Source organism: Schistocerca serialis, chromosome 6, assembly GCF_023864345.2.
Source record: "Schistocerca serialis cubense isolate TAMUIC-IGC-003099 chromosome 6, iqSchSeri2.2, whole genome shotgun sequence".
Classification (NCBI taxonomy): Eukaryota; Metazoa; Arthropoda; class Insecta; order Orthoptera; family Acrididae; genus Schistocerca; species Schistocerca serialis.
Genome location: NC_064643.1, coordinates 548,634,670 through 548,706,758, shown reverse-complemented (window position 1 = coordinate 548,706,758; position 72,089 = coordinate 548,634,670). Strand labels below are relative to the sequence as shown.

At 44.2% G+C, this 72,089-nt stretch overlaps 1 protein-coding gene across 1 annotated transcript; it reads right to left on the bottom strand.

Moving 5' to 3' along the window:
• Positions 1-40,253: 40,253 nt before the first annotated feature.
• On the bottom strand, positions 40,254-66,623 carry LOC126484976 (solute carrier family 52, riboflavin transporter, member 3-A-like). The gene is made up of 2 exons (XM_050108580.1): positions 65,487-66,623; positions 40,254-40,448 (listed from the first exon to the last, which is right to left on the bottom strand). Exons 1-2 carry the CDS (start codon positions 66,621-66,623, stop codon positions 40,254-40,256), a joined length of 1,332 nt encoding a protein of 443 aa, XP_049964537.1.
• Between the last annotated feature and the right edge of the window lie 5,466 nt (positions 66,624-72,089).

The window sequence follows — 72,089 nt, the reverse complement described above, 5'->3', positions numbered from 1 at the left end:
CACGCAGCTACCAGGCTGCCATTATCTGGTTTGTCCTGTAGAACAAACAAAAAGAGTGCCTCAGACTCTGTTCACTTAAAATCTAAGGGAGGGTCACAATGAAATGGGGATATATACATTTTATCCTTCAGTATGTTGCTGGAACAAAGTTAACAGATTTTTTTTTCTTTTTAATTTTACTCTCACGGTTACTTAACTGTCATAAAATCGGTAAACAAATGGCTCAAAACGCCGTTAGTCACGTACTTGAGAAAATTTATGCTCAAGGCATACAGTCATAAATCATATTTAATCTGAATTTATTATTTCTGGGCCGGAACACTGAACCAATGCTCGGTACATTCCTGACAAATCTGCATCTTATTTACTTAACTGACTCATCTTTGATTACTTTATTCTTAGAGATAGTATGAGTATGATTAGTGGTTGTTTTCTCAGCTTCCATGTACATGTGAGTAACTTTTGGTAATAGTACAGTTTTGAGTGTTCAAAACACACTACGTTTAGTTGACTATTAAATCCACTTATTGGTCCTCTGCTGTTGTCAGTTCCACATTTGCAATTACGTACTTATTTACTTTGAAGTGTATTTATGCTGAGCTAAAATAATGTTTCACGTCTGTCATTATGTACTTACTTACTTTGCTAGTGTATGAACTTAGGTAATACTCACTCCATTTAAATTTAAAGCATAGGAAAGCACATTTATTTAATATTCATAGTGTACTGCAGTTGATTAGTTTGCTCACGCGACAATCCATTTCCACTCGATCGGACGCTGAAACCTCAGGTAGTCTCTCTCGGACCTATCACTAAAGTGCATCAAGTAATTATGGACGAGCGTAATGCTAAATTTCTTAAACCTATAGGACACCATGAGCTACTCTGTCTCATCTAACATAAGGGTACCTATGGTCGCATTCACGCCTCCAACTCATAACCTCAATACGTGTAGGTGTATCCTGTCACACACTACACTAAAATAATGGCCAGCTCCAACCTTATAAATACTTCAGGGACGTGTCCTTCACGTCTCAACCACAAACACTGCTCAATTCTATTGCACTGCCTTTCCTTGCTACACCAGGTGAGTTTAATCTTACAACTTATCTGCATATTTTTCATAGCACTAAGCAATCTCTTTTACTATTTCTTAGTTAGCACTAATGCATACACTATGTTTCACTACCACTTCCGATCTTGCTTCTACATGAATTCATATAACTTTTTAAATTACTGTTGGTGGACCATTTCCAATAAAACAACACTTTGTACTTACTATATTACCAGGGTACTATACATAATTGTTACTCAAATACAAATGGTTCAAATGGCTCTGAGCACTATGGGACTCAACTGCTGAGGTCATTAGTCCCCTAGAACTTAGAACTAGTTAAACCTAACTAACCTAAGGACATCACAAACATCCATGCCCGAGGCAGGATTCGAACCTGCGACCGTAGCGGTCTTGCGGTTCCAGACTGCAGCGCCTTTAACCGCACGGCCACTTCGGCCGGCTACTCAAATACATTTGTATCTTAATTACGTCATACTTCTCTATTGTTTGTCACTATTAGGTTTGTCACATTAGGTATTTATCTTCACTAATCGGTAAATAGATTGGTTACATAACTCATGGCTTGATAGTCATAACGGAAAATTTTAATGTATGAAAGAAGAGGTCGAAATTTTTGTTGTTAGGAAAGATGAAGAGTGAGTGAGATCTGAAATGGGAAAGAAGATCTCACACAGCTGGGACTGCACAGCTGCCACACTGTGTAGAGGTTACAGAACAACCTCCTCCCTACAGCATTCATTGGCTACCTATGAATTTCTTTAGGTCAATCACGTTCCTGAGACCTAAGAGCTTCTTACTTTTAGGGTACTCTAGCCTATATGCATTGGCATGTGGTTTTCCTATGATCCTGAAAGGTCCTTGGTATACGAACATGAATTTTTTTGTTTCTGCATTTATTTTCTTTGATTTTTCTTTGGTTTTGACAAGGACTAATTGACCTATTTCAAAGCTAGTAGGTACAGCTTTCGCGTCATGACGCTTCTTCCTTTCCAACGCTCTTTTTCTCATATTAACCCTAGCCTTTAGTTTCTTCTCGTCTGTGGATATTTGCGTTAGAATAGGGAATTCTACCATATCTGCAATCACATTGTGCGGTTCTTGGCCAAACATCAATTCGCAAGGTGCAAAACCAGTTGCATCATGTCTTAAGTTGTTAATTACATTCTCAAAATACTTAATGTGCTCTGCCCAACTTGAGTGTTTCCGAGCACAATAAGTTCTGCAAAGCCTATTCAATTCCCTCATAATACGTTCACTCATATTTCCTTGGGGGAAATACGCAGATATTTTCAGATGTTTCACGCCGGCCTTATCTAGACATTCCTTAAATCTATCAGAAGTAAATTGAGGTCCATTGTCTGACAGCAAATTCTTCGGAACGCCAACGTTCACGAAGAAATCTTTTTCCAACTTTTCAACCAATGTTTTTGCATTTGCTCTTTTAATTGGGTATAGTTTAACATATTTACTGAATCCATCCACCACAACAAAAACATGGGTGCAACCACCTCTCGAAACAGGAAGAGGGCCAAACAAATCACAAGCCAGTAATTCTAGGGTTTCAGTTGGCTCTACTGAATGCATATCCCCTTGTATTCTGGTGTTGGCAGCACGGACTTTCTGGCACACTACACACGATGCTAGACGCTTGGCCACACAGCGGTGCATGTTGTCAAACACAACCTTCTCTTGTAATTTTGCAATGCACTTCTTTGCACCGTAGTGCCCATACCTCAGGTGTACATAGTCGATTAGTAAGTCTACATGTTGTGAGGGAAAGCACAGCTTCCACTCAGAAACACCTACCTTCTTCCTTCTAAACAGAATACCTTTATGCAGACAATAGTATTGTGAAACCTTAGGATAGTTCGCATTTCCTAAATAGCTCTTCACTAATCTCAGTTGGTCATCTGCATTCTGCTCACGTCTCAAGTTCTTAATCACACTCTTTAATGCACTTTCTTCCTTTACTTCGTGCAATGCAAACATTCGAATTTCATTTAGGTCTGTTGCTGTAATTCCCGCGTCATCACAGAGCTCCGCACTTCTAGATAACCCATCAGCTACCAGATTGTCTTTCCCTTGAATATATCTAACCTCAAGGTCAAACTGCTGGAGATACAATGACCATCTTACCAAACGAGCATTCCTCAATTTACAGGTCTTTAAAAAGGTCAATGCCTTATGGTCACTGTAAACTATTATCTTGTGACCTAATAGATACTGCTCAAACTTCTGTACCCCAAATACAATTGCTAATGCTTCCAGTTCTGAGATGCCGTAATTTCTCTCTGCTGCCTGTAAAGATCGACTGGCGAAAGCTATAGTCTTGTGCACTTCTTGTTCGTTCTCTATTTCTATTTGGAATATCTCCACAGCTATACCATAGCCACTAGCATCAACAGACATACAGAAAGGTTTTTCAAAGTCAGGATGATGCAAAATTGGACTATTAATTAAAGACTGTTTAAGCACCTCAAACGCCTGCTGACATTCTGCTGTCCAAACCCAAGGGGTATTCTTTTTCAGCAGGAGGTGAAGACAGGGAGCATTAAAAGCCTGATCACTAACAAAACGCCTATAGAAGCCGAAAAGACCGAACATTGATCTCAACTGCTTCTTGTTTCTGGGAGCCTCAAATTTTTCAATGACTGCTAGCTTGCCTGGGTCAGGCAGAATACCTTTTCCACTTATCCTATATCCCAAGAAACCTATTTCCTCTTTAACGCACTCTGTCTTTTCAATCTTTAGTTTCATGCCACCTCTCTCAATAGCCTCTAACACTTCCTCTAATAAAGCTATGTGTTCTTCCCAGGTAGGAGTTGCTATTAACAGATCATCTACATAGACTGTTATTTTATTGCTTAAAGCTGGTCCTAAAACATGGCACATCACACGTACAAAGGCACAAACAGAGATATTAAGTCCGAAAGGTACCACACGGTATTGGTAACAAACTCCTTCGTACAAGAAAGCTGTGTACTTCCTTGAACTTTCCGCCAGTGGCAAATTCCAATACCCACACGTGATGTCCATAGAAGTTAAGAATTTTACTCCCCGGAATTTTTGCAGTAACTCGTCCATGTTCTGCGGTCTATCACTTTCCCTAACCACTATTTCATTCAACCAACGAGCGTCCAAGACCAATCTGACACTCCCGTCTCTTTTTGGTACAACAACAAGAGGATTATTGTACTCACTGACCGCTTTTTCAATCACACCCCACTCTAGCATTCTCTGTATCTCCTTCCGAACTGCCTCCTTCCTAGCTACATGTATTTGGTATGGCTTCCTGAAAAACACTTGGCCAGGTTTCACCTTTAATTGACATTCATAACCTTTAACTATGCCAGGTCGATCTGAAAATACCTTATGATGCCTTTTTAGAACCTGTCTCAGTTCTTCCTTTTGATTGCCTGAAATCCCATCGATTTCCTGCAATTTAGCTTCTATTTTGTCTAAAATAATTGCTTCTTCTTCTTCTTCTGTGTTCAGCTTATTGTTATTAAGATTAACACCTTCGTCCCAATATCTCCTGTTTTTCAGAACTCGTATAGGCAGCTCCCAAGTTTCATGATCAGTTACTACATGTTTATCACTAAAAGGTACTATAATTACCCCGGTTATTGGCAAGACCATTTTTAACTGGCTTCTTTCAAAGTCAACAACACTCTGATATTTTGACAAGAAATCTATGCCAATTAAAACCTCAATACTGAGATTGTTTATAATTAAACATGGATGATCAATTAAATTACCATTAATGTTAAAGGGTAGTAAAGCTTCTTGCTTTACCGTTTTTGACACCTTGCCAGTAGCACCAATTATTCTTAGTCCTGATACCCTCATTACTGTAAGCTTGTCTTTACCAGGTAATGCATCAAAGAAGGACTGAGATATTGCACTCACCTCACTTCCACTGTCTAAGAGACAACGTACATTGATACCCAACATATTCACTATTATTATAGGGTGGCTTATTCTAGGTTGTACAGGTGGTTCCTCACATTCATCTAGTAGTTCCTTTTGGATTTGTCTCCAACTAAAGTGATCGACATCTGTCTTCATTACATTTAGGTCACAGTGTGTAGGGGTTTCCTGAATTACATTTTCAGCTGCCTTTTCCAGTCGGTCTATTAAATTTAAATCGAAACACCGCACGACTTCATTACATTTAGTTTGCTGAACATGACCCAAATTACTGTAGTCTGAGCGATTCTGCGCCTCCAGACCGGGCATAACACTAGTTACAGCTAAACCACTTTCACCATTATCGTCGGTTTCCTTCTCAAGTGACAACTGGTCAGAGCTACTGGGTTCATCGACCCTCAACAGCCTACCCTCTACATTTTCACTTATCTCCTGTCCTAAATCTATTAGTACATTATCAACATCCTGCACAGGCACTTTAGATAAGAGCACATCATTCTCATCGTAAATATAAGCATGAATTTCTTCTGCTTCTTCTCCTGACAATTCAATATTTTGTAGCTCATCCCTACTGTTACACTGCTGCGCCTTCTCTTTCTCTTCCCACTTAGAAAGCGTCTCTAACACGGTATCTATCAAATACTGTGAGTGATCTAATATTTCTGTTGTATCCTTAGGTGCTACTGACTCTTCCTCCACATGTTCAGTCTGAGTATTCTGATCTGTCTTACCAATTCCCTTAACTACTGGCTTAGGAAAAGTAACCGCCTGGTGAGCGCCAGTGTCCTCATAGACGGGAACTAGTTTTCCTGCCTAGGTCTACTACTGTTTCCTTTATTTTCATTATAGTTAGCTGGCATAGCCTTACTTTCCGTACTGTTGTTTACATGCATATTTCTGTTTGGAACAAAATTATTATCCCTTGGACGCCATTGTTGGTTCTGATAATTATTTCCCCAATTCCTATCTCTCTTAGGATGACGAACACCTACTGTTCTGATGTTTACATTGCCATTTTGCTCGTTCCTAAAATTACTACCATTATTATTAGCATTTCTATTATTACGTGCTTGCTCCTCATTGGCAGCAACACGTTCTACACGTTCCAAGTACTCAATGAAACGATCCAGATTGTCTCTAGGGGCTGATATAATTCTAGTTTGCCAGTACCATGGCAGTTTAGCTTCCAGACCTAGTATAATCATTTCTGGTTTTAGCTTTTCCGCCAAATGTGACAAACGTGAAATCCATGACCTAGCAAACTCTTTAATAGTTTCCTTGCCTGCATTGAAGCGTTTTCCACTCCAAAATTCTCTCAACACTTCATTTTGCTTATTGCTAGACCAATACTCATTAATAAAAGCTGTTTTAAATTCCGCTAATGTTTTACATTTCAACATAACATCAGCTGACCAACGCATGGCGTCACCTACTAAATGGCTTCTAATAAATGAGATTTTCTCTCGTTCAGACCAAGTTGGTGGAATCACATCTTCAAAATCGTTCCAGAAATCTAGCGGGTGGATATTTTTATCTGGATCGAACCGCAAGAACTGCCGACACCCGATAAAAGCGGCGTTTGCAGCTACAACTTGTTGTATACTACCATTACCAGAAGTTACTGAAGCTACTTTACTCTCAATGTTAGCAATGTTAGTACTGATATTTTCTACTTTCATTTCAACATTATCTACTCTTTGTACAATAAGAGTAGTGTCAGTTTTGATTGCTTCTACTTCTGCTTGACATATGTTGACCTTAGTATTAACATTCTTAAATCTATCTGAGCACAGTTCAGATTCCGCTTCGATCTTTTCTGTTAACTTGTGCTCCAGCTTCGCATCTTCCATTTGGAAGTCTTTGCGAACCTCAGCAACTTCGGATTTAACTGTTTTATACATTTCAGAAAACTGTTGAGCAACCTTTTTCTTAATATCCTCATGATTGCAATCAATTTTGTAATTCAAACTGTCTAGATCCTCTTTCAACTTATTGCAACCTGCCTTGAAGGTATCGTCCATTACCTCCAATCGTTTATTAAAATTAGTTTCACTGGCCACAATCCTGTTATTTATCTCCATTATATTAGATTTTAATTCAGCATTATTGGATTCTAATTTATTGTCCATTGCCTCAAACCGCATATTAAAATTTGTTTGACTGGCAGCTATTGCTTGTAATATAACATTTAAATCAACAGCCCCAGCATCTTTGGGTTGCTCACGAGCTGGCTTTATATCACACTCAGGTGACGAAAAACTAGCTCCAATACCAGATTCATCAAAACCAAATGAAACTTCTGATTGGTTAGTCATCTCTAACTTCTCCTTCTTAAACTCTACCATTTCTGATGACTGTTTCATTTTTAATTCATCAGAGAAACTATCATCCAATAAATTTACAATTTCTACTTTCCGCTTTACTACAGGGGTCTCTATTATTGAATCATTGCCCCTTCCCACACTACTGTCAGGAGACAATACTTCATTTTTCACTTTAACATTACTACTTTCATGCATATTTACACTTGAACCGTTGTCTGGATTTACAGTTCCCTCAACAGACATAGGTTCTGATTTAAGTTTAACCTCAGTTTCTTTTGGCGGTTCCATCGCCGACAGTCTTTTAGTGCAGGTTAGTAAAATTTTTAACAGCTTTTCACTTAACTTAGTTCCTTCTGCACGACGTATGGCGTTGCCGGCGCGGCGTACCAGGATTCCTGATGCGACGTGGCACGTTGAACTGCAGACGGCTCTCCGACGGCTGTTGTGTATTTGCGTGGCCCGCAATTGCAGGCTCTGCGCCGGCTGCTCCAGCGGACGACTGCGGTACGGCGAAAACTGGTTTCTCGCGATGCCGGCAGCACCGCTAGACTCAGTGCCAGCTCCGTCAATCCAGATGTGTTGTTAATCCAATTGCGTCGTCCACATACACACGTAACACATTCACTGTTCTATTCTCAGTTGCGTGTCGCATTTCACTCGCGAATCCGAATAGTTAAAATCACTTTCACTTAGTTGATTTCCCGGCCGATGCACCATATGTGGGGCGGCGGATGACTATAAGTTTGATATAAATAATTAATCTATTGCTGGATATACGCTTGCGTGTCGAATCAGTTTCTAGCTTTTAGAATGTTGTTATTGCTGTCTTTTGCCGTTCTCAACACTGCTCTCTATTTACTCCGTGACCCCCAGAAAGTGATTTAATAAAACTTGGAGCCAGTAAATAGATATCCTAGTGCCCACTTTACCTGAGAATGTTCTTATAGCTGCAGCTTATAGCTCTGAGGAATTAGGAGATTGTCCGGGATTTCTAATCAAAAACGGTTTTCCAAAATAGTTGAGTATATTCTGAAATTCACTAATAAAAACCACAAGTATCCCTACAACCTAACTAACAGAACAGTTCAGAGTCTAATGCGCTGATGCAACTATAAATGTCCGAATCAAATGTTAAAAAGAATGCTCGCCATAATTTGATGAAATACTTCATCAAACGCCACGCTAAATATTTGGTAGAATGTCTGTCCCGCGACGGCACGTGAAAATACGACAATACACAAACTGAAGCTAGATAATGAAAATCATTCCAGAATTAACACTTCACAAGAAATGTTCTCATGGTTCCGCGTATCTCTAGTAACTTTATACGGCACCCGAGGCTGTTTGTAGCAGATACACTGATGCGACGCGACTACCGACACAGATGGCGTGTCATTCAACGTATGGAGAGAACTGGGGCCTTGCTTCCTCGCGCAGTGTTCTTATATATAAAGCCGCGGTGCGGACGGCTGAGGGATCGCCTGATCAATTCCGCTCTCCCGACTAGCCGCTGGGCTAGTAACGCACCACTTCAAGTTACATAATAATTTATAGCTTCTTTGGCTGATGGCCGAAGAAGCTCTTAATTTAAACGTGCATTCAGCACGCAGGTAAGTATTGATAATAAAATTTTGACGTGGCTAAGTTAAATACTTTAGGCGAGAGAATTAATTTAATTGCCCTGCACGCACTAGATGAGCTCTGAACTGGCCCTGTTGAGATCCGCTATCGCTATAATTTTATAGGTATTAAAAAGAAACTTTACACATTTTCATAATCATAGCGGACCTCCAACCTATTTAAATCTAAACATCCTAGCCTTATTTACTAGCCTACTTAATCTATCTTGCTTCCTTCAGTTTTGAGACGAAAACCAGAAAATCATGAATTTCCACTAAAATCTTAATATGTGAAATCCAAAGTACTGTTTTTATTAAATCATTATGAAAGATGAATCTAAATATAAATTTTGAAGTCTCTAGCTCTGTTCTGTTGCGCCAATGATTTTTCCAGAAAAACGTCCAAATCTCGGAAATGGCTGAAGTTATCGAACTGATATTTAACACACATTAATTTAGTATTATTTCTGACATGCTAGAAAAGTTTTAGTTCATGTGCTTGATTTTTAAGGTATTGCGCAACATTTATGACGTCAGAGCTAGTTACAGCAGACTGGCTGGCACATAATGGAAACTGATGTGAATTTACTACAGCGTGAGTAGGCTGCTTCTCTACAGGTCTGACATTGGACACTTCATTTGGGCCTCAGCGGTCCCCTTAGCCTGACAGTGCACTTTACCTTTGGACGACGTTAGTGCATGGGGACAGTAGTATCAAGATTAAAAAATAAATATTGTAATTTTAACGAAGTTTATTGAAACATTCATTACAAAGTTGGAGATAAGATTTGCATGTATCACGAGAGGTAACCATCTGTTTAGATAATTTTCTACTTGCATTCTGCCCGAATATTTCTGTGTTTGTCTTGTGACATTCAGAACAACATGTACGCACTTTATGCTGCTTTGCTTCCTTTGTTTCGACCGGTATTTGCTTCGTCATGTATCTGCACTGACAGGAGCCCCTTCATGTGAATGTCATGTGAGCTCAACTGCCAACCGTTTCCGAAATATTGGGATTGACAGTTTCATCTCGTCACATCTTGGAATACACAAAACGCATTAACAACAGCGGTGTTCAAAGAAAGGTAGAATGCTAACTTTTGATGCCGTTTTACTATCTTTCTCAATGGACTGCTACATGCCAAATCTACACTATTACACATACCTGATGTATCGCTTTCATTGAATACATCTTGATACAAATTCGTCACAACACTTGTTGGTGTAATGTTTTTTTTTTTTTTTATCAAGTACCTTTACAGTGTAAATTAGAAAAATGTAGCAGTATCTATCATCGCTTCACATATTAAACTTTTTTTACTTCAGATATTGCCGAAATATAATTCGTTCTCGGAATGAGGTAAGAGGTTCGATACACAATATTTCTGCAGCATCAAAATATTTTATTAAAATTTTTGTTCTGTTCGTCGATGATGGATTAAACTTTTCAGAGAGCTAGAGCATCAAATATTGTATTCCCTGCGAAATGCAGCATTCTCGGTCGAATTTGGAAACGATCTCTACTTACTTTCCTACGACTATCTGAATAAACAGTGGATCCTGGGATCAATATAGCTGTATGGATGTAAGTTTCACAAAATCAATCCGAACAACCGCTTTGTTTCTTCCCTGTTTGTTGGCACCCATTTATTTAAACGTTTGAGAACTGTTATAGTTTGTGTAGCTTAAATATTTGTTTGCTAAAATAAAGAACAATCGCCTTCAGTCAAAGTCGTCATTTTATTTCAATACACGATACGTTTCGAGTCCTGGGGGCTCATCTTCACGCGCTTTGACAGTCTATATTGATTTTTTCCCAGGCTTAGGTTAATTTTGGTCCTGGTATACATCCACTACTGGAAACAGGTAGGTTAATTTTCGATTTGTGTTAGTTTTGTTAACTTATATTCACAGTGTGCCTAGTTGTTACAAACTATTGTAAGTTTACTAGCACCAGAATTGAACTAAATCTGGAAAAACAAACAACTTGAAGATGAGTCCCCAGGGCTCGAAATGCATCGTGCATTGAAATAAAATAACGAACGTGATTGAAAGCTGTTCTTTGTTTTACGAATGTAATACAGTCACGGAAGAAACGGTGACAACAATGGATAAAATTAAGAAATATTTTTGTACTCACTAATGTGTTCAAATATTTGATAGGTAACAAAAATTCCACAAAAATCTTTGAGTTTGTTACACTTTTACAAATTTTCAGCACTCACTTTGGCACCAGAGGCACTCGTAAAATGCCCAGTGTTCGGCTGATATTCTCGAGAACCAGACCACATAAACGTATACCTTATTGAATCACCAGCCGAACTCTCCCTTTCCGATCATTCAATCGCATTAGACAGCGACATTTAGGTGGTACAAAGAATGCACTCGCTGATTCACTGTCTTCTCCTCGTGGCATTTTTGCTACTGTGGGTAACAAAACTTCTTGAAAATGACCGCAATGAAACTAGTCCCTCCTTACACAACTGTGGTTTTCTCTAACCAGTCGCCCCTTGGAGGATATCTCCTTAACATGCTACGTCCGTTTACACTCCAACTCAGCAGCCGTCAAATGGTGCATTTACATTATGTTTACTTACCCAGCTCGGCAGCAGTTGCTGAGCGAATTTTTCCCACGGTAACACCTGCGTGCTAGGTGACAAGCACGGTGCGGCCGTTGTATGGGTTGCAGGCCAGCAGGCGCACTGTTAGGCACCTGTTTATACTCTCCTTTGACTATCAATTTCATTCCAGAAACTTTAATGTATGGTTACTTTAATTAAAGTCATAGAAGTAACAATATGACAAGAATATATCCCGCCAATTCATTTTCAAAAGGGGTTGGGGTGAGGGAGGTAATACATACAATTTTATTCGTATGTACCTCAGTGTTTCAGAAGACGACGGCGCAGAAACTGCAAGACGTAGAGAAATCAGACACACATCAGTGGACAGGGCATATCTCCAATTTGAAACTCACACTACACGTGCACAGTATGGACTTCGTTTGTGATGTTCCAAATGTCAGTTCATGTGTGCAGTTCATTAACACGATGAGTCTGGGAAGACGAGAAGGTAGCCTGGTAACTGGGATGTCTATCTGCAGGCGCAAACTAATTCAATGCGACAATACAGAGACCAGGGTTAATAACGGAACTTGAAGACAGCATAACCTAAAGGTACAATATGTAATTATAAGAAACCTGCTAACCATAAGCAGGCTTCGCTTTTCCAGTGGGACATTGATACATAGCAAATTCCAACTGGTTCTCTAATGACCTATGGTGGGACATATACGTTCCGTTTTGGTAGTCAAAGGGTGAAAAGAGTCTGTCTCATCCAGCTTTCATGAAATTATTATTTCTAACAATTAACTTCTTTTCACCTAGTTCAGCAGCTTGCTTTTTTGCTATTTCTTTATAGTACAGCTATGCTCGAGAAAGTGATTGTGTCATGAACCAACTTGGTTGATTTTACTTCCTTTTAATTCATACCAGCATCCTATGTTACCCTTCAACCATATCCCAATCACGGTTAGCTCTGTGTTGTATGAATGTGTGGTTAACTGGGAATGCACATGTGATCGTAGGATCAGTATAGCGTTCTAGCTACTTGTTGTAGAAGTGTGGGAACATTCGCCGAATTTTAACCTTCAAAGCTGGTTTGTGGCGCGACCCAGCCGGAGATAACAGTTCGTCCCGTTCTTTGTAAGGGTTCATATTGCGATATTTCAGTCAGACCAAAGGCCAACTGTGAAATTTTCCACCAAACTCTTGGGCGAATTTTGTTTGTAAGCTGGTGGGAGGCTTGATTAATGGGCCCTGTCATTTATTTAGCATCCACTTGATTGGGCGAAGTGTTTGGTTCTGTGGGGTCGTTTCTAATGACGATTGGCCATTCACTGCCCCCACTCAGGAATGTTACACTATAACATAGTGTCAGGAAAGTTAAAGAAAGTTTTTTTTTTTTTTTTTGTAGCCAGTTAGTCTGACAAGGAATCCATTGTGTGTGAGGTCGGAAGTTCAGTCTTTAGTAAGGCTCATTTGAAGGTGTTGTTTTAACAATTACGACAGGAAAAATGTTAGCTGCTAATGGTTCAGTATGTACTGGTGTACCGGGATGATGAGAAGTGATGGAATGTAATGGCATGCAACCAAATGCGAATGTCGCGGAGTTTATCGTGAAACTGTCTATCCTTTAGGGCGCAGTTGCAGATAGTGCGATAGTGTGTTTTATAGGCATGGAAGAAAGAAACAGCCAGAGGTTGAATTTGTCCAGTGGTTCCAGGTGGTATGAACTGCAATGTCACACATGTTTCATGAGAGATTGTTTACGCTAAAGGAGTATGATTTTTATACACAAACTATGAATCAAGCAAAAGGAAGTTATTTTCAGCTATTGGCTAAAAGAGTGGTAGTATCACACCTGTGGTTCTCTTACGCTTATGTTCCCAATCTTGCTTGCTGCTACGTAAATTCTCACTACTGCCCTTGCAAGATCACGCAGACAATAAAGAATAGTAGGTTACAGCGCACCTCGAACTTCTCGCAGCACAATAAATAATTTTTCAACCAATCTACCATCCAGATTCACGGTCGGCATAATTGTATAGGAATGCGTTAAGGCATTAGTGATACTTGATCTTTATACAGTTCTCTTGGTACCTCTAATTTCCAGAGATTCCTTACCCATCGAAGGGATAGGTTTGTTTATCTCATCTACAACTGCAATTTGCTGGCATCGTCAAGTTGACACTTTGTCTGAAACTTCGTTGTCTTACGTCTTCCATTTCTGTAGCCGGCCGCGGTGGTCTCGCGGTTCTAGGCGCGCAGTCCGGAACCGTGCGACTGCTACGGTCGCAGGTTCGAATCCTGCCTCGGGCATGGATGTGTGTGATGTCCTTAGGTTAGATAGGTTTAAGTAGTTCTAAGTTCTAGGGGACTGATGACCACGGCAGTTGAGTCCCATAGTGCTCAGAGCCATTTGAACCATTTGAACCATTTCAGTAGCCCCTTTTGAAGTTATGCAACAGTTACTGCTTGCCTTCAAATCACTGTAATCTATTTCTCGCGCGCCGGCCACGGTGGTCGAGCGTTTCTCGGCGCTTCAGTCCGGAACCGCGCTGCTGCTACGGTCGCAGGTTCAAATCCTGCCTCGGGAGTGGCTGTGTGTGATGTCCTTAGGTTAGTTAGGTTTAAGTAGTTCTAAGTCTTGGGGACTGATACCCTCAGATGTTAAGTCTCATAGTGCTCTGAGCCATTTGAACAGTTTATGTCGCGCGCAATGTGATGTACGTAACGTAGTAGGTCATATCATGCACATCTTGTAAATTGTATGGAACACCATTGAAACGCGCAAATACCAGTTTTTGTAACAAGTGTCGCCCGTTGTGGCCGAACCGTTCTAGGCGCTTCAGTCTGGAACCATGCGACCGCTACGGTCGCAGGTATGAATCGTGTCTCGGGTATGGATGTGTGTGATGACCTTAGGTTAGTTAGGTTTAAGTAGCGATCTGAAGTGGAATGATCACATAAAACAAATAGTGGGAAAAGCAGGCGCCAGGTTGAGATTCATAGGAAGAATTCTAAGAAAATGTGACTCATCGACGAAAGAAGTAGCTTACAAAACGCTTGTTCGTCCGATTCTTGAGTATTGCTCATCAGTATGGGACCCTTACCAGGTTGGATTAATAGAAGAGATAGACATGATCCAGCGAAAAGCAGCGCGATTCGTCATGGGGACATTTAGTCAGCGCGAGAGCGTTACGGAGATGCTGAACAAGCTCCAGTGGCGGACACTTCAAGAAAGGCGTTACGCAATACGGAGAGGTTTATTATCGAAATTACGAGAGAGCACATTCCGGGAAGAGATGGGCAACATATTACTACCGCCCACATATATCTCGCGTAATGATCACAACGAAAAGATCCGAGAAATTGGAGCAAATACGGAGACTTACAAGCAGTCGTTCTTCCCACGCACAATTCGTGAATGGAACAGGGAAGGGGGGATCAGATAGTGGTACAATAAGTACCCTCCGCCACACACCGTAAGGTGGCTCGCGGAGTATAGATGTAGATGTAGATGTAGTTCTAAGTTATAGGGCAGTGGTTCCCGACAGGTGGTCCACGGACCCCCTAGGGGTCCGCAAGCTATGCCAGAGGGGTCCGCAAGCTATGCCAGAGGGGTCCGAAAGATGCTATTAGAATAAAAAATATTTTAAAAATATTTTTAGTACGTTAATAGATTTTTTTTGTTTTGGCCGCTTCCTGCATGAGCAGAACTTTAGCGAAAGCTAACTTCTGCGTCTAGCGTCTTCCTAGAGACAACTGAGACTAGCACACTCTAGCGCAAAACTAGAATTAGATAGAGGCAAATAGTTCTGCTGTATGCCCTTAGACTGCGCGCCCTGCCTCTTAAGCTCAACATTTTTTCAATAATAAATATGTCAATGTTTTTTCTAAGGACCATAAATAGAAAACGTATAAAAAGGCTCTTAATTTGGCTTTTTTAGGTACTTTATACTTTGATCTGACAAGGTACCAATCATGCTCGATGAGATGTTCCTCGAGTAAATTTTGTTGGGAACCCCTGTTCTAGGGGTCTGATGACCTCAGATGTTAAGTACCATAGTGCTCAGAGCCATTTCATTTGTAACAAGTGCACCTTGTCCCCTATTGAATATCGGTAGTTTTTCTTATGCAGTATAAGGTCATATTGCTGCGGAATTACTCGAAATCATTTCATATTTTTTTTTTTTTTTTGTTATGCTGAGGAGGATCTTCCATGTACGGGATTATCTTTAGCACCCGCTCCTTGGCCAACGATTGTCCTTTACTACGTTTCACTGGAGATGTGATTTGTGGCTCCTTGCCCGAAAAAGATGATGAACTACTTAACTTGACACCTGTTTCAGTATCACTTTCACTTTTTAAGCACGTATTCTCATTACTGTACTCCTCATGTACATTGTCCGCATAGTCGAGCTCTACTACACCATGCATTCCACTGACTCATCTTGCAGAAATATTAATATTTTATCTGCCACTTCTCATTCTGCGAAATGCCTTTGGTTCCTTTCTGACAAAATGTCAACTTCGGCAACTGTTGTTGTAGATATAATGCAATGTTTGCATTGTTTATCGTTACCAATGCTCTGCTTTGTATAAAACTACTAGCGCCATAGTAGTGTTGTGAGGTACTCGACTAAACAGATCAACTACGCTTCATAGCCTCATGCTGTGCTCGTCATCGGATACCTCCAGTCCCATCCCGTTTCGTCATTAGTAGCCAATATCGTGTTTGCATCGTAGACAATCTGTGGGATGTCAAATGCTGTACATATCATTGGTATTTTGCGACCTCGCACTGAAGGTGTTTCTAGTGAGGGTGTGGTGAGTAACATGAACTACTTTTGAGCATACTTAGAAAAAAAAATTGGTTTAAATTCCATTCACACGTTTTGTTTTACGCAATCCATGGCGTAATTCAAATCAGTTTTCAAGGGAATTACGTATCTAAAATTTTACAGGTGCAATTTTTTTCAGTTTTCAAATCAGTTTTTGAAAGGGCGACTTGTTTCCAACGTCCACCTAATTTAGGTTTTCTCTATGTGCTCTACAGATTGTATTGAGCAAAAGAACGCTAACAAGCGAAATTTCATAGCAGCCGCTCGCAATTCGTAGGGATTATTAGAATTTTTTTCGACTGATAAACTTATTTTCTAGTGGCTTCCTTTCCCAGCCGTGGCGTCTGAGTTTCAATGTGTTCACAAAAGCAACCATGTCCAATACTTTTGATGAAACGATCCTTTGCTGACAGAATAATTTCCAGAGGGTATGTTAAGAAACCAACAACTGCAACGAACCATAATATTAAGATGAATTTTGCTTCGTTAAATGAATACTAAAATTCGAGTGGAGAATACTCGTGTTAATAAATGTCAGTTTTCATGGAGTATAGTTTGCTAGTCTTCCGCCCCTCCCCCCCCCCCCCTCACTTTCCACCCACGTACCCACGTGCCTTCCTCCACTCCTTTGCACCTCCTGTAATTAGTGAGAACAGCTACCCTGTTTCAAAAACATCTTTTTAAACAATTAATGAAATTAATTTCCTTATCAGTCGTGTTGCAGTGGTTCAGTCAGATGCCGTACCACATTATCGATAAATCATTGAACCTCTTATTGACTTCAGGTGACGTTGCACTCTGTGAAACTTACCAACAGAGAAGCATTGCCTGCTCTTGTTCCGAAGAATAGCAGCGGCTACATAATGCCCATTAGTTATAGCAAAAGACATACCCTGTATTTATATATTACCACTATTGAGAATTAAACAGAGTCAGGCGAGAGTAGCATCAGTGCGTAAGGTCTATGAAACTGAGAGAACATTGGACATCTTTGATCTGGTGACCGTCTCAGAATTTCTTTTGATATCACAGAATTTTTGATTAGTCGTTTAATTTAGAGAGTTGTCAAATTTGTAAAATTTCTTTTGCAGTATTCATGCAATTCTCACTTGAGCGAAACAGCACTGTGATATAGCGTTCTTCTGCAGTCTTGTGATTGTGTGTCTCTTGTGTATTATGGGGTTTTGTCTTATATGTGTGTAAATTTTATGTGGCTTGCGTCTCAGTGGGTGCCGTAGAGAAGAGCCTTAGGTGTTGTTTCCATGAGAGTCAGTGTAGTTAGGTAAGGGAAACAATTTTATTTAACTTTTCATCTGAGTTTTAACATTTTTCTAATTTTCTGTTTGCATCTGTATAGGTACACTCTGTCTCAGACTAAGAGCATTTCCAAAATGCGTCATGAGGGAAAAGTGCACACAGAAGCGTTAGTGAGAGTAATGGGGACACCTTTACACAGAACGAGATAGTTCTGTCGTAGGACTCAAAGCATTTAGGTGGAACCAGGCTGGAAGATTCGGGCACAGCCTAAACGCTACACAAGAGACGAGACCCTTGTGGACCTCTACAGTAGGAGACAACCTGCATTCAGTAGTGGTGGCAGGCGGCCTGACAGGGGAGGTACAGGGTAATATCCATGAAAGCAGGAGATCGGATACTACACTACTGGCCATTAAAATTCCTACACCAAGAACAAATGCAGATGATAAACGGGTATTCATTAGACAAATATATTATACTAAAACTGACATGTGATTACATTTTCACACAATTTGGGTGCATGGATCCTGAGAAATCAGCACCCAGAACAACCACCTCTGGCCGTAATAACGGCCTTGATATTCCTGGGCATTGAGTGAAACAGAGCTTGGATGGCGTGTACAGGTAAAGCTGCCCATGCAGCTTCAACACGAAACCACAGTTCATCAAGAGTAGTGATTGGCGTATTGTGACGAGCCAGTTGCTCGGCCGCCATTGACCAGACGTTTTCAGTTGGTGAGAGATCTGGAGAATGTGATGGCCAGGGCAGCAGTCGAAAATTTTCTGTACCCAGAAACGCCTGTACAGGACATGCAACATGCGGTCGTGCATTATCCTGCTGAAATGTAGGGTTTCGCGGGGGTCGAATGAAGGGTAGAGCCACGGGTCGTTACACATCTGAAATGTAACGTCCACTGTTCAAAGTGCCGTCAATGCTAACAAGAGGTGACCGAAAGGTGTAACCAATGGTACCCCATACCATCACGCCGGGTGGTATGCCAGTATGGCGATGACGAATACACGATTCCAACGTGCGTTCCCCGTGATGTCGCCTAACACAGATGCGACCATCATGATGCTGTATACAGAACATGGATTCATCCGAAAAAATGACGTTTTGCCATTCGTGCATCCAGATTCGTCGCTGAGTACACCATCGCAGGCGCTCCTGTCTGTGATGCAGCGTCAAGGGTAACCGCAGCCATGGTCTCCGAGCTGATAGTCCATGCTGCTGCAAACGTCGTCGAACGGTTCATGCAGATGGTCGTTGTCTTGTAAACATCCCCATCTGTTGACACAGGGATCGAGACGTGGCTGCACGATCCGTTACAGCCATGCGGATAAGATGCCTTTCATCTCGACTGCTAGTGATGCGAGGCCATTGGGATTCAGCACGGCGTTCCACATTACCCTCCTGAACACACCGATTCCATATTCTGCTAACAGTCATTGGATCTCGACCAACGCGAGCATCAATGTCGCGAGACGATAAACCGCAATCGCGAAAGGCTGCAATCCGACCTTTATGGAAGTCGGAAACGTGATGGTACGCATTTCTCCTCCTTACACGAGGCATCACAACAACGTTTCACCAGGCAACGCCGGTCAACTCCTGTTTGTGTATGAGAAATCGATTGCAAACTTTCCTCATGTCAGCACGTTTTAGGTGTCGCCACCGGAGCCAACCTTGTGTGAATGCTCTGAAAAGCCAATCATTTGCATATCACAGCATCTTCTTCCTGTCGGTTAAATTTCGCATCTGTAGCTCGTCATCTTCGAGGTGTAGCAATTTTAATGGTCAGTAGTGTATGTTGAGAGCTGGCTCACGTGTAACGACCGTGTTTAAACGGAGCGCTCTTCAGAGTCTAATTATGCAGCAATTTTAAGCATAGAGGAAGGAATTTAAAGCGCATTTAGAACATATTGGGTCCATAGGAAAGAAAACTGAAGTGAAGAACTCTGATTTTGAGGGTATATTGGAAAATAAGGAGAGTAGCATGAAGAATAAGAGAGAGGAAAAGACTGAGGCTCAAAACGCGAAATTAGCTGCGAAGATTATCGAAAGCAAAGTCACCGCAAAAGATATTAGGAGGAAGATAAGTGAAGTCAGATCAAAGTTAGAAAGAGTGAATAAGTGTGGTGAAGAAGTAAGCAAAAAGGTAGCAGAGGCGGTGTGATATAAAGTCAAGACAGCTGAAGGAAAAGAGAATCATGTGATAGTTTTGGAATAAGCGCTGGCTTTGTGAAACGGAGTTGCACCGGGTGATCTAACACAAGTATGCGAAGTCGTAAGTGGCTGGATAATTATCAGAAAATCAGTTGCCTCCCTCGATGCGTACAGTGTCTCACAGTTTACAGCTGCGTCACTGAAATGTTGCTCTGTAGTGACGGTTCTCGACGACTCGGTTGCTGCCTGGTAATGACTGTGACTGCGATTGTGACTCCAGTAGCGACTGTGACTGTGACTGCGACTGCAACTGTGACTCCAATAGCGACTGTGATTCCAATAGCGACTGTGACTGTGACTGCGACTGCGACTGCAACTCCAATAGCGACTGTGGCTGTGACTGCGACTGTGACTGTGACTGTGACTGTGACTGCGACTGCGACTGCGACTGCGACTGCGACTGTGATCCCAATAGCGACTGTGACTGTGACTGTGACTGCGACCGCGACTGTGACTGTGATCCCAATAGCGACTGTGACTGTGACTGCGACTGCGACTGTGACACCAATAGCGACTGTGACTGTGACTCCAATAGCGACTGTGAATGTGACTGCGACTGTGACTGTGACTGTGACTGCGACTGCGACTGCGACTGTGATCCCAATAGCGACTGTGACTGTGACTGTGACTGTGACTGCGACCGCGACTGTGACTGTGATCCCAATAGCGACTGTGACTGTGACTGTGACTGCGACTGTGACACCAATAGCGACTGTGACTGTGACTCCAATAGCGACTGTGAATGTGACTGTGACTGCGACTGCGACTGTGACTCCAATAGGGACTGTGACTGTGACTCCAATAGCGACTGTGACTGTGACTGCGACTGCGACTGCGACTGTGACTCCAATAGCGACTGTGACTGTGACTGCGATTGCGACTGTGATTCCAATAGCGACTGTGACTGTGACTGCGATTGCGACTGTGATTCCAATAGCGACTGTGACTGTGACTGTGACTGCGACTGCGACTGTGACTCCAATAGGGACTGTGACTGTGACTGTGACTACGAGTGTGACTGTGACCCCAATAGCGGCTGTGACTGTGACTGTGACTACGATTCCAATAGCGACTGTATGGTCCTGCCTCCAACTGCCGTTTATACTCGTATAATGCTTATTCAGGTTCTTCGAAGAGTTTCACTAGCATTGTTGCTTTCTCCTGCTATTTATGAAGGTCTCCTCAAATGGTCTGGAAACAACTCACCTGGGCTAGCGCTTCCCTGTTTCGGCCGCTGTGCATACAGGTCTGTTGTTCTAGAGCAGTAGCTGAGGCCGGTCGGCACTGCTTTCGCTTCTGCGTTTGATTACACATGTGTTTGCCCCACTTCTTAGCCACGCTCATCGTGTCTTTCCAGCGGTATGTCTGTGAGTGATGTTTAAAATCACTACTAAATCATGTATCTTTTCTTTTCATAGCGTCGAAGACACTTCTCACATTAATAAAATTTGACACCCATGACATAGCTTCCAATAAAAACCTCTTCCAATAGAAAACTTCCTTGACAGCCACAACATTAGAGTTTGGTCGCGCACAATTTTTTTAAGCCCAAGTTGTTCTACAAAATAAGTCCAGAAGGCCTTTTTATTAGTAGCAACGACAGCGATATAAAACAAGAAATAATCACCAATAAATAATTAAATTGAAGAATGAGTTGCAACGACCTGACCTCTTCTGGGCTGCTACATGTCCGGATGGATGAGAAAAATCGTGAAGGAGACGGCAGTTTAACACCGGGGCGTGCAGTAAAACAGTGGTAGCATTGACGGATGTTTATTCAGGCAGCCTCATACATGCTACAACCAGCCTGAGGGCTGCACTATATGCGTGCAAACGCAGGGAATTGTGGAATTCACGGACGCCCCGACCTCATCCGTTGACGCCTGTAGTCTTGGGTCGCAGAGGCTACTGCCATGGCGCACTTGGGCCACCAGCCGCAAAGACGAGGGCGAACCGTCCAGACCCTCCAAAGTATTGTCGACTAAGCACCTCCACGCCATGTCGTGCGCGTGGATGAGTGTATCCGACGATACATGTCTTGATGCCGAACAGCATTGTCGCGGTCAACCCCAGGAGTAGACCAGGACGTTAGCGGAAGACATCTACGAGGCTAGGAGACCGCGAGGGCGTGCCTCCCACAGCTGGGTCGCAGACAGCTTGCAGTCCGTCGACCGAAGTCCCTCGGAGGGTGGATGCTGGCAGAATCCTAGCTCCATGTATCGGGAAAACTTCCACCCCAAAGTCCTGCAGCCGCCACGCCACAGGTATGGCGCGCCTCATGCCGGATCTCGCTGAGTAAATCAGCAGCAGGTTACCATCAGATTTCCATTTCCAAGAGCAGGTCGCGGTTCCTCTGAAACCTATCCTCAAGCGCTACTTGTAACTAATCGTAACCACTTTTGAGATCGACTGCAGTAAAGTAACGATACTAACCCAAATTATCGAAGGTTTCTGTAATATTAAGGATTGCATAAACCTTGTATCGGTCTGTACATTCAGAAATCTATAATCACAGCAAAACCTATATTTCTTCGTTCCATCCAATGATTTTCAGGAACAATAACAATATCTGCGCTCCAGGGACTGTCGCTATGTTCTATGATCCCCTCCCGTAGCTGCAGTTCAGTGAATTCCTCTGTTAGCACCTACAACCGTCTATCTATGCCATACGGTTTCCTTAAATCCGTGTAAACTTGAAATTCGATTTCATCGTACTCAACTGTCCAACACTACTATCGTCACCCTTACATAACTTATATCGTGGTGGCGCTAGTTTCCTTATGCTCACCAGATCCAGACTGAAAACGGACATGTGCACCCACAAGTCTATAACAAAACCTTTATTCCACACCATTCACTAACCCCACTAAGCAGCATTACGTCTGTGCACTAACTTGAGCGTTTAACGCTCTATTGGAACTGCTTTCCGACAGTCGGAGCAATCCCGTTGGAGTTTAATTGCAGCTTCTCCCGACGGAGATTCCCGTTCTTTCTGTTCCGACAATCAGACGCTTAGTGACCCACTTCCCTACAAAAGCAACACTCTGGTCGCTTACACTGTTTCTTCGTTTGTCCCTTACGTTCACACCTACAGCACTGATCTCCAAAGCAAATACACACTGATCTGCCTGTTGCCTTGTCGCAAAATGTACTTCGTCCAACAACACCGCAATTCTGGGAGCTGCTGTTAAATCACTTGGATTCTCAATGCGAACGCCTAGTGACATTTCTGCGACAGTTCTGCGCAAGAAAATGTCTCGTGCACTTTTTTTGCCTCCTGCAGTAACACCTTATTGAAGTTAAAATCTTCTGGGTTATTAGGCCGCGTCATATTTCTTCTAAAAAGATCGACGTTTCGACCCCACTGCTGGGGTCATCCTCAGGAAATTCTGGTGTCCACTTCTGCAAGAACACTGTCAGAGACGAGTGTCGCGTCCTCTTATAAAGGGGAGTTTTCTCGCGTTCGTGCTGGAGAAGTGATAGTATTGGTTAGAATTCATATGGCTACCACTGGTGGGGCTGAGTCATAGGCTAATATTCCCGCTCTGATGCAGAAGGAGGGGCGTTGTTGGCTTATCTCCAGTGGATACCATTGGCAGCCCATCGTCAATCATTTTAGAAGAAATATGACGCGGCCTAATAACCCAGAAGATTTTAACTTCAGTGACAACGGCCACGAAAGCCTGCAGACTTACATAACACCGTATTGACTCCAGCTTTCCGGGTAGGCACATAGGTCTCAGCGTTGACTTTGCTAATCCTGTCTGAAAATCCTTCTACTGACTCATTACGGCTGCTGTTGGATCAAAAGAAGAATAAGCTACCCCTGACTATGCCTTATTCCTCACACACACAGGCTGTGACTGAACCTGAACGCTTCCAAGCCCTCAAATCTACGAAGGAGGTACTCATACTCGCGCTTTTGGCGGAAATTCTCCTCTGTTAATACCTGCACTTGCTCTGTTACAGCAGCAACAGACTCTGTAGTATTAGCAACTCGCGTTTCTACCATTCTACATACTTTACTGCGATTAATATCGTAAACACAAATAACACAATATACTACAAAAAAAACCTTATAAATGACCATTTCCTGCATATGAAAACCAATTACACTCTAAGCACTCGCGAGCCAACGACTAGCGCGACTGCACAAAAAAACATGTGGCTGCTACAGCCTTAGCGCACGGCAGTTTGTGCCCTGTTGGTACTAGATCATCGGGCGAACCACTAAGTCTTAAACAATGAGTCCACGAGGCTTCGCAGACCTAACCTTAGCAAACTCTTTCTAGTACTGCACAAGTTAGGTCTAAAAACTGAGAACAACTTCTGAGTTAAATACAAAGTGAGCCTCATTATATCCCGCTGTGCTGAGCCGATACTGCCGAACTGAAGATACGTCAAGAACCACAGGTCGTACGTAACTTCCTAAAGTACCCAATCTTACTGCTCAACACCAAACCATAGAGTTTGGGTGTCAAGAGTTACCCAACAATCGCTTCTCTAAACCGTTGTGTTTGGACGTTTGACGAGCACTTGCTAATACAACCTTTGTTGTGAAGTGTAACGACCACTCACTGATGCCAGTTGTTACGACGTGGCCTATTCCGGGTTGCTACGTGTCAGGATGGGTGAAGGACAGGGTGAGGGAGAGTGGAAATTAACTCCAGGGCGTGCATTGACAGTTGTTTATTTAAGCAGCCTGATAGAGCACTCCATCCCGGCTCAGAGTCGTACTGTGTGCAATCACAGCCATTCGCGGAATGCACTGACGCCCCAATCACCCCCAGTGATGCCTCTTGTCCAGAGTCATGGAGGGTGCAGCCGCAACGCCCATGGGCCGCCAGCTGCAAAGATAAGCACAGGCCACCCAGGTCTTCCAGAGTCTTGTCGGCTACTGCGGCCTTTCAGGTTTATGAAATGGTGTGGTGTGGTGGCCCTCAACTACATAGCCTCAGACTCAAAGTTGAAATATTAATCGTTTTGACTGGTTTCGTTGTCTAGGGCCTGGGATACGTAGTTGCCACATTACAAGCCAAATACTGCTAAGTCTACAGTATACACTATGAATATACACATGAATCGAATGGTTGAAGGTCGCTATCACTCGGCAATCGCGAATGTAACGTAGAAATTTACAAATAAAAGATTACAATTGTTGTGTACATAGTTCCGTGTAGTCAGCGCGTACACAACTTTCCCACTAGAGCGCGCCACGCTAAGCAAAACAGCGCAGGTTCAGCGCTCGTCCGTCTCCGCACTACGAGATGGCGTTGCCTTAGAGACGGACCAAATTCTGCTTCCGCCGATCTACGTATTAATATGTAACGCAGCCAATGAGATTGCTGGTAATGTAGAACCTTTTCTCCTCGTGGATCACACTCGCGCAGTGACACCTGAACGCGCGAGGTATTATAACGAGTGTACAGATCTCTGGTTAGTCAGTCTGCATTTGTCTGCACCAGTCTGTACCAGTCTGCATTTGTCTGTACCAGTCTATAGTCAAGTTTCAGTTTGCACCTAAGAAGATTATCATATTCCTGTACATAGCCATGAAGATAAATGTATAGACACTTTGTCAAGTATCAGAGATATGTAAGAATAAGATTAACGTACCAAGACCAAAGGAACTTCAGATTGTCAATTGTAAATAGCATCCAGAATCAAGTTACATAAGGTTTATGTTTGTTACTATTTTAATAAATGTGTGTGAAAATTAATCAAGTTCTGTTTAAAGTTGGTCACCGTAAATCTGCTGCTCTAAGCGTGCAAATGGCTTTTCTATCGTCTGATCTAATGGCAGAAGATAAACACGCCACGATAAGACCACGAGACATATTGCTGACACTCGCCTACTTCGTTAGAGCGACAAGTCAAATAATCTGATGGTGTGTGTACGGTAGGTCTTACAGTACACACACCACAACAATAAATAAAATCTGCAGGTACTGTCTTAACGACTTTAAATGATGAGTACGATAGTAGAAGTATTTTTGAGAATGTGATATATTTCTGAAAATCACTTATTGGTGTCGATGGTCCAGCAATTAAATAAAATATAAGTTGAATAACAGGGAAACAATAGATTCCTACTGCACATAATTAGTTATGAACGACAACATAGCTCTTGAGATATTCACTTCTAAACGCATACTACGTCTTCACTGTAGAAACCTCGGAAATCTCACAAGTTCACAAATCCGCACTCCGGAGTATTTCTATCTCTCGCGACCACGCGCAAACCGCTCCACCCTCCAAGTCCCTCTCGCGACCGTGTGCCCATATCCTCTCCTCTACTCTTCTCCCACTTCCACCCAGTCTCCCCATTCAGGAGCACTGTGATTCGCTAGAGCGCTCCCGCCATGTCTTCAAGTCAACGCACATTCACAAACTTAATGAAACACATTCGGAGTACTGGATTTACATTTAAATAACTTGAAATCAAATAAATATATCTACGGCTGGACCATAAACACGTTCTAACATACATTATTAAATACATAAACAAATTAAATAAACATATATCAAAAGAACAGCAAGCAAAAGTACGTCAGTAGCCTAATGTCTCCGTGCTTTCTAAAACACAGTAAATATGTGACCAATTTCTTCATGAATAGTATGTATCGGATATAAACAACGTGCTACGGTCGCAGGTTCGAATCCTGCCTCAGGCATGGATGTGTGTGATGTTCTTAGGTTGGTTAGGTTTAAGTAGTTCTAAGTTCTAGGGGACTGATGACCTCAGATGTTAAGTCCCATAGTGCTCAGAGCCATAAACAACGACATAGATGAATAAATATCTTTATAAGCATGCTGCTACCGTTTCTTCGTGTAACTGTGGGGTACATATGGCCTGACGCGATCGAAAGTAATCGGCCACTTTGACCTCAAATGACTGATGTACTACTCAAGTTACATGGCTGTAATTTATACCCATTTAGGTTTACACTAATAGCTTTCTAAAGACACGTCGATCGACGCAATCGGATGAACCGTTTTGATTTTGGAAATTCGTTGCTGGGTGATACTTGTACAATTTACTGTCCGCTACTAAATTTTAAGCTAATAATGATATTGAAAATCTGATTACACCATCAGAATAGTCGTGCAAATAATGGTAATGTATATGTTTCATTTTGAGATATCTTGATGCATCTGGCTACTACTAATGTCTATATGAGCTGTGAAATCTCTGCCATTACGGTTTCACAAAGTCCGCCATCCTTGGCGTGTCTCCTTCATCGACACAATGTCACCATGGAATTCCCAGGCACGTGGCTGGACCACTCGCTGGGACTACCCCTCATGCTCAGCTAGCATTCGACACCACATGGTTGCTGCCGGGCCGCGGCCCGCCGAGAAGCCCCCTCATGGCTACGCCAACTCCGACGTAGAATATTTCCAGGGCACCACAACTCGCCCGTTACCTCACACTATGCACCTTCATGCGTACTTTTGTCCCCACACCGCGCACGTGGATGCGTGCACCCAAAGCTAGATGTCTTGACGCCGAGCAGCAATGTGCTGGGCACCCGTGGGGTAGACCAGAACTGTGGGCAAAGACGTCTATGTGGCTAGGAGGCCGCGAGGACGCGCCTTCTCTGGCCGGATCGTAGACAGCTTGCAGTCTGTTGGCCGAAGTTGCTCAGAGGGCAGAGACTGCCTGGCTTCCAGCTCACTGCATTTCTGGAACTGCCTCCAAGTCTCGCAGCCGCCACATATCACGTTTGGCGCGCTTCGTTCCCGAACTCGACGAGTTAATCAACGGCAGGTTGCCAACCGATTTCCTCAACAAGGGTAGGTCTTTGTTATTCTGAAGCTCAAAAGCACACCATTCTCTCCAGTTTAAGACGCGGAGAGAATGGCATCACAATATATATAAATGACCTAGTAGATAGTGTCGGAAGTTCCACGCGGCTTTTCGCGGATGATGCTGTAGTATACAGAGAAGTTGCAGCATTAGAAAATTGCAGCGAAATGCAGGAAGATCTGCAGCGGATAGGCACTTGGTGCAGGAAGTGGCAACTGACCCTTAACATAGACAAATGTAATGTATTGCGAATACATAGAAAGAAGGAAGGATCCTTTATTGTATGATTATATGATAGCGGAACAAACACTGGTAGCAGTTACTTCTGTAAAATATCTGGGAGTATACGTACGGAACGATTTGAAGTGGAATGATCGTATAAAATTAATTGTCGGTAAGGCGGGTGCCAGGTTGAGATTCATTGGGAGAGTCCTTAGAAAATGTAGTCCATCAACAAAGGAGGTGGCTTACAAAACACTCGTTCGACCTATATTTGAGTAATGCTCATCAGTGTGGGATCCGAACCAGGTCGGGTTGACGGAGGAGATAGAGAAGATCCCAAGAAGAGCGGCGCGTTTCGTCACAGGGTTATTTGGTAAGCGTAATAGCGTTACGGAGATGTTTAGCAAACTCAAGTGGAAGACTCTGCAAGAGAAGAGCTCTGCATCGCGGTGTAGCTTGCTGTCCAGGTTTCGAGAGCGTGCATTTCTGGATGAGGTATCGAATATATTGCTTCCCTCTACTTATACCTCCCGAGGAGATCACGAATGTAAAATTAGAGAGATTCGAGCACGCACGGAGGCTTTCCGGCAGTCGTTCTTCCCGCGAACCGTACGCGACTGAACAAGAAAGGGAGGTAATGACAGTGGCACGTAAAGTGCCCTCCGCCACACACCGTTGGGTGGCTTGCGGAGTATAAATTTAGATGTAGACTGAATGCTTTGAGCCCCTAAGCTCGATTATTTATACCCTTACAGCTAAGCTTCTGACGGAGACCTACTGGAGAGGGATGAGTAAGTTTGCTTCAATGTACTTGGCCTGTCAGCTTTCCTAGCCTGCTCTGCCCCGAGAATGGGTTGCTAGACCCAGTTAAATTTGCAACGTGCAAGTTTCTCGGTAGCGCACAAGTGCCTCAGTTATCATATATTCTTTCACTCTTGGTCACATTGTGTTAGCTGTTGCACTCGCTCGACCTTCCACAGGTATCGCAAACTATCGTCTACCAAAATTGTTTTATCATAACGTCAGCAATACTGTCCAGTGGCTTACTCTATCAGCACCTCGGCTCTACTGCCGGGCCGCATGTAGGAATAAAACTTTCAAAAAAATAGAAGATGGCGGACAGAATTTTATCAGGGCGCAGTAAAACATATGAAATGATCTTCTAGGATGTTGATTGTTTAGAATTTTAAACAAAAGTTTATTTTAATAAGGACACAAATGTAGGCGAACGGTGGGGGTTGTGTGTGTGTGGAGGGGGGGGGGGGGGTGGTATATGAGATTAACAGCTGCATACCTATGCTCTATGTTGCACTGGGCAACGCTAATGTGAGGCGTCAGCGACTGACCCTACTACCATGAAATTTTCTCTATCTAGGATAAACCATATGACTTAAGTATTTCCTTATTTTTGGCATACTTGAAGTTGTAAATGTTGATTATTATTACTGGAAAAGGGTTTCTGGGGCTTGTTTTTATAAAAGAACTCCTTAGAAACGTGTTTAAATGAATTATAAAAGTGATTTTTCATTTATTTATATTGATTTCACAGTTACAAGGGTTACTCCGGTTCACATTCAGAACACTTTACAATACGAACTACCTCTTCTTTCTCGGTGAGTGCAGGGCAGATAAACTTTTTGCAAGAAGTTCAAGCCCTCATGTACTTGCGGTCTCTACCTCTGGAGAATAAGTAACAACGGCCTTTCTTTGGCAGATTATCCACAGCTGCAGGTGCTGCTTTCCGTCGCGGCTCTCCAATGATGTTTCCTCTGCCCACGGCACCCTGAAGTTGACTACACTCATACCCAAAAGTTGATTACGCTGTAGCGTATTTTCAGTGTAGGCCAACAGCGTTAGGAGGGCGTCTTTTCGTGTTGAGATCGCAAAGTTCCCGAGCAAAATCTTTCAGGTACTGGTTTCCTCCATAACTCTTCGTCAGGTAATTCTTTACCCATTCCTTGTGTGTATCTTGAAATACAACATACGAATTATATGCTACAATGTCAATCAAGTTGAAAAACACCGCCAATGGCCATGGACACGTTGCTCGACAGCAGCTGTACATCCTTACACACTTATCGAATGTATCCACTCCACTTTAGTAAGAGCCCAATCGATGAAGCTCGGTACATCAGAAGATTTCCTTTAATAACGTAAACTGACCTTGTTCTGTCTATGGACTCCACATTCAAAAAAATTACAATTGCTCACACAATTTCTTCTCATTCAAATGCTTTCGAATTTTTCACGAAAATATCTTCAGATGACTCCCTAAGATTGTCTAGATTTCGATTGGTATACATCAGAATGTTATCCAAGATTTTATCAACAAGGTACATGAGAAAAGTTTTTCGTGTTGTATCAGGTTTTGCCCCTGGCTTAGTTCCTTTTGGAATCCTCATTACGTTAGCAGCAGATCTCTTGCTTTGATTTACGTAAGGATCTCTCTTCCATATCATACCTGATGGGGCCACCATGTCTTTTTCAAGGTGATCAATTTGTGTCTTCGGCTTGGGTCGCCTTCTTGTTGCTTGAATATCTATAAAAAGATCAAAGCAGAATCGAAAACTAGCACACAAAACACTCATCTATCGAGACAGACATTCTAATATACTCCAAAAAATCTGCAAAAAGTAATAAAAAACAATACTTCCACTGTTCATTCTCATCCAACTCGCTGCTGTCAGAAACTACTTGATGTGGAATTTCCACAACCACATCTTCAGTTTCGCTACTTTAACTTTCTGATAGTTCCCCACTAAATTCATTGTCTGAATTCTCAAGCAACTTTCTTATTTCGTCACCTATCGGTTTCATCTTTCTGTAGATTCTGTCACTATGCCACAGAGATATTAGCTTCCATTCACCCCACTGTTTACCAGTTGACTGCAGGTGGTGATTGTTGAGCTGCTACACCTTCAGTTACAACAGTCACTATACCTTACAACGAATGTAAACGAAAAACTCGTCTTATTATCAATTGTAGCAATAATCATTATGATAAATGTCATGCATGTATTAAATAAAATACTGAACACAACGGGAGCTGTAGATCAAACAATGCCCCCCCCCCCCCAGTTGGTACGCAACTGTTAATAAACCAACTGTACGATGTTCAAAGTATCAAAGTGAAGTTAAATTAAGTTGTGCAAAAAGAGCGTTTGCAAAGAGTAGCAAGTGTGGAATAAATACGTAAAGCCACTCATTAATTTGCAAAAATCCAGTAGCAGAATGTTAATAGTTACAGAGCACGAAATTCTATTAGCATACACAATTAAATCTGTAATTCGTTATCTTTAAGATTATTGCGTCTAATATACAAGATGTTCATCACTCAGTTAAATCAAAATCATTACGAAGTGAATGCACAAAAGTTCTTAGCTGTTTACCAACAGTTAAATAGCACTGAAGTTCGAGTGACCGTGAAGAAGCAGTCACTGAAAGTGACTTGAAATTTCTAAGTCCCAACTAAAAAAAAAAAATCTAAGTAACTCATTATCACGGAAGTATTCTCTCATTACTAACACAATCTGAAACCCCAGCGGTGCTCAGGCCACCTAACCGGACACAAGATGTCACCAAACTGAAGAAAGTTCGACAAAAAACTATCAGCTGTGCTCTGCATGCCTATTTAAAGACTTCGTCACGTGACCACTACTCAAAATAAGTATAAAATGAATGCCATTTTGTCTTTTTTACATAAAATTTCACATTATGCACATATATTAAAATACTGTATAAATCGTCATGTTCTGTTAGTGACCTCATAATAAAATTTTTAAATCTAAATTGTACTATAGTGAATCACTTTATGAGCTTCTTGCTGCATCCCTCAGTGCAGATATTTCTGCTGCAGCCTGACTTAAGTCAATACTTCACTTTACGTACATTATAATAACGAATCATATTTAACTAAACACAGGAGGTAGTTAGATCACAGAATGCGTTTCTCATACTGGTTTTATAATCTGTGCTGGTATTGCTCCTCTCAAGAGTTTTAAAATAATACATCTTACTTGTACTTTGCATGACTGCTTCAGTTGTTATGTATTTTACAGAAAATAATAATTATAAACGTTAAAAACTTTATAAATAATATGTTTACAAGCATGGTTTAACATACAATGAGCTTGTCTCACTATCACGATACATAAATGTATGTAGTTTTTCCATAGCAGTGTCACCAATAAACAGCAGACATAAGGAGGATAAAAGCTTTTGAAATATGATGCTGCAGAAGAATGCAGAAGATTAGACAGGTGGATCGCGTTACTAATGAGGAATTACTGAAGAGAATTGGGATAAAAGAAATTTGTTGCTTAACTTGGCTAAAAGGAGAGATCAACTGATAGAACATATTCTCTGACATTAAGGAATTATCAGTATAGTAGAAGAGAGAAGTGTGGGGGAAGAAAATTGTACAGGGAGGACGAGAGACAAAAACAATAAACAGGTTCAAATGGATGTAGGTTGCAACAGTTATTTGGAGATGAAGAGGCATGCACAGGATAGAGTGGTGTGGAGAGTTGCGTCTGACCAATTTTGGAGAATAAAGACCACAATAACAACAGCATCTCAGTAAGATATTTACGTAATGTCAGTAAATATTGTGTTTCTGTTTACATATTCTAAGTTTCTAGACCCACCATCTCAACTCACTCCATGAGCAGACCTGCTGTCTTTTGGCGCTCTTGGGATTTTCCCTACCTCTGCCTTATTGCTATCAGTCAACAATCACTAAATGCCTCCTGTGGCTACTGCTTCTCACTGCCCAGACGCCTGTGCCCAGAACCAAGCCTGACCCATAAAGCCTAGGCACATGGAGGCCACAAACAAGACACAAGAATTTAATGCTCCCGAAAATGGTTTTGAGAACTAGTCGCTCATAATGTTACAGATGCCCATTTCATGTTGCACTTACCTGGCTAGTTGCAAACATGAAGTAGCACCAGAAATATTCGTTTAACTAATATAAATTTTTTTGCAGAAATATTTATTTGCGTCAAAACTTGTGTAACAGGTTACACACACACATACACATCTTTAATAAAAGAATACCTTTCTGTAATAGATAAACCACATTAAAGAGTTATGCCCATGTCAGTTCTTATCTCTGATATGCAAAATTTCTACTGTAAATACTATCGCTTGTAGTTGCTGCATGTTGTTCAGGGAATACAACTGATAGATGCAACCAGTTTCTTAATTATAGCTGTTCCTTACTAGCCTCTGTGTACAGCCAGCTGTGCTATGTACCTCTTACAAGCCTCAAACAGCAGGATGTACACATGACATTCAACACACTTCACTAAAAGCCATTAAATGCTTATTTGAATCTCACAGGATACTCTGACACCAGTTGACAATAATGAACTAAAGAAATTAATTCCGACTTTCCTATATGAATAAATATCCACCAAAATAATTCCAGATCCATTTATAGCCTTTATTCTGAATTTTAACATTACATTTACATGCTAAATAAATAATAATGAATAACGTGGTGTACATTTTTCTCTCAATAAATTATTTCACAATTAAATCCCACTACACATCACGTCCTCCTCCACGATATTTAACTTCCAGGTACCATTTTGCATACCATACTTGCTTAGTAGTACAAGTAAAGCTTTCCACATGTGTGCATCCATATATGCACACGAATAAAATCTTTCAAAACTCATCCATTACACCTGACAAATAAATGTAATTTTTAAGCAAGCTCAAACTTTCATATGTGTCTGCATGCATATCGATAACGAATTCCCTCAAATCTTCATTTATTCTTGACAACCATGCACTTGTTGCACAGTAATACTTTATCACCCTCACCTAGATGAAAGCTCTACCATCACTTGTAATTATTGCATCTGTGCAAATCATATCACACAGCATACATAAACCATTCTAATTACCTATTAAAATGAAAAACCCCAAATATTTATAGATACATGCAACATAATAAAGAACTAATAATTGAACGTTCATTGCATGAACTATTTCTCTCATTTCCTTTATATAGTAATCTTACTCAGCCTGTTGTAAGCCTGTATTTATTACATGCTCATTAGGCCCCTTTTGGGCCTTAAATGAAGCACCAGTTAGTTTCTCAGCTTCCTGCCCTGAACCTGATGGAACGCCTTGTCTTAGCCTCTGCCTTTCATCAACTCTTCTTTGTTCTAAATTATCGTTTCTTCCCGCATAGTCTCTATTTTCTCCCTGCTAGCTGTTTCTCCAGTCCCTTACTCTGATTAACGTGCCCATTACTCTCATCTCTCCATAAGCACGATTCCTTTTAAAATTGTAATTGTTTTAATTATTTCTGTGCTGCTTCCTATTGTTCCCTCTACATTTAACAAATTTTGGTCTATAGCATAGAGCACTTTCCATATTAAGTGAATTTTATCCATGGTGGACGCCGTTGAACTACGTGACTCTTCCTTTATAGGGTGTAGAAAAATTTCCGCAACCAGCCACAATAAAAGATTATTTATTCGTCACACGACTGGTTCTGGACTTGTGCTCGTCCTCAGGTGTTTACACATTCATGTACATGTTTATATTGCTGGAGATAATTATAATACTGATGCACCATCTCTACTGATCCCCAGCAATATAAACATGTACATAACGTACAAACACCTGAGGATAAGCACAAGCCCAAAACCGGTAGTATGACGAATAAATAATCTTTTATTGTGACTGGTAGCACACTATCCATATTTTCAATTAAGTTGAGAATTTCTTCCACACAATGAGTAGGACTGTGAATAAGTTTCCATTGCAGAGATTTTGGAAATCTTTTCTTAAGAGCTGAAATTTTTGTAGGAATATCCAATGGCCTGCCCAAATGTATTAATTTATTTAATTCCCTATCATAAAACTCCATGTTTTTCTTTCCTCTCTTACAAACAGGTCCATTTAGAAAGTCATTTTGCGATCTTAATTGCTTAGCCTGCCTCAATTTTTATTCAAGAATACAATTTCAAAAGTTTTGAAATCAACAAACTGCTTAACCTACTGATCAGTTCACGTCTGAGTTCCCATTGTAATTGCCTCTTTACAAATTTAATTTTAGTAGTCTAGCAACAAAATTATCGTTACATGCAGCCACGAGTTCCACTGCATAATATTTATTCTTTCTCTATCAATCCATCCCTTCTTTTGGTCAGGTTGTGGCACAAATTTCTTGTCTCCCTAGTTCTGTTTAGTACTCCCTCATTAGTTATGTGATCGACCAATCTAATCTTCAGCATTCTTCTGTAGCACCACATTTCGAATTCTTCTACTCTATTTTTATCTAAACTGCTTATCGTCCATATTTCACTTGCATACATGATTACACGCAAAATACCTTCAGAAAAGACTACATAAAAATTAAATCTATATTCTATGTTAACAAATTTCTATTTTCGGGAAATGCTTTTCTTGCCATTGCCAGTCTACATTTTATATTATCTCTACTCTGGCCATCATCAGTCATTTTGCTGTCCAAACAGCGCAACTCATCTACTACTTTAAGTATCTCGTTTCCTAGTCTGATTCCCTTAGCATCATCTGATTTAATTTGACTACATTCCATTACCTTTGTTTTGCTTTTGTCGATGTTCATCTTATATTCTCTTTTCAAAACACTGTCAGTTCCGTTCAGCTGCTCTTCCAAGTACTTTGCTGTCTCTGCAGACTTACAATATCGTCGGCAAACATTAAAGTTTTTATTTCTTCTCCCTGAACTTTAATTCCTACTTCAAATTTTTCTATGGTTTCCTTTACCATCTGTTCACTGAACAGATTGAATAAAATCTGGGATAGCCTACAACCTTGTCTCACTCCATTCTTAATCACTAGTTCCCTTTCATGACCCTCCACTCATAACTGCCGTCTGGTTTCTGAACAAGTATTAAATTGCCTTTCACTCCCTGCATTTTACCCCTGCTGTCTTCAGGGTTTGAAAGAGAGTATTCCAGTCAAAATCGTGAAAAGCTTTCTCTAAGTCTACAAATGCTATACATGTAGGTTTGCCTTTCCTTATCCAATCTTCTAAGACAATTCGTAGGATCAGTTTTGCCCGGCGTGTTCATACATTTCTCCAGAATCCAAACTGTTCTTCTCTGTGGTCTGCTTCTATCATTTTTTGGACCTTGCGGTAAAGAATTCGTGTTAGTACCTTGCAACCATGATTTATTAAACTGATAATTCAATAATTTTCACACCTGTCAGAACTGTTTTCTTCGGAATTGCAATTATTACATTCTTCTTAAGTCTAAGGGTATCTAACCGCCTCAGACAGCTACACCCAGATGGAAGAGTTTTGTCATGGCTGGCTCTATCAAGCCTATGTCGTCAACTCCCAGGGCCTCGTTTCCACTTAGACCTTTCAGAGCTTTGTAATATTCTCCTCGCAGCATCATATCTCCCATCTCATCTTCATCACTCATCTTTCTATAGTATTGTTTTCTAGTTCATCTCCCTTATATAAACCCTCTATACACTCCTTCCACCTTTCAGCTTTTTCTTCTTTTCTTAGGACAGCTTTACGACTTAAGCTCTTGATATTTGTACACCCGCTTTTCTTTTCCCCAAATGCCTCTTAACTTTGCTGCAGGTGGTATTTACCTTTCCCCTAGTGAAATATGCTTCTAAGTCGATTTTTCCTCTCGCCACTCCTGCTTAGAAATTTTTGCGCTTCCTGTCAATCTCATTTTTTAAGACGTTTATTTTCCCTTTAGCCTGCTTCATTTGCTGCATTTTTAAATTTTCTCCTTTCATCATTTAAATTCAATATCTCTTGTTATCCAAGGATTCCTACTAGGCCATGTCTTTTTAATTAAGTGATCTTTTGCTGCCTTCACTATTTCATCTCTTAAAGCTCCCCATTCGTCTTCTACTATATTCCTCTTCCGTGTTATAATGAACAGTTGCCTGTTGTTCCCTCTGGTAGCTCACAACCATCTCTCGTTCTTTCAACTTATCCAGGTCCCATCTCCGTAATTTCCCAACTGTTTCCAATTTCTTCAGTTCTAATCTACAGTTCATAACCAATAAATTGGGACAGAGTTCACATCTGCTAGAGTAAATGTCTTAAAATTAAAATCTGGTTCCGAAATCTCTGTCTTACCATTATGTAATCAATTTGAAACCTTCCGGTATCTCCAAGTCTCTTCCACGTATACAACCTTCTTTTATAGTTCTTAAACCAGGTGTCAGTGATGATTACATTATGCTCTGTGAGAAACTCTGCCAGGCGGCTTCCTCTTTCATTCCCTTCCCCCAGTCCATATTCACCTACTATTTTTCCTTCTATTCCTTTTTCTACTATCGAATTCCTATTCCCCCCCCCCCCCCATCACAATTAAATTTTAGTCTCTTTAAATATCTGAATAATTTATTTTACCTCATCATAAATTTCTTCAATCTCTTCATGATCTGCGGATCTAGTTGACAGGTAAATCTGCGGAGGTAGTTGGCAGGTAAACTTGTACTACTGTGGTAGGCGTGGCTTCGTGTTTATCTTGGGTACGATAATCCATTCAGAATGTTGTTCATAGTAGCTTAACCACATTCCATTTCTCGTATTCATTATTAAACCTACTCCTCCATTACCTATATTTGACTTTGTATTTGCCGGCCGATGTGGCCGAGCGATTTCAGGCGCTTCAGTCTGGAACCGCGCTGCTGCTACGGTCGCAGGTTCGAATCCTGCCTAGGGCATGGATGTGTGTGATGTCATTAGGTTAATTAGGTTTAAGTAGTTCTAAGTTCTAGGGGACTGATAACCTCAGATGTTAAGTCCCACAGTGCTCAGAGCCATTTGAACCATTTGATTTTGACTTTGTATTTATAACTCTGTATTCCCGTGACCAGGTATTGTTCCTCTTGCCACCCAATTTCACTAATTCCCATTACATCTAACTTCAACCTATCAATTTCCGTTTTTAAATTTTCTACCCTACCTGTCTGATTAAGAGATCCAATGTTCCACGCTCCTATCTGTAGAATGCCAGTTTTGTTTCTCCTGTTGACGACATACTCCTGAGAAGTCGCCGCCCGGAGGTCCGAATGGGGGACTATTTTACCTCTGGAATATTTTGCCCAAAAGGACGCCATCATCATTTAACCAAATAGTAGAGCTGCATTTCTTTGGGAGAAATTATGGCTGGTTTGCCCTTGCTTTCAGCCGTTCGCAATACCAGCACAGCAAGGCCGTTTTGGTAGGTTTTACAAGGCCAGATAAGTCCATCATCCAGACCGTTGCTCCTGCAGCTACCCCTCCGTCGACGGCAAGGTGCATGGTTCATGAGGGAGAGGGAAGGGAATATTATACAGATAATTATTACTTTAGGTGCGTGTAATCACAACTGAATGAAACAAATATTTTCTTGTTTAAGGCGTTTCGCATTTATTATTTGCAAGGTATCTTTCATGACTTGGAATCTACACGTATACGTAAAAACAGTACATATAACGATATTAAAGCACGCACACGCACACGCGCGCACACAACACACACACACACACACACACACACACACACACACACACACACACACACACACACACACACACGTCACAAAAGACCAAAACTAATAAAAGTAAATAAATAAAAAAGGACGAGATTTGCATAATCTCTCTCTCTCTCTCTCTCTCTCTCTCTCTCTCTCTCTCTCTCTCTCTCTCTCTCTCTCTCTCTCTGACCACACACACACACACACACACACACACACACACACACACACACACACACACACACACACACACACACACACGGCGATAGAACACTGATATCACGAACAAATATTCAGTAGCTGGTAATAACGATCAACAGTTGGCAACATCATCTATATATATAACATCGAGTAAACGAATGTTCATCTCCTAGTGTTATGAACACGAAATTTGACATATCAGAAGAACATCTGTAAAATAAGAAAAAGTAGACAAAAATTTACGAAATTTTTGTGTAGAAGTTTATGCTGTCACTACATCATAGATAAGCAATAGATAAGCAGAGGGTACCAGAACTGCTTATAACATCACTATAAAATGTTCATAATTTAAAGTAGGATAGTTTGAACACAAATGTGTATTTATTCCAGGTGAATGAAGATATCTTGCAAATAATAAAAGTGAAACGTGTACGCCACGAAAAACTTTTTTTCTTCTATTATGATTAGACAGATCTGACGTCATAATTATCAATAAAGTAGTGCATAAAACAGAGCAGTGTTATATCACCTATTATGATATGAATATTTTGATTTGTCACCACAAAACTGGGTTTGTGATACTGAGGCAATGTTAGGCATTTAACGATATACGTTTTAATACTATCAATGACTACAGCGATCTAGGTGGCATGGGAACAGTGGGTGAATGCAGAGAGAGAGAGAGAGAGAGAGAGAGAGAGAGAGAGAGAGAGAGAGAGAGAGAGAGAGAGAGAGGAATCAGTTTGTTAATGTAATTTACATTCTTTCATTCATTAATGCTATTTAAATTTGCTCTTACATATTTAAAAAAGAAATTTTTCAGTGCTCACATAAAATCATACATTAGACAAAAATTTGTGTAAATAAATATTTTAATTACACATCAGTACTTGTCAACACAACAGACTTTAATTCAGGAGAAAGTGAGTAACATTGCCTCTGCAACTTTTTGAATAATATAAAAAGTCAGACTGATAGCAAAACTAAATTTGAAAAAAGTACAAAATGTTTCTTCTTTACTCCTCTTCCAATTTAATTTTTATTTCACAGCTTGCGTTTAGAGTAAAGTAAGTATATACTCAATTCTTTTTAATTAAATTTTTCAGTGTTTCACAAACTCTTCTGTAAATGTTAAGTAGCCAGTCATGTTTAGATACAAATTATATTAAATACTCTATAAACTGATTAGCTGGTCATTATTGTAATACGTTGTAAAGATGAGCCACGGAACACACAACAAATAAAATTTACTTATACTATTGAAACAGATGACTCGATGTTTTCCCAGAGGTAATCAGCCACCAAGCACTGAATTGTTTTTAGACTGGGTGCATCCTCTGTCAGGTTGTTGCATGTCTGTATTCCCTCGAGTCTAGTTACTCATAAAAGCTGCACACCTTCTGATGTGGAGCTGGCAGCATCTAACAGACAGGGCATGGAACAGCATTTCACGTCCTCATCATTTTAATTCACAGTATGATCTATGTCTTGCTCGTTTTCTTTCGTCTATGAATTTTATCCAATAATGTTGCGACGTCTTATAGCAGCCCAAATAATATTTATCTTAAATATTACGGATAATTATCCGTAGCTTCAGACATTCGTTGCTGTTTCATAGCACTCTAACGCATGTTGTGTTTTTCACTGGGCAGTACACTGCCTATTCTAAAGCTCAGCACGACGTGTACGAGTGGAAGATGTCAGCGTAGTTCACAAGCAAGAATGTGGCCACAGAGGCTGTGGCAGCGCCGAGCTGCAACATGGCGCCGCACCAGAACAAACTGCGGCCTCCTTCCGTCCGGAAGATGGATGCTATCGCGAGCTTGACGTACGTAATTGCTCCCGTGAAAATTATCCATGATATGACCTGGAATCAAGCAAACGCAGGTACTTGTAGTGTCAGGGAACAGTATTGAAGTGAGGAAAGTTTCTTCTTTCTTCACCAGGCATACCTCGTGCAGGATACGTACGGTGGACGATGCGCAGTGACCAGCTTTCGTCCAAAGCACTGGTCGAGTTCATTCGTTTGTTCTGAAACCTTTCGGCCAGTCAGCGATGACAGAATCGAGCTGCACATCCAGCAATCTTTCTCAAACGATTTTACAAAAACTATTAGATAAAAAAATCATTTTTGCTTTACTAATAGCTTTATACGTCAGACTCATGAAAGCGTGCCCATCGTTTCGTTAACGGTCTTAGTTATTGTGATATTTACATGGAAGTAAGACACTGTGCGAAATTCGAAAAAGTTTGTAATGAAAAACAGAGGTCGCTATGATTTTGCGTTTGGTGCATATTATATAACATGTTGCAGCGTATGAACTTTAGTTAACATATTGAATTTTTCTTTAGACTTGGTTGGAGGTCGGTCTGTCACCAATCTCGAGAAAATTGATCTGACATAGCACACTCATTTGCGATCACCACGCGCCAGCGATAAAGCCAGAGTGAAAAATCCGCAATAGTCCTCATATCATAAACGATTTGAGATATCTAAATGAGAGTTTGGCGGCAAAACTTGGTTATCTACAGTGTTATTCCACAAACCAAAGACTTTTTCGATGTAATAATGCAATTTTTAGGGGCCATCGATATCTGGTGAAACAATAAATGCTGTGGGTTTCGGAACAACTTAAGTGAAGACATTATATGATTATTTTTTATCGCGAATGTGTTTTATCATAATCTACTGACCTTAATTTTCTTCAGTTGCTCACTTAATAAACTTAATAAACCGCTTTTTCAGAACTCTTTTGCTGATGCGTTTGCACAACATGTTAGTGAGGTGAGCCTGTGTAAACTTCGCTGTGTTTTGCGAAAGAAGCAAATTTTAACATGGCAGCCAGAGAAATGTGTAGTTTTTACTCAGAATTCGCCACGCAAGAGGCTTCTCCGAAAGCAATATATGGTTAAAAAGCCAGGCTAAAATAATCGGTGCATTTTCTCCGAAATTCTTTTTAGATACTAACGAAAGCAGAGGTGACAGTAGTCTTTTTGAATGGCCATCATGCAAATCTGGGTGTGAAGGGCCCCCACTTAATATTTACAGAAAATGTGAGCATAGGCTCCAGTTTAGAACGACACTTCCCTCCATCGCTCAGCATTTCCATGGCAGCGCCTGCCTGTAACCCCCACCACTACCGCTTTTTCCAGACGTGCCATGCCGTCTGTGCCCGTAGCGGCCCTGCTATTATGTGGGCACTATATATGACGTATTGGAAGAACTTTTGCCAAATAAAATCCACGGCGAGTGTTCAACACAAACGAAAGTAACATCAGCTTCCTAATATATCGCGACTGCAGATGTTTGGAGTCATTCTCCGGAAAGGACGGGGACATTATTTATGTAGCACATTGTTTCGCGTTCGGTTGCTGAACGAATAGCTGAAACGAGTACGGTACAACTGGTGTTCAGCTGAAATCGTACGATTTGACTGTGATAAAAGACTGATCTGTAACTCAGCAAGATGTCTAGGTAAGATTGTAAGATGACAATCTGATTGAGAGTCAGCAAATCCAGCATATGCGAATTCCAAATAAAGCTTCTTGTAACAGACTGACCTGTAGCGTAGCCCAATGCGCCGTGTTTAAGCGCTCGATTTCGGAAACTCTTTGTAGATATGCTGTTGTTCTAGAGTGCTCTGTACAAAATTTGAATAGTTTTGCCAAATTTTGTGAAGGAAACAATAATACTAGGGAAATTTTATTACTCTTGTAAAAAAATATTTCCCAGTTTGCGAAGAAAATAAATATCGCATTTCTGAATAACTCCCCAAGGGTTCTACAGAAAATTCAGTCCCAATTTTAGACAACATATTTAGTTTTGTCCCCCCCATGAACCATGGACCTTGCCGTTGGTGGGGAGGCTTGCGTGCCTCAGCGATACAGATAGCCGTACCGTAGGTGCAACCACAACGGAGGGGTATCTGTTGAGAGGCCAGACAAACGTGTGGTTCCTGAAGAGGGGCAGCAGCCTTTTCAGTAGTTGCAAGGGCAACAGTCTGGATGATTGACTGATCTGGCCTTGTAACAATAACCAAAACGGCCATGCTGTGCTGGTACTGCGAACGGCTGAAAGCAAGGGGAAACTACAGCCGTAATTTTTCCCGAGGGCATGCAGCTTTACTGTATGATTAAATGATGATGGCGTCCTCTTGGGTAAAATATTCCGGAGGTAAAATAGTCCCCCATTCGGATCTCCGGGCGGGGACTACTCAAGAGGATGTCGTTATCAGGAGAAAGAAAACTGGCGTTCTACGGATCGGAGCGTGGAATGTCAGATCCCTTAATCGGGCAGGTAGGTTAGAAAATTTAAAAAGGGAAATGGATAGGTTGAAGTTAGATATAGTGGGAATTAGTGAAGTTCGGTGGCAGGAGGAACAAGACTTCTGGTCAGGTGACTACAGGGTTATACACACAAAATCAAATAGGGGTAATGCAGGAGTAGGTTTAATAATGAATAGGAAAATAGGAATGCGGGTAAGCTACTACAAACAGCATAGTGAACGCATTATTGTGGCCAAGATAGATACGAAGCCCACACCTACTACAGTAGTAGAAGTTTATATGCCAACTAGCTCTGCAGATGACGAAGAAATTGAAGAAATGTATGATGAAATAAAAGAAATTATTCAGATTGTGAATGGAGACGAAAATTTAATAGTCATGGGTGACTGGAATTCGAGTGTAGGAAAAGGGAGAGAAGGAAACATAGTAGGTGAATATGGATTGGGGGACAGAAATGAAAGAGGAAGCCGCCTGGTAGAATTTTGCACAGAGCACAACATAATCATAGCTAACACTTGGTTTAAGAATCATGAAAGAAGGTTGTATACATGGAAGAACCCTGGAGATACTAAAAGGTATCAGATAGATTATATAATGGTAAGACAGAGATTTAGGAACCAGGTTTTAAATTGTAAGACATTTCCAGGGGCAGATGTGGACTCTGACCACAATCTATTGGTTATGACCTGTAGATTAAAACTGAAGAAACTGCAAAAAGGTGGGAATTTAAGGAGATGGGACCTGGATAAACTAAAAGAACCAGAGGTTGTACAGAGATTCAGGGAGAGCATAATGGAGCAATTGACAGGAATGGGGGAATTAAATACAGTAGAAGAAGAATGGGTAGCTTTGAGGGATGAAGTAGTGACAGCAGCAGAGGATCAAGTAGGTAAAAAGACGAGGGCTAGTAGAAATCCTTGGGTAACAGAAGAAATATTGAATTTAATTGATGAAAGGAGAAAATATAAAAATGCAGTAAGTGAAACAGGCAAAAAGGAATACAAACGTCTCAAAAATGAGATCGACAGGAAGTGCAAAATGGCTAAGCAGGGATGGCTAGAGGACAAATGTAAGGATGTAGAGGTCTATATCACTAGGGGTAAGATAGATACCGCCTACAGGAAAATTAAAGAGACCTTTGGAGATAAGAGAACGACTTGTATGAATATCAAGAGCTCAGATGGAAACCCAGTTCTGAGCAAAGAAGGGAAAGCAGAAAGGTGGAAGGAGTATATAGAGGGTCTATACAAGGGCGATGTACTTGAGGACAATATTATGGAAATGGAAGAGGATGTAGATGAAGATGAAATGGGAGATATGATACTGCGTGAAGAGTTTGACAGAGCAATGAAAGACCTGAGTCGAAACAAGGCCCCCGGAGTAGACAATATTCCATTGGAACTACTGACGGCCGTGGGAGAGCCAGTCCTGACAAAACTCTACCATCTGGTGAGCAAGATGTATGAAACAGGCGAAATACCCTCAGACTTTAAGAAGAATATAATAATTCCAATCCCAAAGAAAGCAGGTGTTGACAGATGTGAAAATTACCGAACTATCAGCTTAATAAGTCACAGCTGCAAAATACTAACACGAATTCTTTACAGACGAATGGAAAAACTAGTAGAAGCCAACCTCGGGGAAGATCAGTTTGGATTCCGTAGAAACACTGGAACACGTGAGGCAATACTGACCTTACGACTTATCTTAGAAGAAAGATTAAGGAAAGGCAAACCTACGTTTCTAGCATTTGTAGACTTAGAGAAAGCTTTTGACAATGTTGACTGGAATACTCTCTTTCAAATTCTAAAGGTGGCAGGGGTAAAATACAGGGAGCGAAAGGCTATTTACAATTTGTACAGAAACCAGATGGCAGTTATAAGAGTCGAGGGACATGAAAGGGAAGCAGTGGTTGGGAAGGGAGTAAGACAGGGTTGTAGCCTCTCCCCGATGTTGTTCAATCTGTATATTGAGCAAGCAGTAAAGGAAACAAAAGAAAAATTCGGAGTAGGTATTAAAATTCATGGAGAAGAAATAAAAACTTTGAGGTTCGCTGATGATATTGTAATTCTGTCAGAGACAGCAAAGGACTTGGAAGAGCAGTTGAATGGAATGGACAGTGTCTTGAAAGGAGGATATAAGATGAACATCAACAAAAGCAAAACAAGGATAATGGAATGTAGTCTAATTAAGTCGGGTGATGCTGAGGGAATTAGATTAGGAAATGAGGCACTTAAAGTAGTAAAGGAGTTTTGCTATTTGGGGAGCAAAATAACTGATGATGGTCGAAGTAGAGAGGATATAAAATGTAGGCTGGCAATGGCAAGGAAAGCGTTTCTGAAGAGAAATTTGTTAACATCCAGTATTGATTTAAGTGTCAGGAAGTCATTTCTGAAAGTATTCGTATGGAGTGTAGCCATGTATGGAAGTGAAACATGGGCGATAACCAGTTTGGACAGGAAGAGAATAGAAGCTTTCGAAATGTGGTGCTACAGAAGAATGCTAAAGATTAGATGGGTAGATCACATAACTAATGAGGAAGTATTGAATAGGATTGGGGAGAAGAGAAGTTTGTGGCACAACTTGACCAGAAGAAGGGATCGGTTGGTAGGATATGTTCTGAGGCATCAAGGGATCACCAATTTAGTATTGGAGGGCAGCGTGGAGGGTAAAAATCGTAGAGGGAGACCAAGAGATGAATACACTAATCAGATTCAGAAGGATGTAGGTTGCAGTAGGTACTGGGAGATGAAAAAGCTTGCACAGGATAGAGTAGCATGGAGAGCTGCATCAAACCAGTCTCAGGACTGAAGACCACAACAACAACAACAACATTTAGTTTTGTACATCTTGAGGTACTACACCAATGATAACTGTAACACATGGTGAGAAAATAATGGTCAAGGTGGAAACTTTAAAAAAAATTTCCTGTCCATACTGATGAGAATTTAAACTGCAAAAGACTACTTTTGGAACTCTTAATGAGATTTTTTGTGCAGATAATAGTTTAAGACATAATTGTAATAATGTAGGACTCATTTTTATCACATAAACACTACATAGAGCGACGACTGCAGAAGGGCACCGACTGAACGAACATAACGATACTTTTCAAACGAAGATGAGTAGTATTATTGTGTCCGCTCCTTGCGTCCTTTTTGGCTGACGTGTTCTTCGTTGTATGATTATTACCTACTTCTTTAAGAATAAGCTTCAAGCCTTCCGCTGCTGTGGACGTGTATACACGTCATGCCACGCCGTTACCCAGGTGTTGTGGACGGGTACAACGCGCCACTTGGATTTTCCTATAGCGCTGTGGACACTATGGAATGCGTCCTGAGTAATCTACTCCTCACTGCTGCGGACGAAGTACTTCCGTATGTCGGTAAATAAAAAAGTTTCGAGTATTTACTATACAACATATGTGCCTCGTTGCGTGCTACCATTAGCAGTAAACCTCGTTTCGATATCATGAACCATTTATGAGATAGGATGATTGGTACGACCACATGATTCGCGATGCGCAAGAACATGAATGGGCACGTCGAACGCGACCGTCCTTCGGATAACACGAGAACGAAATGAGATATCTTTCTGCTCTAAATTTTAACTAAGATTTCGATATCTCATCTACATTTCATTTACTGCACTGTATGAGCTAAAATCAACCACACGCAAAGTTTACGCTATGCGTTTTTATCCCTGCAAAATCTTTAAAATTTCGTGCTATGCTTTATTTACTCCTTACATTTCCATTCGAGGTGATCAACGGATCACAATAAAACATCTCGTTGCACAGCTGGCCTCTCTGTAGGTAGTGTTAACACATTCGTCCACCAGTTGGGATACTCAAAGGTGTGCGCCCGCTGGATTCCTCACCGCCTAATAGAAGACCGTAAAGAACAATCTGCGCGGAATTCATTGAGCGTTACGAGGCTGATCGTCACAATTTTTAGTCGAAAGTCGTCGCAGGCTATGAAACGTGGGCTCATCGGTTTGAAGCGGGAAAAGACGTCAATCCATGGAGTGGCACCACACCATCTCTCCCCCAAAGAAAAAGTTCACAGCCGCACCCTCAAGCAGTAAAGTCATGGCGACCCTCTTCTGGGACTCTGAAGGTGTTATTCTGTTTGATGTCCTCCCTCAGAGTGCAACGATCAATTTAGAGTGTGTTGTACTACCCTCAGGAAATTGAACAAGCGACATTAGCTTCTTCGCCTCCACAAACGAACTCTTCCTTCTCCATGACAACGCAAGGCATCACACAAGTCTACGCACCCGTGAGTAGCTCAGAAAACCTCACTGGACTGTTCTTCCTCACCCACGCTGCAGCCTGGAGTCGCACCTTCTGACTTCCATTTATTTGGCCTAATGAAGGATGCATTCCACGGGAAGCTGTACGTTTGTTTATGTTTCGTTTTCTTTTAGGGCGCAAAAAAAAACTGGGGTCATACGTGCCCAAGTCAAAACTATAGAACACAAACACAGAGACAAGGGAAACGACTGTATGTCTGTCCCAATGGACAGAATAGGAGACAGCTAAAAAAAGGCACGTGGAAAAAGGGCTAAAATAATACAAAAATGGAGGTGCAAAACAAAAAATTAAATGGCCTTCGCCATATTGCTTCGGCGGATAAAAAGTAACACGCTGTCGACAGCCCGCGCGTCATTCGCTAAAACGGCTGATAAATCAGATGGCAAACCCAAGCTGGAACGTAAGTTGCTAAAAAAAGGGCATTCTAGGGCATTCTAGCAGGAAGTGGCGGGCAGTCAAAATTTGGGCGCAATGTGGACAAAGTGGTGGGGCAGCGCCACTGAGCAAATGACTATGGCCAAAACGGCAGTACCCAATATGCAGCCAAGTTAAAAAATAATCTCCTCACGGCGGGAGGGCCGAAAGGAGTTCGTCCAAGGCACCGGGAGAGGCTTAATAAGCTGAAGGTCATTCCCGTGAAGGGAGGGCCATTGGTGATGCCAAAGGGACACCTCCTCCTGACAGACGAAAATGCAGAGATCATCGGAGGGAAGGGACGTACTCTCGGACTGAGGTACGAGGACTGCAGCATTGGTAGCAGGGTCAGCAACCTCGTTTCCTGGCAGACCCACAGAAACATGACATCGGCTCCACCAAGAGTGAGTAAGTGACAATTTTCCTGGACCCGCTGCACTAAGGGTTGAGCAGTGTTCAGCGCACAGAGACTTTGGAGGGCGCTGAGTGAGTCTGAGCAGAGGACACAATTGTGTCGCCAGATGTACGCCGTGGCCTGATACAAGGCGAAGAGCTCGGCTGTAAGTACTGAGGAGTGTGCCGGAAGCTGATATCGAAAGAGAGTGGTGCCAATGTCGAAGGCACACCCGACCCAAGGGTCATTCAGAGACCCGTCAGTGTATGCAAAGGTACTATCGCTAAGTTCCATGTGAAGGTCGTGAAACTGAAGGCGATAGATCGAGGTTGGAGCAGTATCCTTAGGAAGCGAATGAAGGCCAAGGTTAACATGGGCCGCATCAGGAAGCCAATGTGAAGAAAGGTTCACACCCACTGGGAAAGTTGCAGGTAACGTGAAGTTAAGCCGCCGTAGCAAGTGGCGAAAGCGGATTCCAGGAGATAACAGAAAAGAGGTACGAGCCCCAAACTGACGATCTAAGGAATCATAAAAGAAGGAGGAATAGAAGGGATGGCCACGCATGGCAAACAAACGGTATGCATACCTGCTGAGGAGAAAGTCACGATGGTAGGACAGTCGTAGTTCAGCAGCTTCAGCTTAGAGACTCTCAACCGGGCTGGTGTAAAAGGCGCCCGTGGCCAAACGGATGCCATGACGACGGGTAGTGGTGAGAAGGCATAAAAGGTATGGACGTGCAGATACATAAACAGAGCACCCGTAGTCGAGTTTTGAATGGGAAGGGACCAGTACAAATGGAGGAGGGTGATTCGATCGGCACCCCTAGAAGTACAATTGAGGACACTGAGGGACTGCATACAGTGGGCTGCCAGGTAAGAGACATGGGAGGACCAAGAGAATTTCCTAACTAGCATGAGCTCCAGGAATTTTATAGAGTCAATGAACGGAAGGGTAACAGGCCCAAGATGTAGAGATGGTGAGAGAAACCATCTGCACCGCCAGAAACTCATACAGACGGTTATATCAGTCGGAAAACGAAAGCCATTGGCGATGGTCCAGGAGCGAAGACGATCAAGACAGCGCTGAAGACGCCTCTCAGACAGGTCCGCGGAGAACCGCAATAGAAGGCAAAATTATCGACAAAAATGGAGCCGGAGATGCCTGGGGGGAGGGGGGGGGGTGACAGGCCATTATAGGGTTAATGGCAATAGCAAAGAGGATGACGCTCAATAGGGAACCCTGAAGCACACCATTTTCCTGAATAAATGTGTCCCACAAGGGAGAATCTTCACACACCTTGAAAACTCGGTGTTGTAAAAATGCCCGAAGAAAACATGGCAGGCACCCATGGAAGCCCCACGTGTAACAAATACGGAGGATACCAGTTCTCCAGCAGGTGTCCTAGGCCTTTTCCAAATCAAAAAACATTGCCACAGTCTGGGATTTCCGCAGAAAACCATTCATGGCAAGGGTGGACTAAGTTACGAGATGGTCAACTGCAGAACGGCGCGCTCGAAATCCACACTGTGCGTTCATGAGTAAATGGCGAGACTCGAGCCACCACACAAGCTGCGCATGAATCATACGTTCCATCACCTTGCAAACGCAGCTGGTAAGAGAGATGAGGCGGTAGCTAGAAGGAAGGTTTTTGTCCTTACTGAGCTTAGGTATGGGTATGACGGTGGCTCCACGCCAGCGTCCAGGTGTGCCGTTAGCCCAGATGCAGTTGTGTGTGTTAAGCAGAAAGTGCTGCCAGCAAGAGAGAGATGCTGCAACATCTGAATGTGGGTAGCGTCTGGTCCTGGGGCGGAGGACCGGGATGAACTGAGAGCATGATCTAGCTCCCTCATTGTGAAGGCGGCATTGTAGCACTCATGATTCGGAGAAGGGTATCACCCGAGCCTCCTCCACTCGTTTCTGGTGGATGAAAGCAGGGTTATTGTGGGAAGAGCTCCAAACTTCCGTAAAATGGCGGCCCAACGTGTTGGAGATAGCAACAGGATCCACGATGACATTGGTACCTACTGTCAGGCCAGAACTGGGGGAATGAATCTTGGTTGCAGAGAGCTGTTGGAGGTTTGCCCACACGATAGAGGAAGGTGTGGAACTATTAAAAAAACAAGTGAAGGAAATCCAACTAGCTCTTTTTCAATCCCGAAGAACTCAACGACACTTTGCACGCATCTGTTTATAATGAATGCAGTTTTCTAGCGTAGGGTCGCGGTTAAAAACGCGGAGAGCACGTCTCCATGCGCAAATTGTGTTCTGCATTAGTAAGGATAACGTTGGTTTTTTTTTTGTGGTTTTAGGGCGCACAACTTCAACGGTCATTAGCGCCCAGACTACGTGAGGAATGCACCGCGAGTCACAAGTTTAAAACAGCAACGAAACGGAAAACACGATAAAAGACAGACTGACAGGCATACGATTAAAAAAGGAAAACAGCAGAATCAAATGTCCTTTGAGAGGGTTGTCAAATTGATAAAATGAAAAACGCGAGCAGCAGCTCGTGGGTCATCCGCTAAAATGGCTTCTACAGTACACGGCAGGCCAAGATCAAGACGCAGGGTGTTAAAATCTGGACAGACCGTTAAAATATGGCAGACTGTCAGCAATTGCCCACAGGGGCAGAACGGCGCCGGCGCAGCAGTCAGCAGATGGCGATGGCTGAACCGGCAGTGGCCAATTCGTAACCGGGCCAAAACGACCTCCTCCCGCCGAGAAGGGCGTGAGGAGGACGTCCAAGCCACGGGAAGAGGTTTCAGTGCCCGAAGTTTGTTGTCGGTAAGTGCAGCCCAGTCGGCATGCCACTGCGATAAAATGCGCCGACAAATTACTCTGCTGCAATCTGACAAAGGGACACAACAAGATGCTGTCCGAGGCTGGAGGACCGCAGCCTTGGCCGCAGCATCTGCAGCTTCGTTCCCAGGGATACCGACATGGCCAGGAACCCACATAAAGCTAACCGGAGAACCGACGTCCACCAGCTGCTGAAGAGAGCGTTGGATCCGGTGCACGAAAGGGTGAACCGGGTACGGATCACTGAGGCTCTGGATAGCGCTCAGGGAATCGGAGCAGATGACATATGCAGAATGTCGGTGGCGGTAGATGTAAAGGACAGCCTGGTAGAGGGCAAAGAGCTCAGCTGTGAAGACCGAACAAAGGCCATGGAGCCGGTATTTGAAACTTTGTGCCCCGACAATAAAGGAACAACCAACCCCGTCATTGGTCTTAGAGCCATCTGTATAAATGAAGGTCATATTCATGAACTTCGAACGAAGTTCGATAAAACGGGAGTGGTAGACTGAACCGGGGGTAACCTCCTTCGGGAGCGAGCAGAGGTCAAGGTGAACGCGAACCTGAGCCTGGAGCCAAGGTGGCGTGTGGCTCTCGCCCACTCGAAAGGTTGCAGGGAGTGAAAAATTAAGGTGTTGAAGGAGGCGACGAAAGCGAACTCCAGGGGGTAGCAGGACAGAGACATACAACCCGTATTGACTGTCGAGAGAGTCATCAAAAAAGGAACGATAAGACGGGTGGTCGGGCATTGCCAGTAGCCGACAGGCATACCGACAAAGCAGTATATCACGCCGGTAGGTGAGTGGCAACTCACCAGCGTCAGCATGAAGACTCTCGACGGGACTAGTATAAACCGCTCCGATCGCAAGTCGTAAACCCCGATGTTGTATGGAGTTGAGGCGGCGTAAGATGGATGGCCGTGCAGAGGAGTATACGAAGCTCCCATAATCCAGCTTGGAGCGGACGATCGACCGATATAGACGAAGCAGGACGGTTCGATCCGTTCCCCACGACATACCACTGAGAACACGGAGGACATTTAGAGAACGGGTACAACGGGCAGCCAAATATGACATGTGGAGACCAACTAAGTTTCCTGTCAAATGTAAGACCTAAAAATTTTGTTGTCTCCACGAATGGGAGAGCAACGGGACCGAGTTGTAAGGACGGTGGGAGAAACTCTTTGTAGCGCCAGAAGTTAATACAGACCGTCTTCTCGGCAGAAAAACGGAAGCCATTGGCGACACTCCAGGAGGAAAGACGGTCAAGAGAACGCTGAAGACAGCGCTCCAGGAAACACGTACGCTGCGCGCTGCAATAGATGGTAAAATCGTCTACGAAAAGGGAGCCAGATACATCAGCTGGGAGGTAATCCATTATTGGATTGATCGCTATGGCGAAGAGAGCGACGCTCAAAACTGAGCCCTATGGCACCCCATTCTCCTGGTGAAAGGTGTCTGACAGGACAGAACCCACACGTACCCTGAACTGTCGATCCATTAAAAACGAACGAATAAAAAGAGGGAGGCGACCGCGAAGGCCCCATGTATGCATGGTGCGGAGAATGCCCGCCCTCCAACAGGTGTCGTATGCCTTCTCCAAATCAAAGAACACAGCCGCGGTCGGGCGCTTCCGCAAGAAGTTATTCATAATGAAGGTCGACAAGGTAACCAGATAGTCGACAGCAGAGCGGCGCCTACGAAATCCACATTGTACATTGGTAAGTAGGCGTCGAGACTCGAGCAGCCAAACCAATCGAGAGTTAACCATTCGCTCCATCACTTTACAGACACAGCTGGTAAGCGAGATGGGTCGATAACTGGAAGGCAAGTGCTTGTCCTTCCCCGGCTTAGGAATCGGTACAACAATAGACTCGCGCCAGCATGCGGGAACATGTCCCTCAATCCAGATGCGATTGTAAGTACGAAGAAGAAAACCTTTACCCGCAGGAGAAAGGTTCTTCAGCATCTGAATATGAATAGAATCAGGCCCTGTAGCAGAGGACCGTGATCGGCCAAGTGCGTTTTCGAGTTCCCGCATGGTGAATGGGGCATTATAACTTTCACGACTCGAGGAGCGGAAGTTAGGTGGCCTAGCCTCCTCTGCCTGTTTGCGGGGGAGGAAGGCAGGGTGGTAATGAGCGGAGCTCGAAACCTCGGCGAAAAAGCGGCCGAAGGCATTGGAGACATCCTCAGGGGCCACAAGGACGTCATTCGCGACCGTCAAGCCAGAAACTGGTGAGTGGACCTTAGTGCCAGATAGCCGTCGCAGGCTACCCCAGACAACAGAAGAAGGAGTAAAGCTGTTGAAGGTGCTTGTGAAAGCAGCCCAGCTGGCTTTCTTGCTTTCTTTAATAACACGACGACACTGAGCACGTAATCGTTTATAATTGATACAATTCGCCACTGTAGGGTGGCGTTTAAAGGTGCGTAAAGCACGTCGACGAGCACGTAAAGCGTCTCTACATGCTGCAGTCCACCAGGGGACCGGTACGCGATGTGGAGAAGAAGTAGGGTGAGGGATGGAATATTCAGCAGCAGCGAGAATGACGTCCGTGAGGTGTGCGACCTGACGATCGCAGCTTGTGAAGGTTTGATCCTGAAAGGTCGCCCTGGAGGAGAAGAGCCCCCAGTCTGCCCTGGAGATGGTCCAACTAGAGGAGCACGGAGAGGGGGTATGCTGCAGGAGATGGATAACACACGGGAAGTGGTCGCTCGAATATGTATCAGAAAGTGCATACCACTCAAACCGGCGTGCAAGTTGGGGAGTACATATAGAGAGGTCTAAATGGGAATAGGTGTGAGATGTGTCCGAAAGAAAAGTAGGGGCGCCAGTATTGAGGCAGACAAGATTGAGCTGGTTGAAAAGGTCTGCTAACAGGGAGCCCCTCGGGCAGGATGCTGGAGAGCCCCAAAGGGGATGGTGGGCATTGAAGTCGCCAGTTAACAAAAATGGTGCAGGTAGCTGAGCAATAAGTTGCATCATGTCTGCCCTGGTAACGGCAGATGACGATGGAGTGTAAACGGTACAAATGGAAAATGTAAAAGTGGGGAGAGTAATGCGGATGGCTACTGCCTGCAGGCCGGTGTGCAACGTGATGGGAACGTAGTAAATATCATCCCAGACCAGCAACATAACCCCTCCATGGGCCGGGGTACCTACCACAGGGGTACGTCAGAACGCACAGAGGTGTAGTGTGCCAAGGCAATTTGATCACAAGGGCGTAGCTTCGTTTCCTGGAGGGCTACGACGAGCGGACGGTGCAAGCGGAGCAGCAACTTCAAGTCCTCTCGGTTGGAGCGAATGCTGCGAATATTCCAGTGAATAAGTGCCATCGTAAGAAGAAAAGGAAGACGAAAGAAGGGGTCACCTCGAAGGCCGCTGAGGGCCTGGCTTCGAGAGAGCACTGCCGCCGCTTTCAGTAGGCGGACAGTCATCGTCCATGGGGTCTATAGGTTCATCGGCCATCTTGGGAAGATGGCCGGGAGGGGGAGCTTCCTCCGTCGGTGAACGGCCAGATGTTCGGCTACCAGCGGTGCGGCCAGGCGAAACGGATGACGGCCTGGGGCGGCAACCGCTGGGTGGCGCAGGAGAAGAAATGCGCCGTGGCGGAGAAGGAGAACTGTGCTTCCTATGAGCCTTCTTGGAAGGACGTTTGGTGGAAGTACCGGTCGAAGGCTGGGAGGTCGAGGTACGTAGGAAGTCTGCACGGGACGGTTCCTTCTTAAAGGCCCGTGCATCTGACTTCTGGGTCTTCATCTTGGCAGAAGCTGATGAAGGTGCTTGGGTCTGAGGGGTGACGGGAGGAAGAGGAGACGTCGACCGGGCGATCTTAGCACTGGCCGAACGGACGACCGTGGTGCTGAAGGTCAGATCGCATGTCTGGGTTGCCACCTCCATGGTAGTCCGAGGAGAGGCGAGGACAGTACTGTATTTCCCCGCTGGGAGCAGCGTGGGCTTCCTACTAGCCAATAGCTTGCGAGCAGCCGAGGTGGACACTTTCTCTTTGACCCGAATTTCTTGGATACATCGTTCGTCCTTGTAGACAGGACAGTCGCGGGAGGATGCGGCATGGTCACCCTGACAGTTCACACAACGAGGAGACGGAGGTGGACAGTCACTCTCATGGGCATCCCTGCCACAAGTGACACATTTAGCCGCATTGGAACAAGACTGTCGAGTGTGATTGAAACGCTGACACTGGTAACAGCGCGTAGGTGTCGGGACATAGGGGCGAACAGAAATAACCTCGTAGCCCGCCTTGATGCGCGATGGCAGCTTAACACTATTGAAGGTCAAGAAAAGTGTCCGGGTCGGTACAAGGTCATTGTTGACCTTTTTCATGACCCTATGGACAGCCGTCACGCCCTGCTCAGCGAGGAAAGATTGAATCTCCTCGTCAGTCAGTCCATCAAGGGAGCTAGTATAGACCACACCACGAGACGAATTCAAAGTTCGGTGAGCCTCCACCCGCACAGGGAACGTGTACAGGAGTGTGGCCCGAAGCAGTTTTTGTGCCTGAAAGGCGCTCTCAGTTTCTAGTAATAAGGTACCGTTACGCAACCTGGTACAAGATTTGACAGATCCGGCTATGGCATCTACACCCTTCTGGATAATGAAAGGGTTGACAGAGGAAAAATCCTTTCCGTCCTCAGATCGAGAAACGACGAGGAACTGTGAGCAGGCGGTAGTACTTTTGTCACTGATGGCTGGTCACGTTTCCGTTTTTGGGCAGAAGTCGAGACAGATGGAGTGAAATCCATTGCGGAGGAATCACCCATGATTGCCAGCGTCTCCGATGGCGCGCTCCTTCCTTGTGGGGACCCTCTCAGAGGGCACTCCCGCCTTAGGTGAATGTTTACACCTCAGGTCACACCTCCCGAGAACCAGACGGAGGGACCAATCGGCATGGTCAGAATGTATCAGCTCAGGCAATCACCCCTCCCCGGGCCTGGCCTTTACCAGGAGGTACGCGCGTGCCTTACATGTCTACCCAGGGCGGGGAATTACGCGTTACCCCGTCACCGGCTACGCGTGCAAACGCGTGGGTCGGCCTTCAGGCATGCACAGGGAGGAAAGAAGAAGAGGAAAAGGAGGAGAGAGAGGGAGAGAGAGGACAGACTGTCTCAAACGCCGAAGCGGAGACCAGAGAAGGCAAGGAGAAGAAGGTAATGAGAAGGCAAGGAGAAAAAGCACAATGAGAAGGCAATGAGAAGGCAAGGAGAAGAAGACAAGGAAAGAGTAAGGAAGACTGAGGTGGAAAAGAGCAAAGAAAGGAACCTACCAAAGGAAGGAAGAAACGAGAAGTGAAAAAGCAAAATGACCGCAAATAGAGGTCGTGGAACCGTCCGTCTCTGGACGCAGGCACTAACGACCCCCTTGAGGGGATGGGACTCCTTTTAGCCGCCTCTTACGACAGGCAGGAATACCTCGGGCCTATTCTAATCCCCGGACCCACAGGGGGGGGATAACGTTGGTGAGGTAGTCCACCTGGTCATCACAACTGAGGAAGTCTTGTTCTGCGAAGGTCGCCAGTGGCCAGTAAAGCTGCCAGTGAGTCTTACTAAGCTGCCATTTGGGCATGCGTGTGGATGGGGTAGGAGACAGCAGATGGAGAGCACACGGAAAATGGTCGCTCGTGTAGGTGTCAGAACGAACGGACCTCTCAAGATGATGGGAACGCTGGGTAGTGCAAAGGGATAGGTCTAAGTGGGAATAGGTGCGTGAAGAGTCAGAAAGGAAAGTGGGTGCTCCAGTGTTAAGGCAGAAGAGGTTGAGGTAGGTAAGAAGGTCAGCCAAGAGGGCACCTCTCTGGCAGGTCCTGGGAGAACCCCAAAGGGGATGATGCACATTAAAGTCACCGAGTAGCAAAAACAGGTGAGGTAGCTGCCCAATAAGCTGAAGGAAGTCTGCCCTGGTGACACTGAAGGACGGAGGTACATAAATGGTACAGAGGGAGAAAGGTTGAGAATGGAAAGGCGAATGGCAACAGTTTGAAGACAGGTAGTCAGGGAGCTGGGTTGACTATGAAGGTCATCCTACATGAGCAGCATAACGCCCCCATGAGATGGGATGCTGACCTCAGGGGGAGATCAAAACGAATCGGTAAGTAACATGAAAGCTCAAAGCAGTCTTGAGGGCGCCATTTCGTTTCAAAAATGTCAAATGTGTGTGAAATCTTATGGGACTTAACTGCTAAGGTCATCAGTCCCTAAGCTTAACCACTACTTAACCTAAATTATCGTAAGGACAAATACACACCCCATGCCCGAGGGAGGACTCGAACCTCCGCCAGGACCAGCCGCACAGTCCATGACTGTAGCGCCCTAGACCATTCGGCTAATCCCGCGTGGCAATTTCGTTTCCTGAACGAAGAGTACAAGGGGATGCAGCAATGCTAGAAGCAGCCATAAATCCTCTTTGTGAGACAGATGGCCGTGAACGTTCCATTGGAGGACAGTCATGAGGAAGAAGAGATGTAGGGGTGACAACTTGGTGGCTGCCGAGGGACAGATGGTGGCGAGTCGCTACTACAGGGCACAGACGCAGGAGGATCCTCCTCCATGGGGTCCACAGAAGCATCGGCGTGCTTGTGCGGTCGGTCTGTGGAGTCCAACGCTGAAAAACGGTTGGTGGTGCGCACCAGTGAGACAGAGGCCGGCCGGGCTAAGTGACCTCGTGGCGACACCGTTGAGTAGGATCTTCGAGTTTGTGAAGGAGAAGACCGTTTGTCTTTAGCGGACTTTTTCGAGCCCTTCTGGTTAGAGGAAGACTTGGGTGTTGTTTGGCTAGAGAGACGGAGGAAGTCTTCTCGGGAGTACTCCTCCTGTCCTTTCGTGCCTGCCGATTATGTAATAGGTAGCTTCGCCCCTTTAGGTGAGAGTTTGACAGTGTGTTGCACAGTGAGACTGGGGGGATGGGGATGCTACCTTGACACTGGGCGACTTCATAACCTCAGAGCCAAATTTGAGGTCGCATATATGCATGGCCAGGTCTTTCATGGAGCGAGGGGTAATAAGAACTGAACTATAGGTGCGAGGAGGGAAAACACAGGGTTTGCGACTAGTCAGTAATTTGCGAGCTACTGGGTAAGGGACTTTTTCCCTTACCTGAATCTCTTTAACAGCCCACTCATCTACATACACGGGACAATCCCGGGAGAGGCGCTGTGGCCGCCATTGCAGTTGATACAGCGGGGAGAAGGAGGTGGAGATTCGCCCTCGTGTGCATCCCTGCCACAGGTTATGCATTTGGCTGGGTATCGACAAGAAGTTCTAGTGTGATTGAACCACTGACACTGGTAGCAGCACATCGGATTCTGAATGTACGACCGAACTGTGATGATATCATAGCCTGCTTTAATCTTTGAAGACAGCACCACCCTACCCAAGGTGAGGAAAAGAGTGTGGGTGGGCACCAACGAGGAATCGACCTTGTTCTTTACATGATTCTATGTGCCTCGACACGAGCAGGGTAGCTGTGGAGAAGCGAGACAGAAAGTAGTAGTTGTGCTTGAGAATCAGAAGCCATCTCCAAAAGCAAAGTGGCATTCCGTAAGCGAGAGCAGAGCCAGAGCCAGCTATGGCATCAATACCTCTCTGAATAATAAACGGATTGACTGTGGTGAAGGACTGACCATCTTCATGACGTGATACTACAAGGAACTGTGGTGCAGTGGGAAGGGTCTTTGAATCAGAAGCCTCATTACGTTTACGTTTCGTCGATGTCGATGCTGAGGATGATTGACTCATCATGAGGAAATCCCTCATGATTGCCAGCATTTCGAATGGTGTGCTCCTTCCAACTAGGGGCCCCCTTCACAAGGGGGTGTACCCATCTTAGGTGATTGTTTACACCTCAGGCCATACTTCCCAAACACCTGATGGAGGGATCAATTGGCAAGTTGGGAAGGTTACAGCTCAGGCAATCACTCTTCCCTGGGCCTGGCCGGTACCAGGGGGTACGTGCAAACCCTACCTGTCGACCCAGGACTGGGAATTACACGTTACCCAGTCACCTTTTATGCATCAGAAACGTAGGCCGGCCTTCAGGAGCGCACAGGCAGGAAGAAGGAAAAAAGAAGATCCTCAAACGCTGAAGCGGAGGAACCAGAGGAGGGGGGAATCAAAGAAAGGAAAAGGGAGCCAAAAAGAAAGTTGAGACTGTTTACAGGTCAGTGACAGAATGCAGAACATTCCCAATAATACTCCCGACATGTTCCCAAAGGAGGGGAAAAAGAATAGCAAGAGGATAGACATACAACACGGAAGGGAAAAAGTGCTGCAAAGGCTTGGGCCCCGTTGTAGCCAAGCACGAACCCGCCAAAGAGTGCCGGGGGGGGGGGGGGGGGCGGAAGCTGTACGTGGATGATGGAGAGTATTGATGCAGCAAGATGTTGGCTCCAACGATCGACCGGTAGAGTGGTACCATGTGGGCATACAGGCCCTCCCAGTAAAGTGCGTAAGGCCATCGCACAGAACGGAGATTCTGTTGAAACATAGGGTTTTCTAGCCAAAAGAGTGAAGGTAATATGGTGTATTGGAGTCCTCAATAAAACCAACTTCCATTTAAAAGTGTGTTGCGTTACTTATTTTTTTTTTTTTTTTTGTGGTTTTAGGGCGCAAAACTTCTATGGTCATTAGCGCCCAGCCCGTGACGTAGAAAACAGGAAAAAAACGAAATTTAAAATCAGCAGCAATGGAAACAAAGTCAGAAAATTTGAGAAACTAAAGGCAGAAGGAATGCTTAAAGGTCCACTATAGAAAGGGGTTGGTTGTCCCGCAAAAAAAAGCTTCAAATGACTGACGTCATTTCGCTGTCTCTAATAAACTGGAGAACGCGGTCAGCTGAGCGCGTGTCATCTGCTAAAATCGACGATAGATCAGGCGATAGCTGTAGACGGGAGCGTAACGGATTAAAATAGGGGCATTCAATTAAAAGGTGTCTGACCGTCCACAGCTGAGAGCAGTGGGGACAGAGTGGGGGAGGATCACCGCTTAAAAGATGTCGATGACTAAAAAGACAGTGCCCTATCCGGAGTCGGGCTAAAATTACCTCCTCCCGACGACGCGTTCGGGAGGAAGAGGTCCAAGCGCAAGGAACGGCTTTCACTTCCCGCAATTTATTGTGGGGAAGTGTTGACCAATGCGCATGCCATAAATGAGTAACTTGGCGACATAAACCGCTCCGTAGATCGGTAAACGGAAGAGACTGAAGAGCTGGCCGAGGAAGAGAGACTGCAGCCTTGGCCGCTATATCGGCCGCCTCATTTCCACAGATACCAGCGTGTCCCGGGAGCCAGAGGAACGCCACTGACACGCCCCCCAGGTGGAGCAAGCGCAGACAGTCCTGAATCCGGTGGACCAGAGGGTGCACAGGGTAAAGAGCTTGGAGACTGAGGAGAGAGCTGAGAGAATCTGAGCAGATTACGTACTGTATCCGCTGATGGCGGCGGATGTAGTGGACAGCCTGGAGAACAGCGTAAGGCTCCGCAGTATAAACCGAACACTGGTCGGGAAGCCGAAAGTGATTTGGGGTGTCGCCAACAATATAGGCACTCCCTACACCTAACGATGTTTTCGAGCCATCGGTGTAAATAAATGTGGCTTCCGTCATTTGTGCACATAGAGCAGCAAGTGCCCGACGGTAAACAAGTGTAGGGGTACCATCCTTGGGAAATTGACATAGGTCTCTGAGCAAGTCGATCCGGGGACGGTGCCAAGGCGGTGCTGTACCCCAAGTTGTCAAGAAGGTTTTAGGAAAGCGGAAGGAAAGAGAATGGAGCAGTTGACGGAAGCGGACTCCCGGGGGTAGTAGGGAGGAGGAGCGGCCTGCATACCCTACATCAAAGGAGGCGTCGAAAAAAAGGTTATGGGCTGGATTAGCAGGCATGGAAGACAGATGGCTAGCATAACGACTCAGAAGGACTGCCCGCCGATTGGACAGCGGAGGTTCAGCAGTCTCAGCATAAAGGCTTTCCACAGGGCTGGTGTAAAAAGCTCCAGACACTAAACGTAATCCACGGTGGTGGATAGAGTCGAGACGCCGAAGAATAGACGGCCGAGCAGAGGAGTAGACTATGCTTCCATAATCCAATTTCGAGCGCACTAAGGCGCGATAGAGGCGGAGAAGGACCACCCGGTCCGCTCCCCAAGAGGTACCATTCAGGACACGGAGGGTGTTAAGGGAACGCAGACAGCGAGCCGAAAGATAGGAAACGTGGGAGGACCAGCACAGTTTTCTGTCAAACATAAGACCCAAGAATTTTGCGACGTCGGAAAACGGAAGGTTGACAGGACCTAGATGTAAGGAGGGCGGAAGAAACTCCTTACGTCGCCAAAAATTAACACAAACGGTCTTACTGGGTGAGAAACGGAAGCCGGTTTCGATGCTCCACGAGTGGAGGCGATCGAGACATCCTTGAAGACGTCTTTCAAGAAGGCTGGTCCGTTGAGAGCTGTAGTAGATCGCAAAATCGTCCACAAAGAGGGAGCCCGAGACATCAGGAAGGAGACAATCCATTATGGGATTAATGGCGATGGCAAACAGTACAACACTCAGCACGGAGCCCTGGGGTACCCCGTTTTCTTGGGAGAAAGTACGGGAGAGAGTAGTGTTCACCCGCACCCTAAATGTGCGCTCTGCCATAAATTCGCGAAGAAAAAGGGGCAGCCGGCCTCTAAAGCCCCAAGAGAACAGTGTGCGGAGGATGCCTGTCCTCCAACAGGTATCGTACGCTCTCTCCAGATCAAAAAATATTGCTACCGTTTGGCGTTTCCGGAGAAAATTGTTCATGATATAAGTGGAGAGAGCAACGAGATGGTCAACAGCAGAACGATGCTTTCGGAATCCGCATTGGGCTGGTGTTAAAAGACTGCGGGACTCCAGCCACCAAGCTAAACGGTAATTCACCATACGCTCCAAAACCTTACAGACACTACTCGTGAGAGAAATGGGGCGATAGCTAGAGGGGAGATGTTTGTCCTTTCCAGGTTTCGGAACGGGAACGACATTAGCTTCCCGCCATCGCCTGGGAAAGGTACTGTCGGTCCAAATTCGATTATAAAGGCGAAGGAGGTAACGCAGGCTATGGGTTGATAAATGCAGCAACATTTGGACGTGGATACCATCCGGTCCTGGGGCGGAGGAGCGAGAAGAAGAGAGTGCATGTTGGAGTTCGCGCATGGAGAAAACAGTATTGTAGCTTTCGCGATTTTGAGAGGAGAAAGCAAGATGTCGCACTTCCGCTGCACGTTTCTTCGGGAGAAACGCTGGCGGGTAATTTGAAGAGCTCGAAATCTCAGCAAAGTGCTGACCCAATGAGTTAGAAATTGCGACGGGGTCCACTAAGGTATCATGCGCGACAGTGAGCCCAGAGACCGGGGAGAAACTAGGCGCGCCTGAGAACCGTCGAAGCCGACTCCAAACTTCCGAGGAGGGAGTGAAGTTGTTGAATGAGCTAGTAAAGAATTTCCAGCTTGCCTTCTTGCTATCGCGGATGACGCGACGGCATCGCGCACGGAGCTGCTTATATCGGATACAGTTGGACAAAGTTGGATGGTGACGGAAAATGCGAAGAGCACGTCGCCGCTCACGTATTGCGTCACGGCATGCCTCGTTCCACCAAGGAACTGGAGGGCGCCGGGGCAATTCGGAGGTGCGTGGTATTGAACGTTCCGCAGCTGTGAGAATAACGTCGGTAAAATGTGTGACCTCATCGTCGACGCTGGGAAAGCGACGGTCATCGAATGTCGCTAGAGACGAAAAAAGTGTCCAATCGGCTTGGGCAAACTTCCAGCGTCGCAGGCGCATATATGGCAGTTGAGGCTGCAGTCGAAGAACACATGGAAAGTGGTCACTCGAGTGTGTATCATCAAGGGCGAACCATTCGAAGCGCCGAGCTAGCGGAACAGTACCGACCGCAAGGTCCAAATGGGATAAATTTGCCGTGGAGGCAGACAAAAATGTGGGGACCCCAGTGTTGAGGCAGACTAGATCCGCTTGGTGGAAGACGTCTAGCAATAGTGAGCCACGTGGACAAGGATGTGGAGATCCCCAAAGCGGGTGGTGGGCATTGAAGTCCCCAACCAGCAAATAGGGGGGTGGAAGCTGATCAAGAAGATGAAGGAGATCAGCTCGTGCCATTGGTGTAGACGATGGAATGTATACCGTACAAAGAGAGAACGTGTATCCAGAAAGGGAAAGACGGACGGCGACAGCTTGGAAGGAAGTGTTTAAGGGGATTGGGTGATAATGGAGAGTATCATGGAGCAGAATCATGAGTCCTCCGTGGGCTGGAGTGCCTTCAACAGAGGGGAGGTCATATCGGACGGACTGAAAATGAGGGAGAACAAAGCGGTCATGGGGACGCAGCTTTGTTTCCTGAAGACAGAAGATGACCGGCGAGTAGGATCGTAAGAGAATCGACAATTCCTCCCGATTGGCGCGAATGCCGCGGATATTCCAGTGGATAATGGACATAGGGTGAACAGAAATGGAGGAACGTCACCAAGGGTGCTGTCAACTCAACGACTGCTCAGAGCTTGCGACCGACAGGATGGAATGGCATTCAGTCGAAGGCAGAAGATCCTGATCCATAGGTTGGTCAGGAGCAGCTCCTGCCACCAACGATCGGCCAGTTGACCGGCCACCAACAGTGCGCCTCGGCGACACAGAAGATGGCCGAGGGCGATTTCCGCCAGGTGGTGCTGTAGATGGGACACGCCTTGGCGGAGAAGGAGAGGAACTGTGTTTCTTCGTAGCCTTCTTGGAGGTATGTTTAGATGAAGGAGGAACCGATGGTTGTGAAGTTGCAGTATGTAAAAACTCTTCACGAGAATGCTCTTTTTTTGAAGACTTGGCGTCTGACTTTTGGGCTCTAGATTTAGCAGAACCCGACGAAGGGTGAGCCATAGAGTGGGCAGGCGAAAGAGGTGAGGTTGAACGGGCGATCTTTGCGCTGGCCGATCTGACGACCGTGGTACTAAATGTGAGGTCGCAAGTCTGCGTGGCCGCCTCCTTTGTTGGCCGAGGAGAAGCAAGGACAGCGCTGTATTTTCCTTTCTGAGGCACGGTGGGCTGTCGACTGGCGAGTAACTTTCGAGCAGCAAAGGTCGACACCTTTTCCTTCACTCTTATTTCCTGGATCAGCTTTTCGTCCTTGAAAACAGGGCAATCTCGAGAGGAAGCAGCGTGGTCACCCATACAGTTGATGCAGCGAGGGGATGGAGGTGGACAAGCACCCTCATGGGCATCCCTGCCACACGTAACACATTTGGCCGGATTGGAACAGGACTGGCTGGTGTGATTGAACCGCTGACATCGATAGCAACGCGTAGGGTTTGGGACATAAGGGCGAACGGAAATTATCTCATAGCCTGCTTTGATTTTTGATGGGAGTTGAACTTTGTCAAATGTCAAGAAGACAGTGCGGGTTGGAATGATGTTCGAGTCAACCCTTTTCATAACCCGATGAACAGCGGTGACGCCCTGGTCAGACAGGTAGTGCTGAATTTCTTCGTCAGACAATCCATCGAGGGAGCGTGTATAAACGACTCCACGTGAGGAATTTAAGGTACGGTGCGGTTCCACCCGGACAGGGAAGGTGTGGAGCAGAGAAGTACGCAGCAATTTTTGAGCCTGGAGGGCACTGTGTGTTTCTAACAACAGGGTACCATTCCGTAATCTGGAACAAGACTTCACAGGACCCGCAATTGCGTCGACACCTTTCTGAATAATGAAAGGGTTGACCGTGGAAAAGTCGTGACCTTCGTCAGACCGAGAAACAACAAGGAACTGTGGCAACGATGGAAGAACCGTCTGTGGCTGTGACTCAGTGAACTTACGTTTGTGAGCAGACATAGTGGAAGGTGAGGAAACCATTGCGGAAGAATCCCCCATGATTACCGGCGTCTCCGATGGCGCGCTCCTCCCTTGTGGGGGCCCTCACCGAGGGCACACCCGCCTTAGGTGATTGTTCACACCTCAGGTCACACCTCCCGACAAACGGACGGAGGGACCAATCGGCACTTTCGGAAGGTATCAGCTCGGGTAATCACCCCTCCCTGGGCCTGGCCGTTACCAGGGGGTACGTACGTGTCCTACCTGTCTACCCGGGGCGGGGAATTACGCGTTACCCCGTCACCGGCTACGCATGGAAGTGCGTGGGTCGGCCTTCAGACACGCACAGGGAGGAAGAAAGAGACAGGGAAAGGAAGGAAGAGAGGTCTCAAACGCCGCAGCGGAGAATAGGGTAAAGAGAAGAGGTAAAGAGAAGAGGTAAGGGAAAGAGAAGGACGAAGAAAGATGAAGACAAACAAGCAAGGAAGGCGAAGAGTGCGGTACATTTACAAGCGTCCGTCTCCGGACGTAGGCACAAACCATACTCCCAGAGGGGGAGAAAGGGAAGGAAAGAGCCAGAGGTGAGGGGGGGGGGCGAAGAGGGGGGATGGGGAAGGATATGGAAAGGGGGGTATGCAGCCCGGAAAAGAAGGAAGGCCACATTAGCTCGGGGTCCCGTGCTCGCTACACACGTATCCACAAAAGAGTTGTGGATCCCCTGGGGGGCGTTACTTATTGAATGCCGCTCTTATGTAGATAGCGACACCGTTTTTTTTACACTTTGCGATAATAAATCGCTGAGCCACACAGAGGGAAAGTTATATTAACAGCGACACCGTGTGTAGATAGTTTATACTTACCACGAGGAACTGTCCAATCGTGTAGCCAACCAGAGGTGGTGTCGGACTCATGAGTGCTAAGACAATGATGTACACAGCAAAAATGCCGCTCATCACTGAGATCCCGGATATAGCTGTCACTGACGTCCTTGGATGGAAGAACTGTATGAAACACGCCAGTGGTTTTGCCATTGCAGACAAAGTCACCACCAAGTGATAGGCGACATTACCGTATGGCAGGCAGGAGTAAGACTGGATGCTGGGAAGCACACCGTATCCAAACGCTGCCGCTGTGGAGACTAGCATCATCAGATAGATGTAGGTACAGCGGGAAAGTGGCAGCGTGCCTTCCACATCCGACTGCTCGCTAGATTCTTCTGGAGCGTTATCCTCTGCGGTTTTGACTACACCTCCTTTTTTCGTATATTGCACCATTTGTGACTTAACTCTCTCAGCTTTGCAGCTTTTCAGATTGTTCAAAAGTGCGAAAGAGACAGTGCTGATGATAAGTATTACGAACATAATTAGAATGAAAACAGTGGTTGAGAAATTTGGTGACGGTGTGTCCGACACAAGAATTGTATATGAGTCGTCAGGATTACTAGCGTTTACGACTGTTTGATTCACACAACTTGGATTACCCCCTACACCTTGTATAAGAGCGAGTACGCTTGGTAAGAAACCGCTGAGGCCCTCTCCGACAAAGTAGGATATAAGATACGTTTCTTTGTAGTTCCTCATGAAGGGCATGAAGAGCACAAGGCTGGTGCAGCCAACTAGAGCACAGAAAAACGTCAGTACGAACAAAGATGTGCTATGTTCTTCAGCGCCAAAGTAAGTCGTCTCCCTGTATAGTAGTGCCATCAGCAAGAGCGCAATAGCGCCCATTATTAATACGCCGTAAATGATGAAGCTGTCTCTCAGCTTCCCTGGGAGAAATTTCTGCGACAGTCCGTACAGAATGGGCCCAATATTTGCAATTTGTACGATGATAGTAATGTACGAGGGCAGGTTCCACCCTTCCGGCTGCGTCTGGACTAGCAACGGCAACTGGACGTACATTCCATTTACCGGCAGCCACGTACCAATTCCAAACAATGTCGCGAGGATGTGCACCAGTATTTGCCTGTTCGACAGTCGTTTGAAGAGGAATGCCATGTCGATTTCACGTTGACTACTTCGTGGTAGATCAGGCTAGAGCAGGTGTCTTGTCTCCTTTATCTTCTTGTTTACAGGCAACCTGTGAAAGGAAAGAGTTTCATAAGATACACTAGCAAAAGAGCTGCAGACTATTTAAATTATTCGGCCTGTGAGGTTCAACGTCCAAAGTTGCGGCATTGTTACAGGTACTGTCTGCAGGCACCAATCACAGCGCTCTGCCAGTGGATCCACTCTGAACAATATGCTGTAAATAATGCTGGTGGTTCCACCTCTGGGCACTACCTCAGATTCACAAAGATGGATCCACCTTCGAACGACTTCCGAACCATCCCAAACCTACTTCGGACAGCAACCCACGCGTGCTTTTTAACATATTGCTATAGTGGCTAGTTTGGCCACAGTATGTATCATAAATCTACACTCACTGCTTTGTACCTGCAAGTCAGCAGATGTCGCCATACAGTGCAGAATAACAGAGTTCCCAAAACATTGGTACACATGACATATACCATGTCAGACCCTGACAGTTAATCAGTAGAAATAGAGCATCTACGATCAGTGTTCTGCAGGAAAGGGTAGATGGCGTAACAGGTTCAGAAGTCCCTCGAACCACCCACTCCACTATATAGCCTAGAAGAACAGCAAGATGAAGCAAAGTTTGTGGCGTACCTGCCCTATGAAGGATAGATTTCTGGCAAAATCAGCAGTATTCTCATGAAGCACAATATCAAGTGTGTGGTCTGTCCACCTACCAAAATAAGAAGGCTACTGCGAAATGCGAAACACGACTTAGAACTACGAAAAACAGGAATTTATAATAATCTTTGCCAGTGTAGCATGTAGTACACTACAACAAATAGGACAGTGGACATCAGATGCAACGAACATCAGAAGGCCGGGCGGTGTGGCCGTGTGGTTCTAGGCGCTTCAGTCGTAGGTTCGAACCCTTCCTCGGGCATGGATATGTGTGACGTTCTTAGGTTAGTTAGGTTTAAGTAGTTCGAAGTTCTAGGGGACTGATGACCACAGATGTTGAGTCCCATAGTGCTCAGAGCCATTTGAACCATTTTGAACAACAGAAGTACACAGGACTAGGACAGGCAATTAAATCCGCCATTGCCGAAAACTGTCTGGAACTGAATCGTTGCATAAACTATAGTTAACCGAGGGTTCTGGCCCAAACTATCAGACACTGGGACAGTATTATAAAAGAGACTATACAAATAAAAGTGAAAAAACCTCATGAATCGTGACGCTGGGTACTCACCCAGGAGAGCCCGGGATTCTGCACTGCTGAAAACGCAAAGGGGGCGGCAGCAGAACTCTACATAAAGAAGAACTGAGCATGTGGTCATGTGAAACGAACCCCAGGTAGAGGACCAGGCGCACCGGACAGAAGATGGAACGCCGGAGGGGGTTCTAGCTGCAGTGGACTGCAGAGAGAACTCCTGGGAGCACAACGGACCGAAAACGGAAAGCCAGCCTACAATCAGGCTCTTTGGGCCAAAGAGGGAACGAAAAGAGTGGGAGCGGCCCGCAGATGGAACGTACCTTGGAGGGGGCAGAGCGCAGGTATAAATACTGGACCCATTCCATTCGAACATCGAGTATAAGCTGCTCGATAACAGGCTGCAGGGTATCATGCAGGCGAAAATACAAACATCGAAAAACGTGCAATGAGACCAAAAACTCGTTGAACTGGATACCACAGAACCCGGAGTGTGGATAGTAGCTCGGCACTTCACGAGGGAGCGACACAGTACACCGACTCTACAAGGACTAGACGGACCTGCGTACTCCGGGGAGAAGGCATAACTAATGGCCAGAATAGTAGCAGCGTCTGTCACACTGCATGTGATTCTCTCAGACCCAGAATGCACAGTTGCAACAGAGCAGGTGCCAGTTATGTTAGCACACATGAAATCACACGGGCTATTAAGCACAACTTTGCTACGAAAGCTCCTGGTCATGATGGCATTCAAACCCGTGTCCTCAAGTTTACGGATAAAGCCATAGAACACTTAACACATAATGCGAATGCCATCCTACGACACCAACACTTCCCTGTCTTCTGGAAGGCGGCCAAGGTCCTGATGTTCAGGAAGCCAGGAAAAGACCATTCTCTCCACAATATTACCGGCTTACCAGTACGCTGATCTCGTTCAGTGAAACTGTTGCAAAGGTAATACTGAAACGATTCATTAGGCATTGCATTAACAACGACAGCCTGAGGCTGGAGCAATTCGTCTTCAGGAATTAACACTCGACAACACAACTACTCCGCATGGGTGAACACACAGACTGATACAAAACAACCAAAGCAACGGGGGCGGTGTTCCTAGACATCAAAAAAGCCTTCGATCGTCTCTGACACAACAGCCTCATCGTCAGACTCAGCAATGCTGGTTTTCCCGACGGACTCGTACGCCTCATACGCTCATATCTCAAGAAAAGGAGTTTAGTCGTTGACATTCAGGACAAACAATTAACACGACATGGTATTCAAGCTGGAGTACCCCAAGGCAGCAACCTGGGGCCCCTCTTAACTTCTACGTTAATGATATCCCAACAACACAAAACACAGTGGTCGCCATGTACGCAAATGACAGTATCGTTCTGGCGCAAGATTGGAAACATTCAAACATTAATTTTCGACTAAAGACAGCACTTAGATCTGTCGAGGTTGGTTGGAGAAATTGCGTATGAAGGTAAACGTCGACAGATGCGAGGCAGTTCTGGTTACAGCAGGCCGAAACAACTTCGCAAACACCAGCACTGTAGACAAATAACTCTACACACATGCCCCATACGTTTCCGGGGAAAAGTCAGATACCTCGGTGTCTGGGTGGATTGGAAACTTACACAGGGGCAACCACATACAACACATTGATGAAAGAGTACACACGAGGCTCAAACTACTATACCCTATGCTAAACAGTGAAAGAACAGTAAATAGGAGGATGTCGAGATCCATATATAGACCATTATTAAACACATGATGACATACGCAACTCCAGTCTCGGGATACGCGGCTCCAACATGTCAGTACCACCCGCAGGTCATACAGAAAAAAGTGCTACGTATCATAAGCAATGTTCCACGATACACGTGTACGGCGGACTTACATAATGACTACCGCCTCGATACTCTCCCGGGGGCGTTTAAGAAACTCATCGCATAAATGTACAGGTACTCTAGACACTAACAACCCCTTCACCATGAATCCGGGAACCACAACAGAGCCATAAATGGAAGCATAACCGTTCAAAACACTTTTACCTAGGGAAATTTAACCATCTAAAGAAGCTTAAATTGAGCGCATGAACATCACTACATTGTGAACCCCTGTATTACAGCAAACCTTACTGTCATTGCCAGCTGAACTTACAAAGTCAACCAAACGACCAACTTAAACGGCCGGACCGAACACATTAGATACAAATAAACCCCACACAACTCCACGAAACGAGTGGCCAATTTTATAATCAAACAGACCACGCATATGACGACACGGTATGTTATAGGAACGCTGACACTGTAGCTGGAAGAGAAGATATCATCGGAGACTAGCTACAACGGTAATACCTTTCCACTAACGTATCGGGTGGGTAGGTAGGTTAGAAAATTTAAAAAGGGAAATGGATAGGTTAAAGTTAGATGTAGTGGGAATTAGTGAAGTTCGGTGGCAGGAGGAACAAGACTTTGGGTCAGTTGAATACAGGGTTATAAATACAAAATCAAATAGGGGTAATGCTGGAGTAGGTTTAATAATGAATAAAAAATAGGAGTGCAGGTAAGCTACTACAAACAGCATAGTGAACGCATTATTGTGGCCAAGATAGACACGAAGCCCACGCCTACTACAGTAGTACAAGTTTATATGCCAACTAGCTCTGCAGATGAAGAAATTGATGAAATGTATGATGAGATAAAAAAAATTATTCAGGCAGTTAAGGGAGACGAAAATTTAATAGTCATGGGTGACTGGAATTCGAGAGTAGGAAAAGGGAGATAAGGAAACATAGTAGGTGAATATGGATTGGGGCTAAGAAATGAAAGAGGAAGCCGCCTGGTACAGTTTTGCACAGAGCATAACTTAATCATAGCTAACACTTGGTTCAAGAATCATGAAAGGAGGTTGTATACATGGAAGAATCCTGGAGATACTAGAAGGTATCAGATAGATTATATAATGGTAAGACAGATTTATGAACCATGTTTTAAATTGTAAGACATTTCCAGGGGCAGATGTGGACTCTGACCACAATCTACTGGTTATGATCTGTAGATTAAAACTGAAGAAACCGCAGATGGGTGAGAATTTAAGAAGATGGGACCTGAATAAATTGAAAGAACCAGAGGTTGTACAGAGTTTCAGGGAGAGCATAAGGGAACAACTGACAGGAATGGGGGAAAGAAATACAGTAGGAGAAGAATGGGTAGCTTTGAGTGATGAAATAGTGAAGGCAGCAGAGCATCAAGTAGGTAAAAAGACGAGGGCTAGTAGAAATCCTTGGGTAACAGAAGAAATATTGAATTTAATTGATGAAAGGAGAAAATATAAAAATGCAGTAAATGAAGCAGGCAAAAAGGAATACAAACGTCTCAAAAATGAGATCGACAGGAAGTGCAAAATGGCTGGGCAGGGATGTCTAGAGGACAAATGTAAAGATGTAGAGGCTTATCTCACTAGGGGTATGATAGATACTGCCTACAGGAAAATTAAAGAGACCTTTGGAGAAAAGAGAACCACTTGTACGAATATCAAGAGCTCAGATGGAAACCCAGTTCCAAGCAAAGAAGGGAAAGCAGAAAGGTGGAAGGAGTATATAGAGGGTCTATACAAGGGCGATATACTTGAGGACAATATTATGGAAATGGAAGAGAATGTAGATGAAGATGAAATGGGAGATATGATAGTGCGTGAAGAGTTTGACAGAGCACTGAAAGACCTGAGTCTAAACTACGCCCCTGGAGTAGACAACATTCCATTAGAACTACTGACTGCTTTGGGAGAGCCATTCCTGACAAAACTCTACCATCTGGTGAGCAAAATGTATGAGACAGGTGAAATACCCTCCGACTTCAACAAGAATATAATAATTCCAATCCCAAAGAAAGCAGGTGTTGACAGATGTGAAAATTACCGAACTATCAGTTTAATAAGTCACAGCTGCAAAATACTAACACGAATTCTTTACAGACTAATGGAAAAACTGGTAGAAGCGGACCTTGTGGAAGGTCACTTTGGATTCCGTAGAAATATTGGAACACGTGGGGCAATACTGACCTTACGACTTATTTTAGAAGAAAGATTAAGGAAAGGGAAACCTACGTTTCTAGCATTTGTAGACTTAGAGAAAGCTTTTGACAATGTTGACTGGAATACTCTCTTTCACATTCTAAAGGTGGCAGGGGTAAAATACAGGGAGCCAAAGGCTATTTACAATTTGTACAGAAACC

What these genes read in the sequence shown, in the direction of transcription:
- LOC126484976 (XM_050108580.1), bottom strand. Translation starts at nt 66,623, where the DNA reads ATGGCATTCCTCTTCAAACGACTGTCGAACAGGCAAATACTGGTGCAC. An exon ending in CGATTGGACAGTTCCTCGTG is followed by an intron (nt 40,449 to 65,486) that starts GTAAGTATAAAC and finishes GCTTGATTCCAG; the next exon opens with GTCATATCATGGATAATTTT.